Genomic DNA, 72,089 nt, shown 5'->3' with positions numbered 1-72,089 from the left:
TGGGGCACCTCCCCCAAGATTGGCAGTTGCCAAGGGGAGTGCCCATATCCATGTGATTATGTCTCCTTCTTCATGGTTGGTGTTATGATCTTCTTGGCGATGATGCCCCTCAGGATACGATTCTCCTCCTCGAGCTTATTGACTTGTTGTTTGAGGTCCATAATTTCTTTGCGGAGCTTGCCCGTAATGGCTAAACCTCCCTTTACCCAAGGATGTTGCATAGCTTCTGGAGAACAAGTGACGCTCTTTTTCATATTTTCATAAGAAAGAAATTTAACGTTGGAAGGGATAACCGAATTTGGAATAGCCGAGCTATGTAGTTCCCCCATCATGAATCTTGCATGGAGACGAGAGGTAACTTCTTGATCCTCCTCCATGGCATCTATCCTTTTCAAGTCGGCCTCCATCTCATCCTTCATTGATGGTCCAAAGTGATAAGCATCGCTGTTTGCTCCTGGACCTGGTGTCGGGTGAGACACCCGACTCTCCCCGACTGACTCTTGAGAAGACATTTTGCTCTTAAACTGCAACAGGAACAACTCGAAACAAAAACAGAGGATATTTGCATGATACGGTGGTCAAAACCTTCGGGAGTTTATATAATTTTACCGACCAAAATATGTAACGTGCAAGAAGACGGAGTCTGGGAGGCACACGAGTGGCCACGAGACAGGGGGCGCGCCCAGGAAGGGTGGGCACGCCCTCCATCCTCGTGGAGGCGTCGTGCCCTTCCCGGACTACTTCTTTCTTCCTAAAATTCTTAAATATTCCAAAACTTATAAAAATTGCCATTAGAATTGTTTTGGAGTCGGTTTACTTTCCGTACCACATACCTATTCCTTTTTGGAGTCTAGAACGTTCTGGAAGGTGTCCTTTATGTATTCCTCCGGGGTTACGGTCTCAATAATATTAGTTTCAACATTGATAGGATTACCTGAGATATAATGTTTGATTCTTTGACCGTTCACCACCCTCGGACTTGTGCCTTCGAAGTTGTTGATTTTTATGGCACCAGAATGATAGACCTCCTCGATAATGTAAGAACCTTCCCATTTAGAGAGAAGTTTTCCTGCAAAAAATCTTAAATGAGAGTTCAATAATAACACATAATCACCTACGTTAAACTCATGCTTTTGTAATCTTTTGTCATGCCAGCGTTTGACTTTTTCTTTGAATAGCTTGGCATTCTCATAAGCTTGGGTTCTCCATTCATCAAGTGAGCTAATATCAAATACTCACCGGCAAGTTCGAAGTCATAGTTGAGCTCTTTAATAGCCCAATATGCTTTATGTTCAAGTTCTAGAGGTAAATGACAAGCTTTTCCATAAACCATCTTATATGGAGACATGCTCATAGGATTTTTGTATGCTGTTCTATAGGCCCATAATGCATCATCAAGTTTTTTGGACCAATTCTTTCTAGATCTATTGACAGTCTTTTGCAAAATTAATTTGAGCTCTCTATTGCTCAACTCTACTTGACCACTAGACTGCGGATGATAAGGAGATGCGATTCTATGATTAACATCATACTTAGCAAGCATCTTACGGAAAGCACCATGAATAAAATGTGAACCACCATCAGTCGTAAGTTATATAGGGACTCCAAACCTCAGAAAAATAACTTCTTTAAGCATTTTAATAGAAGTGTTATGATCAGCACTACTAGTTGGAATAGCTTCTACCCACTTAGTAACGTAATCAACAGCAACTAAAATATGTGTATAACCATTAGAGGCAGGAAAAGGTCCCATATAATCAAAGCCTCAAACATCAAATGGTTCAATAACAAGAGAATAATTCATAGGCATTTCTTGACGTCTACTAATTTACCAATTCTTTGACATTCATCACAAGATAAGACAAACTTACGAGCATCTTTGAAGAGAGTTGGCCAATAAAAACCGGATTGCAATACCTTGTGTGCAGTTCTATCTCCAACGTGGTGTCCTCCATATGATTCAGAGTGACACTTGCGTAGGATCTGTTCCTGTTCATGCTCAGGTACACAACGTCTAATAACACCATCTACTCCTTCTTTATAAAGGTGTGGGTCATCCCAGAAGTAATGTCTTAAGTCATAAAAGAACTTTTTCTTTTGCTGGTATGTGAAGCTAGGTGGTATAAATTTAGCAACAATGTAATTAGCATAATCAGCATACCAAGGAGCGGTACGAGAAGCATTAACGACCGCTAGTTGTTCATCAGGAAAGCTATCATCAATAGGCAGTGGGTCATCAAGAACATTCTCTAACCTAGACAAGTTGTCTGCAACGGGGTTCTCAGCTCCCTTTCTATCAATAATATGCAAATCAAATTCCTGGAGCAAGAGAACCCATCTAATGAGTCTAGGCTTAGCATCTTTCTTTTCCATAAGATATTTAATAGCAGCATGATCAGTGTGAATAGTAACTTTGGAATCAACAATATAAGGTCTAAACTTATCACATGCAAACACAACTGCTAAGAATTCTTTTTCAGTAGTAGCATAATTTCTCTGGGCAGTATCAAGAGTCTTACTAGCATACTGGATAACATTCAATTTCTTATCAAATCTTTGCCCTAGAACAGCACCTGCAGCATAATCACTAGCATCACACATAATTTCAAAGGGTAAATTCCAATCAGGTGGCTAGACAATAGGTGCAGTGATCAAAGCTTTCTTAAGTATTTCAAATGCTTCTACACAATCATCATAAAAGACAAAAGGAATATCTTTTTGCAATAAATTAGTCAGAGGCCTAGAGATTTTAGAAAAGTCCTTAATGAACCTCCTATAAAAACTGGCATGACCAAGGAAACTTCTTATATCTTTTATGTCCTTGGGACATGGCATCTTTTTAATAGAATCAACTTTAGCTTTATCAACTTCAATACCTCTCTCAAAAATCTTATGCCCCAAGACAATGCCTTCGTTAACCATAAAGTGGCACTTTTCCCAATTCAACACGAGGCTAGTGTCTTCACATCTCTGCAAAACTCGATCAAGGTTGCTCAAGCAATCATCAAAAGAGGATCCATAAACGGAGAAATCATCCATGAATACCTCAGAAATCTTTTCACAAAAGTCAGAGAATATAGCCATCATGCATCTTTGAAAGGTAGCAGGTGCATTACATAAACCAAAAGGCATACGTCTATAAGCAAAAGTACCGAAAGGGCAAGTAAAAGTAGTTTTTGATTGATCCCCTGCTGACATAGGTATTTGAGAGAAACTAGAATAACCATCTAGAAAGCAGAAATGTGTGTGTTTGGATAGTCTTTCTAGCATTTGATCAATAAAATGTAAAGGGTAATGATCTTTCTTACTAGCTTTATTTAATTTACGGAAATCAATTACCATCCAATAACCTGTAATAATTCTTTGCGGGATCAATTCATCTTTATCATTAGGAACGACAGTAATACCTCCCTTTTTAGGAACACAATGGACAGGGCTTACCCAATCACTATCAGCAACGGGATAAATTATACCTACCTCAAGGAGCTTTAGTATCTCCTTTCTTACTACTTCTTTCATTTTGGGATTCAATCATCGTTGAGGATCTCTAACTGGTTTGGCGTCTTTCTCCACATTTATTTTGTGTTGGCATAGAGTGGGACTAATGCCCTTAAGATCATCCGGAGTATATCCAATAGCAGCGCGGTGCTTCTTCAGAGTTTTCAATAATCTTTCTTCTTCTTGCTCTGAAATGTTAGCACTAATAATAACATGATATATTTTCTTTTCATCGAGATAAGCATACTTAAGATTATGAGGTAATGGTTTGAGTTCAACACGGGATCACCCTTGGGTAGAGGGGGATCCCCAAGAATTTCAATGGGAAGGTTATGTTTCAGCATAGGTTCCTGTTTAAGGAACACTTCATCTATTTCCCTTCTTTCCTTCGTAAACATATCATTTTCATGGTCTAGCAAATATTGTTCTAACGGATCAGTAGGAGGCACGGCAATAGAAGCAAGACCAATAATCTCATCCTTACTAGGTGATTCTCTATCACGAGGTTGTCTACGAAACTTAGCAAAATTAAACTCATGAGACATACCCTCTAAGCCAATTGTGACAGTATCCTTTTCACAATCAATCCTAGCATTAACAGTGTTTAAGAAGGGTCTACCAAAAATAATGGGACAAAAATCATCTTGTGGGGAACTAAGAACAAGAAAATCAGAGGGATATTCAACCTTCCCACACAAGACTTCAACATCTCTAACAATCCCAACTGGTGAAATAGTATCTCTATTGGCAAGTTTGATAGTAACATCAATACCTTCCAACTCAACGGGTGCAATGTCATGCATAATTTCTTTATATAAATCATAGGGTATTGCACTAGCACTAGCACCCATATCACATAAGCCATGATAACAATAATATCCTATTTTAACAGAAATAACAGGCATGCCTACCACAGGTCTATGTATCTTAGTATCTGGTCTAACAATATTACCAGTCTCACCACAGAAATAAATAACATGCCCATCTAAATCATCATCCAAGAGATCTTTAACCATAGCAATACTAGGTTCAACTTTGATTTGCTCGGGAGGTGTATAAGTCCTAGTATTACTCTTACGAATAACAGTCGAAGTTTTAGCATGATCCTTTATCCTAACAGGAAAAGGAGGTTTCTCAACATAAGTAGTAGGAACAATAGGATCACTATAAGTGACAGTCTTTTCTTCAACTGTAATAGGTGCAACTACTTTTACTTAAATGGGAGGATTATATTTAAACCACTTATCCTTAGGGAGATCAACGTGAGTAGCAAAAGATTCACAGAAAGAAGCTACTATCTTAGAGTCAAGTCCATATTTAGCGCTAAATCCACGAAAAGCATCGGTATCCATAAAAGACTTAACACAATCAAAGTTAGGTGTCATACCTGACTCCTTACCATCGTCGGAACCCCAATCTTCAGAGTTTCGTTTAATTCTTTCCAATAAGTCCCATTTGAATTCAATAGTCTTCAGCATATAAGAACCAGCACAGGAAGTATCGAGCATGTTGCGATCATTGAGAGAAAGCCGAGCATAAAATTTTTGAATAATCATTTCTCTGGAAAGCTCATGATTGGGGCATGAATATAACATTGACTTAAGCCTCCCCCAAGCTTTAGCGATGCTTTCTCCTTCACGAGGCCAGAAATTATATATGTAATTGCGATCACGATGAACAAGATGCATAGGATAGAACTTCTAGTGAAATTCCAACTTCAATCGTTTATAATTCCAAGATCCCGTATAATCACATAGCCTATATCATGTCAATGCATATCCCTTCAAAGATAAAGGGAAGACCTTACTTTTGACAACATCATCAGGGATACCTACAAGCTTAAATAATCCACAAACTTCATCCACAAAGATAAGGTGTAAATCAGGATGCAATGTTCCATCTCCTGCAAATGGATTAGCTAGCAGTTTCTCTATCATACCCGAAGGAATCTCAAAGTAAATATTTTCAATAAGTTCAGTAGGTTGAGGAGCAACTCTTTGCTCTTCTGGTCGGGGTGAAGATACCCCAAACAAGCCCCTCAAAGGATTAGTTTCCATAGTGACAAGTAACAGAAATTTCAGCACACTATATAAATGTTTCCTTATCAAGTTCCACTCACCAAAAGCGCTACACTCCCCGGCAACGGCGCCATAAAAGAGTCTTGATGACCCAAAAGTGTAGGGGATCTATCGTAGTCCTTTCGATAAGTAAGAGTGTCTAACCCGACAAGGAGCAGAAGGAAATGATAAGCGGTTTTCAGTAAGGTTTTCTTTGCAAGCACTGAAATTGTAGGTAACAGATAGTTTTGTGATAAGATAAATTGTAACGAGTAACAAGCAATGAAAGTAAATAAAGTGCAGCAAGGTGTCCCAATACTTTTTGTAGCAAAGGATAAGCCTGGACAATTTCTTATAATGAGAAAAGAGCTCCCGAGGACACATGGGAATTATCGTCAAGCTAGTTTTCATCACACTCATATGATTCGCGTTCGGTACTTTGATAATTTGATATGTGGGTGGACCGGTGCTTGGGTACTTCCCTTACTTGGACAAGCATCCCACTTATGATTAATCCCTATTGCAAGCATCCGCAACTACAAAATAAGTATTAAGGTAAACCTAACCACATCATTAAACATATGGATTCAAATCAGCCCCTAACGAAGCAACGCATAGACTAGGGTTTAAGCTTCTGTCACTCTCGCAACCCATCATCTACTTATTACTTCACAATGCCTTCCTCTAGGCCCAAATAATGGTGAAGTGTCATGTAGTCGACGTTCACATAACACCACTAGAGGAAAGACAGCATACATCTCATCAAAATATCGAACGAATACCAAATTCACATGACTACTAATAGCAAGACTTCACCCATGTCCTCGGGAACAAACGTAACTACTCACAAAGCATATTCATGTTCATAATCAGAGGAGTAATAATATGCATTAAGGATCTGAACATATGATCTTCCACCAAGTAAAGCAATTAGCATCAACTACAAGGAGTAATCAAGACTACTAGCAACCCACAGGTACCAATTTGTGGTTTGGATACAAGATTGTATACAAGAGATGAACTAGGGATTTGAGAGGAGATGGTGCTGGTGAATATGTTGATGGAGATTGACCCTCTCCCGATGGGAGGATCGTTGGTGATGACGATGGTGATGATTTCCCCCTCCCAAAGGGAAGTTTCCCCGGCAGAACAGCTCTGCCGGAGCCCTAGATTGATCCCGCCAAGGTTCCGCCTCGTGGCGGCGGAGTTTCGTCTCATAAGCTTGCCTTCATATAGCAGAAGATGGACACCGGAGGGCCACTAGGGGGCCCAGGAGACAGGGGCGCGCCCAGTAGGGGTGGGCGCGCCCCCCACCCTCCTGGCCAGGGTGTGGGCCCCCTGAGGTGTTTTTTTCGCTCAATAATCTTATTAATTCCAAAAATAAGTTTCATGGAGTTCCAGGACTTTTGGAGCAGTGCAGAATAGGTTTCCAATGTTTGCTCCTTTTCCAGTCAGAATTCCAGTAACCGGCATTCCCCCTCTTCATGGTAAACCTTGTAAAATAAGAGAGAATAGCCATAAGTATTGATATATAATGTGTAATAACAGCCCATAATGCAATAAATATTGATATAGAAGCATGATGCAAAATGGACGTATCAGTCGGATAGTTGAATCTCCATCAACCTCCGCACCAAGTGTAGCCAGGAGTTTCAGCGCTTGCCACCTAAAGATCTCCTAAACTGTATATTTAAGGGAACCTCCTGTAGCACAGTAGCTACGTGATCCTCCTTACGTGGGGCCGCTCGCCCTTCAGGAAACCGTTCACACGCTCAAACGATCTCGCCAGCCAGCCATCTTGTTGAAGCTTGACTTTGAGAAGGCGTATGATCGTGTGAACTGGGACTTTCTTCGACAAGTTCTCCTGGATATGGGTTTCACGTCGGTGTGGGTTCACCAGATGATGCAACTAGTCTCGGGGGGCCAAACTGCGATTGCGGTGAATGGAGAAGTAGGGAACTTCTTCTGCAACAAGCAGGGGCTTCGTCAACGGGACCCTGCCTCCCCGCTATTGTTTAATTTCGTGGCGGATGCCCTGGGCACCATGTTAGATAAAGTCCGCGCGGCTGGCCACATCCGGGGAGTGGTCGACAACCTAATCCCGGGGGGAGTGTCGCACCTGCAGTACACGGATGACTTCTCCTCTTCGAACCGGACACGCACAGTATCGCATCGGTTAAAGCCATCCTCCTGAGCTTTGAACTTATGTCCAGTCTGGAAATTAACTTCCACAAGTGTGAAGTGGTGTCCATGGGGATGGACGCAGCCGAGAGTCTTCGTGTAGCCAACTTGCTTAACTGTGGGCTTGGGAAACTATCGTTTACTTACCTAGGCCTCCCGATCGCAGAAAAAAAGTGTTCGATTTCGGATTGGGAACCTCTCTGCAATAGGCGGATAGAGTCTGCCCGTGGAGACGGAGATTTATGTCTTCAGGGGCAAGACTGATCTTAACCAACTCCAGTCTGTCGTCCCTTCCTATGTTCGTCATGGGGCTGTGCCTGTTGGCTGATGGGGTGCACACCAAACTTGACACCCCTAGGTCCCGCTTCTTTTGGGAAGGGGTTGGGCCGAAGAAAAAATACCATATGGTAAAATGGCAGGCCGTATGCCGGCCCAAGCTCAGGGGGGCCTTGGGATCATCAACTCTAAGTTGATGAATATTGCACTCATGTGCAAATGGATTTGGAAGCTGTCTCAGGGCGAAACTGGCCTCTGGGTGGACCTTCTTCGTGCCAAATACTTCCCGAGTGGATGTTTTTTTGAGGCCGAGAATCACGGTTCACCATTCTGGAACTCCATCCAAACCGTAAACCGTACTTTGCCAGAGGGGGAAATTTACGGTTAATAACGGCCGCTCCACTCGCTTCTGGCTTGACCTGTGGATCGGCCCACAACCTCTTTGGTCGGAGTTCCGTGATCTTTATTCCATCGCGCTAGATCCCTAACTATTGGTTGCCACGGCCTTTGGCTCATCCCCGCGGGCAATCTACTTTCGACGGGAGCTCTCAGGCCCTGAGGCGGATAGTTGTGATCACCTGCGAGCCCTGATAGCCAATGTGCACCTGTCTACTGCTGTGGACACGGTGTCATGGAGGTTAACGAGCTCTGGTAAGTTTTTTGTTAGCTCTCTCTATAGAGAGTTGGCTCGTGGTCCTGTCCTTTAGGCTGCCTTGGGGCTCTGGAAGGCCCGCACCCCTCTTAAAATCAAGGTATTTCTCTAGCAATTGTGCCAAGATCGCCTTCCTACCTCCATCAACGTGGCTAAACGTAATGATCCGGCCAGTGGACCATGCGCTCTTTACGGTGTCCCGGAAGACGCGGATCACGTTGTCTTCCAATGCCCACTGGGGCGCTTCGCCTGGAGCGCGGTCCACGAGGCCGCGGGCGTGGATTCGGATCCACGATCCCGCTTTGAGCTTGTGTCGTCACTGTCTTCGGTCCAAGGCTCCTCCCGCCGCATAATGTGGACTTGTGCGGCCGCAATGTTGTGGGCCTTATGGCGTATTCGTAACAAGCTTACTATTGAGGGTGTGTTCCCATCTCACCCAGCTGACGTAATTTACAAATGTATCATCTTCTTACAGCAGTGGGCGCCGCTGGGAAGGCATCAGGACGCTGATCTCCATCGCCAGTCACTGGACCGTCTCCGCCTCGTCTACTCTGCGTCTAGAGCCCCGTCGTCTGCTACCTAGGGATGTGTAGCCCCTTTTGGATGTGTTCCACTTGAGCCTGCGTGCTCTTTTGCTGGTTGGCAATGCCTTGTATCGCACTTTACCTGTTGGGTTGGCTGTCGTTGTGATGTTGGGTCCCGAGACTTGGTTTTAAGTTTATGTACGCTGCCTATGTTGTGGGCTTTATTAATTTATAACCGGACGCTCCTGGCGTCTTTCTTCTAAAAAAGAACGTGTCCGAACATATTCGTACTATTCATGGGTGGAGTTAGATTAAAAATTATATGGATGATTGTCATAATAGCTTGGCAAGTGGACAGTGAACAAATAGATGCTCCAAGACTCCTTCGTTACCACAAAAGCAACGTTTTGTGTATCCTTGCCAATTTCATTTTAAAACTTGAAATCCAAGGTGGATGCCCATGCTCTCCGGAGTTTAAAATTTCAAATCCAGGTTATATCTTTCTTGGGAAAAGGATAGAGAGTACGGCAAGACGGGGCAGAGGGGACCTGCGTGTGGAAGCCGGGCGTGGCCAGTGGCCGGGGGAAGTGTGTCCGCCGGAGCTGGGGAGAGCAAGGCGCGCGGCGGGCCACCTCAGAGAGAGAGAGAGTGAGAGCATCCGGGACGTCGGCCATAGAGAGCAGCTTTTCTTCGGTAAATATTACTGTATTATTGACTTGTACTCCCTCTGTAAACTAATATAAGAGTGTTTAGATCATTATTTTAGTGATCTAAACGCTCTTATATTAGTTTACGGAGGGAGTACTGTTTAGTTGGAGCCATTTGGCTTTGATGATTAGAAGTAAATATCCAAGTAAGTTATGGACTATGTAGCCTGTTCTTGGATCCGTAATAGTGGAGAACGCTTTTGCCTCGTGCTGGCTTTGGCACTGCATTCAATCAAATTGGATCATGACTTAAGATTGGTAGCTTTATGTCAGTAGCGGAATCCTTTGAGATGGCGACAACCTATGGTCACAGGCTCACCGCGGTCGATCCGTAATTGATCTGATCAAGGAACCATACAATTTCCCTCATTTTTGCATCATTCACAGCTAGTCTGAAGCTGTGCCGCACTACGGACTGTCCACTGCCCACCGACGGAACTCCATTAATTTTCTTGATTCGCTTGCAGCTTGTATGGCAGCCACGAAGGAGATGGCAACCGGAGAAGAGGAACTTCACGGCGTTCTAATCGTCGGCGGATGAATCTGTGGCCTCGCAACTGCGCTTGCTCTTCACATGTATGATCCTCTTACTCAATGAGATTAGGAATAGTGTTGGAGCATTTCAGTAGCTCAGCCGAAAATGTCAAATGCAGAAAAGGTATAGACAGCCTTCTTCTCGAGAAGGCAGAGAGCTTGAGGGCAACGGGGGCAGGAATCAGCATAAAAGTCAATTGATGGCGTGCGCTTGAGCAGCTGAAGGTTGGCGAGGAGCTGCGGAAACTGGCCGTAAATCTTACTGGGTATGTCTGAGCCTGGTTGATGTTGCTTCTTGCTCTTGCTGTGAACTTTTAACTACTGCAGTCGTCAGTTATGGCATACAATGGCCGTGTTTGACAGGCACAGTGTTATCCAGCAGAAATTATGTTTCTAAGCTATTGCTTGCTCCGTTGTTTTCATGTTGATAACTCTGGTTTTACTGCTGTAGAATGGATAAGAAGACCATTCATGATGATAGGGTGATTAATAAGGTATCATACAGGTGAGTACGGACATGACAACACTATTTTGACTAGCCAGCACCCGCGGAGCTACATGTAGTTCAGGAGGGGCTACTGCTCCCAACCTCACAAACTAGACATCTGTAAATCCAACTACAAGCTACTGCTACATAATGGTTTTGTGTCTCTGAATGCTCTGTTCGCTTCAAGTGTAGGAGTGAATGCCGGTGCTTGAAAAGAAGCGACCTTGTGGAAACGCTGGCCAGGCATTTACCAGGAGGATGTATCCGCTTCGGATGCCAGGTCGAAGCAATTTCCCTCGACGCCGCTACCCGCTGCCCAATCGTCTCAACGAACGACGGCTCAACCATCAGAGCAAAGGTGGTAATCGGCTGCGATGGAGCAAACTCAGTGGTGGCCAAGTTCTTGGGCCTGAAGCCGCCGAGGTTCCTGCCTATGTGGGCAGCACGGGCCATGACCACCATTCCACAAGGGCACGGCTTCAGGAACCGCTTCCTGCACCAAGTCGCAGAGGGCATAAGCTTTCGGCTCGTGCCCATGGATGACAAGACCGTCTACTTCTCTGCAATCCAGTGCCGACCTCCCAAAGGTACGGCCACGTTTCTCCTTCTCTTGCCTAACTAAGACGGGAATTAAGAGACTAGTTACTCATCTCTTCTGACATTGTTGGGTTTCAGAGCGCACCAACATCAGGGACCCCGAGCTCATCCGGCAGGCGGCCCTGCAGGCAATGCAGAGGTACCCTGAGGACGTCCTCGACGTGGTGCGAAGCTGCGACCTGTCATCCATGAGCCTGACGCAGCTCTGCTACCGGCCGCCGTGGCACCTGGTCCTCCAGCCGTTCCAGGAGGGCACGGTGACTGTCGCCGGCGACGCCATGCACGCCATGGGGCCTTTCATCGGGCAGGGCGGCTCGTCCAGCCTCGAGGACGCCGTCGTGGTCGCCCGGTAATTGGCCCGAACGGCGTCCGCCGCTCGCGATGGTGACCACAGCCCGGCTAAGAGCGTCGAGGAGGCACTCGGGTCGTACGTGCAGGAGAGGAAGGCGAGGATCCTGAGGCTGTCCGTGCAGGCGTTCCTCAACGGACAACTCATCGTCGCGTCGTCCAAGCTCATGAAGGTGTTGATCAGAGCTGCCCTGGCGCTTCTCTTCACAGGAAATTCAGACAGCCACAGCGACTTCGACTGCGGTTCCATACAGTACGCTACAATTATGGGACACATCATTCAGACAAGTTTACGCGAAACAGTTTCCATTTGTTTGCTGATGCATCACTACTCTCATCAACTATATGTACAACAGATTGCTTTTTCACTTCAGCTATATGTAAGTTGACAGATTTTTAAATTTGGGTCAATCAATTTTTCTGACCGTTGATTGCTGCTCCAAGATGTGTGCTGATTGTTTTTTCTATTCTGTGTTGTCCAGTATTGGGCTGAGCTTTTTTTGACCGTTGATTGCTGCTCCAAGACGCAAATTTTGTTATTGTTTGTTTTAAGTTTTGTTCCATTTTATTGATTTTTCTTAAAGGGTAACACCAATGTCACTAATTCATTCTTCCTTAGAAAATCTCATTATCTTGATTATGCTTTAGTTTCTATTTCATTTTTTTCTTCTAAAAGGGCAATACCAAAGACACTAATTCATTCTTTCTTATGAAATTTCATTATTTCAATTCTGATTTAGTTTTTATTTCATTTGGTAATACCAATGCAACTAAGTCATTCCTTCTTAGGAAACTACGTTTTTATGAAAATTTCAATATTATATAATTATTCTTACATATTATAAAAAAGCATAATTTCTATATCAATTGTGTGCAAATTTTGTCATTATCTGTTTTATTATTTTCCAGTTTACTTCTTCTTAAAGGGTAATACCAGTGTCATTAATTAATTCTTTCTTCTAAAACATCATCAAATTGATTATGTTTTAGTTTTTATTTCATTTTATTTTTTTCTTAACGGGTAATACAAAAAGGCACTATTTCATTCTTTCATAGAAAACCTCATTATTTTGTTTTTTTAGTTTATTTTATTTTCTTTCTTCTTCAATGGAAACACCAATGCCATAAATTCATCCTTTTTTAAAAAAAATCCACTATTATATGCTTATTCTTGCATATTGTAAAAAAACACAATTTCTGTGTAAATTGTGTGCAATTTTTTATCATTATTTTTTTAATTTTTTTCAGTGTGTTTCTTCTGAAAGGGTAATACCAATGCCACTAATTCATTTTTCCTTAAAAAATTCATTACTCTGATGTGTTTTAGTTTTAGTTTATTTTTATTTGTATGGGAAATACCAATGCCACTAATTCATTCATTTTTAGGAAAGTTTTTCTTGCGAAATTGTGATATCGCTTATTCTTGCATATTATTAAAAGAGTAATTTCTTGGTAAACTATGTGCACATTTTTGTCATTATTTGTTTTATAATTAAATTATTTCTTATAAAACATATCATTTTGATTTTTTCCAAAAAATATTTTCTTTCTTCTTAAAGGGTAATACCAAAGCCACTAATTCACTTTTTCTTTTAAAAAATCGTTATTTTTTATTTCTTTATTAGTTGTATTACCAATGCCACTAATTCATTCCTTTTGAGGAGACTTTTTTTTTGAAAAATCCACTATTATATGTTCTTCTTGCATATTATATAAATGCACAATTTTCTGTTTAAACTGTGTGGAATTTTTTTTCATTTTCTTTCTTTCTAAAGGGTAATTCCAATGCCACTAATTCATTCTTTCTTGAAAAACGTTTTTTTTTTGTGCAAGCATACACACAAGTACTGAACTATATGTGTGTAGTAGAATGAAAAAAAATACACTACTATATGCTCATTCTTTTAATATTCCAAGAAGTGCAATTTGAGTGCAAGTTTTCAAGTTTTTTTATTTTCTTTCTTCTTAAAGGGTCTCATTCTTCCTTAGGAAACTTCAATATTGTGTTTTTTTTTGTTCTATTTTCTTTCTTTTGAAAGGGCTTTCTTCTTCCTTAGAAAACTACTTCGTTTTTTAGTATGTGTCTGTTTCTTTTTGCGGGGTATATATCTTTATTAATTGATACTTACCTGACTTAGATACTATACTTTTGTAGATATGATTTTTAGCTTAAAAACTATACTATTGTAGATATGATTTTTAGCACATTCGTGTATCTATAGAGTAGGTTGTGCTTTGTTCATGCTACCGATGCATGCTGCTGACCTGACCACATACTGATACATTCGTGTATCTATAGAGTAGGTTCTGTAGTAGTTTAGCCTATGTATGGTGCGGCATGCGACCACACGAGAGCGACGCAGCCACCCACTGCTCCATCGGACTGCCCCTTTTCTGCATGGGCTGGGCGGTGGGCTGCTTTTGCCCTCGGGTAGCTCGCCAGTAGCTAGCCGGTTGTTTGCGAAAAATGACTGACCCAAATTTAAAATTCAGTCAACTTATCTCTAGCCACTCACTTACTTTTTTCCGCGATAATAAATGTACCACGGATTAATTTGAGGCTGGTCATAGTGAGGAGTAACTTATACTCCATCTGGTCCTTTTTACTCTGTGAATTTGATTTGAGTCAGTTTGACCAATTTTATACTCCCTCCATTCCTATATATAAGGTGTATAGTTTTTGGCACGAAAATTAAAGAATGCATGTCGGGGAAAAATTTCATAAATTTTGGGCGAGATTACACCTGACTAATTGACATGAGAAAATATAGGAGCTTGCCTAATATAAGGAAATGTAATCGAATCCCTAAAAAAGTTATCCAAACGAGTGGTGCAACGCAATACACCTTATATTTCAGACTTTTTCTCAAAAATCTATACACCTTATATCAAGGAACAGAGGGAGTATTAAAAATATCAACATCTACAATATCAAATACATGTACTGTGAAACTACATTTCATAATGAATCTAACAGTAATGATTTGGTATTGTGAATGTTGATACCTTTTTTGATAAGTTTGGTCAAGCTAGAGATATTTTGACTTCGGACAGAACTTATATGTAGACTAAAAAGAATCGAAGGGAGTACATGACACTAGTCTAAGTTACTACTTTTATAGTGCAAAGTAACATAGTAGTAGTGTTATAGATTGCTTCATTTATTAACTTGTAGACATAGGAGCGAAGTCGGGATAAAAGATCGTCGGGTTCAACACAAACAAGTAGCACTAATGTATGCCCTAAAAACATAAAGTAGCGATAATATATGACTAAAAATAAGGGAGCAATAATATGCGTCCTGTCGTTGTTGAAGAAGACAAAACATAGCAATAATATGCGTCCGATCGTTGCGACTTCGCTGAAGCGACGCGCGCACGGGCTGGCCCAATCATGTCGCTCTGAGCGAAAAATTGAAAAAGGAAGAAGCGCACACCTCCGACAGGACGCGCACACGGGCCGGCCCAATCATGTCGTTGTGAGCGAAAAATCGAAAAAGGAAGAAATGCATGCTCGGGATCGAACCTCCGAGCTGATGCCAGAATCCAGCGAGGCTAGCGAACCGAGCTAGCTACCTCGCCTGTTTTTGATGCATTGCCAATCTTAAAGTAGAATGCACAGCGGCAAATCCTTAAAAAAAGACGTTCAACATTTTTATAATATGCGTTGAAGAAATTTTAAAATACAGTGAACGTTTTTGTAAAAAAAATACTGAACAAATCTAAAATACTAAAATGGACATTTTGTCGGTATATGTTGAACAATTTTTAAATATATGATGAACAAAACTTAAATACACAATGAACATTTTTAATATACATTGAACAATTTCATAATGTACAATGAAAATTTTTGTAATACACAATGAACATTTTTTGATATACGTTGAAAATTTTAATAATATACAATGAACATTTTTTAATACACAATGAACATTTTCTAATATACGTTGAACAATTTAATAATATGCAATGAACATTTTTGTAATACACAATGAACATTTTCTGATATATGTTGAACAATTTAATAATATACAATGAACATTTTCTAGTATACGTTGAACAATTTAATAATATACAATGAACATTTTTGTAATAAACAATGAACATTTTTACAGTGCAAGGTGAACAATTTCATAATATACGATGAGCATTTTCTTAATACATTGACAAATTTTGTAACACATGGTGAATTTTTTCTATAAATACGCAATAATGAGAAGAAAAACAGAAACAGAAATTAAAAAACGTAAAATAAAGGAATCAAAACAGAAAAATGAAAAACCGGAACAAAACAACTGAATACTGGCCAAAAACAGTGAAAAGAACTGGAAGGAAAAAACCATACAAGAAAAACGAAAAAAAAAAACCCCACTAGAAACAAGGAAACAGCAGCGAACGAAATTCGTCTGTGGGCTGGACCAAGTGGCGACTTGCTTCAGCGAAGGCTCGTCCTTTTGACACCTGCGGGCGTCAAATAGGGTTTGCCCTGTTTTTCCTGAGGCGCTGTCGTGCTGGAGTCCAGATCGAATGGCAGTGGCCATAGGCCTGCGTGCTATTTGGGCTACGTGAGGCTGCTGGGGTTGGACTAGGGTTAGTTTATTTTTCACTGCATCCTTTCTTTTCTGGGCTGTATGTATATAACATGGTTTGGACCAAGGCCGATAGGGTCAATTGACCCCGACCCATCACTGTGGCGGAGCTAGGGGGACTGGCAGGAGCCATGGCTCCCCCATGACCCAGGAAGTGAAGTATAACTAGCAAAAGGGTCTATGCGTTACAACGGAGAAAAACATTATATTACACGTGCCCTAATACAATAACACATGGCCTAAGACTCACCTCTCCCTCGGTCAAGTGACGTATAATATACTTCCTCTGTTTCTAAATATTTATCTTTTTAGATATTTCAAATGAACTATCACATATGGATATATATAGACATATTTTAGAGTGTAGATTCACTCATTTTGCTCTGTATATAGTCACTTCTTGAAATCTCTAAAAAGATAAATATTTAGAAACGGAGGGAGTACAAAAGAGAAAAGGAAAAAACAGATTTTTTTTTCACGAATCTCAATGTAAGACCTCACGGATATAGCATCGAATGAGACTTAAGTCTCGGTCAACTGAGACTTAGCAATACTGGAATGTAAAACTTTACAAGGCAATTCCTCATAAATAGTTATAATTCTAATGTATAGACTAATTCTCACATGGTAAATTGTTCTAAAAAGAAAATATAACCATCTAGGTGAACATGCTACTGGGCTCTAGTTATGAATGGAGTAGCACTGTCCATAAATTTCATTTCATTCAAATAAACATGAAGGTATTTGTCTAACCTTGATTGCCTGGAAGAAAATAAAAACATTATCGTGCTTGTCAATGGCTAATCATCCTCTATGTAGCTACAGACCACTACAGATGTAATCTCTTAATTTATTAGACACATATCAGGCAATATTCTTAAGAAACACGAGACACAAGTAAATGCATTAGAAACCAAACAAATATATTAGTCTATGGATCTACCATACTTTTCTGCACATCGCCGACAAGGTTATTGATCCAGTTGCAAAAAATGAATGACTACGCCTCCCGTGCGGAAGGTCAGTGAACTCAGGGAGAACAGGGTAGCAATCTCCAGAATCCTGTAAGCTATCTTCCAAAGTAGCATATTCCTGTAAGATATTTTAATTAACTGCTTAGCTGTGTCCATTTGGTAGCATGCTGCTAGATGAATTCTACTTGCTTTTTTTTGAACTAATAATTCAGAAATGGATCTCTTTCAGAAAACAACTCCTTTAGTGTAATTTTTTAGAGAGGAGGCGCTTGCCCGGCCTTAAGAATGAGGCCCCTCCTTTAGTGTAATGGCTGAAGGACATCAAAGTTTGGGGAAATTGCAGCCACCACCGCTATCTCCATGTGACAATGTCCACTTCTTCACAACATTCAATTGAAGCTCACTGTTTCACCAACTGCATCAACCACATTGGACCTTGTACAGATCTGTAAATCAACCAGCACACCCGCCCCAAGCACCGATCCAATTTCTATAATGAATTAACCATGAAGAGCAGCCCCACTCTCTCTTAAAAATCCCCAATCTATCGGCTTTCCTTCCTCACCCCATCCCAATTCCTTTTCCTTAAAAAAGAAGACTATCATATTTGAAATATTTGTAATGTATTATTTACTTATTTTAATTCAGGCTAGAACAACACATTCTGCGGTTGTTATCTTTCAGTAACAAATGAGTTTTTCTAGGCATGAAATAAAAGAATAATTAGATTATAGTTTATTTGGTATGTTTTGTTCAATCTGCAACCATGAAAATTCAAGATATCTCTTATGTTCGTGTTAAACATAATCATGCGTGTATACAAAATGCTTGTAATAAGTTACATCAATATGGAATATTGCACTAAAAGTGATGTTTCCAATAGTTACTTTCTCCTTCTTAGAAGGCAAATATAAAATATAGACATGCATATTGGTAGCTAGCGTCTGTTTTATAGTACATAGCTACTTCATGCAATAGATATAGACTTAACACTTCATATTTGATGGATACTGCGACAACATTGGACCATGTTGGCTATAATAAAAGGTCATCTAGTTCAGCTGTAAGCACAAAATAAATATAACTGAGCAAAACAAAGACCATCGAACTATTGGAAGTTTAGTCGGTTTTCTAGTGGTCTTTTTGTGGAATCGTCGTTGGCCTGAAAAAAATCAAATAAGGCGATGAAAATTAAAATTAAAACAGGGAGAAAGAACAAAAGAAATTGAGAAAACTTACAGTACATAGATCCGTTTCTTCAACGGATTCAGATGGAATTGTTATTGTCCTGAAGAAAACCAAATTAATTTAAAGAAAAAGAAAATTCAAAGGATGTACAGGAAAATTTCTTGTTTCGTACAGGATATTGAGGATTGAGTAGAGGTCAGTTACGGGTTAGCAAAAGAAGGCACAACGTCATGAAAAGCCATCAGTAGATGGTGGAGAAGTACGTGTCTTTACACACACATTGATCGGTACGTACGGACAGACAGGAACACGGAGCTAGAGCGACTCACCGGCGGCGGCCAAGTGTGTGATGATCATCATCACGTTGCAGAACTCATCTACCGACACCAGGTACCAACTCACGTCCACTTTATGTTGCTGCTACATAGGTTTGTGTACGTGCACCACGCACCAGCAGTTGGCGGCGCACTCCTCGGCGTTCCGCTGCGACGTCAAGCGGGAGCTTTTTTGGCACATTCATGCTCGGGGTCGTCAAGGAACTCTCTCTGCAGCCGCTGACACACGCCTATGCACCCATGGTTGGCTCTTCACCAGCAGTCCAGCACCCATGGCCGGCTCTCCACCCCGCTGCTCTCTGCACTCTAAGCTGTGAGTCACTTGCACTCTTGGACGGGTGCTGCCGTGATGTCGATGCGCTTCATACAATTGACGGCCATGACTACAGGGTGATCTCTCTATCGTTGTCGATGATCGTCGTCTTGATTACCGTGTCGGCGCGGCGGAGCTGATGAGCCAGAAAGCTCTTCCAAGGTACTGCACGACATTTTCGACAAAGGATGGATTTTATTAGCTCAAAATGAAGCATCAAGTGAATACAAACATAATGAGCACACCGGCCTCTGCATAGCTAAGATGCACACAGCCAATACACACTAAACACGCCGGCAAATAGCAAAATCATACAAGACCAAAGCTATGCCTTAGCATGGAAAAAGAATAAGAAAAAAGCCGAGCGATCAACATAGCGATCGACAAACTACAGTAACGACCTTATATGCACCAACATTCTCCTGACACCACAAGGACGACGAAGTTCTTCAACAGCAACGCCTTCAGGAAGGGAACAACGCTCAAACGCCGCCGTCGCCGGATCCAACCATCAAAGATTAGATTCTAGGTTTTCACCCTGAGGAACAAGTCTGAGCATATCCGAGCAATGCCTTCAACAAGGTAACTACGAAAAAATATCGCCATTGCCAGGTATAACCAACTTGGGTCAGACCTAGGATTTTCACCTCGGAGCTCGAGAACAGGTAGTCCAGAAGCACCACCGAATTGAAGTCAATCATGTGTTGTCGCCATCACTTTCCGCGATCCCAACAGCTGCATACACTGCCGCTGCACAACCTTACCCTCTGCGTTAAGTCGTCGTCCATAGATTGTGTCTCATCGCTGAAGGCAAGCTGAACAAAAGTGAGAGCTACCAAAACTCACAAAGGAGCATTTTGGCTGCATCCCGCAAGTTCGTCGATACGAGCCATTGACAATAGCCACCGAATCTGAAAAGAGAAACTCTCACAAAAGATCCTTGTGCGGCCATCGCAATCTGTAGCTCGAGAAGTCGGCCGATGCCGCCACGGTAAGGTCTGATGAATATCACTACCGGATGGCGCTGGCCAATGGAGAACGCCTCCCGCATACCGAATCCAGACGGGTCTGTGAGAGGACGAGCCCTCGCCTACTCCCCCATAAACCCGGGCAAACGTCGGGCCGGGCCGGGTTTCGGCCGGGCTTATAAAAGCCCGACCTTCATTTCCCAAGCCCGAGCCCGGCCCGAAGCCCGAAATACTCCCTGTTTTCAAGCCCGAGCCCGGCCCGAAGCCCGAAAGCCCGGCCCGAACGCTGTTCTTTAGTGTACGCACATGCAAGCCCGGCCCGAAGCCCGAAAGTCCAGCCCGAAATACATAAAAATGAAGCCCGAGCCCGGTCCAAACTATCTTCCGGGTTGCAAAACTAGGCCCGAGTTTGGCCCGAACGTCAAGCCCGGCCCGGCCCGGCCCGGCCCGGGTTTTTCGGGCCGGGCTGCCCATGCCCGGGTTTACTCCCCCATCATGAACCAATCAGATCTGATCTGTTGTGCAGGGGAAGGCATTAGGCATCGTGGGCGGCCGACGGGCTGGAGCAAGACTGCCGCAGACCTCCTGGCTAGCCCTCCACGTCCAGACCTCCATGTCCAGATCGGAGCTCCTTCAAAGCAAGACGGAGAATGTCCAGCCGGTGTTGACTCGCTTGGGGGAGAGGGTGACGACCTCAGACGTTGTAACTTCGGAGAGAGTCCCGCCGCTGCTGTACGCCGCGCGGGGCTATGTCCGCCGGCTCCGACCGATGGCGGCGAGGGGTTAGGAACGAGGCGGAGCCCTGCTGTGGCCAAGATGGATCGCCTCCCGTGTCGCCACGCGACGCGGGGGGCAAGCGATTTTCTCTACAGACTCGTAAATCTGTGCCTGAATTACTGCACGACATAGATGGCGATGTCGAGTTTGGGAAGAGAGATCGTCTATAGCTGCGCGATTGGGACGGGCGGCGGGCTCCTCGTTTTTAGGGGCGTTGGATACGTGCATCGATCTATGAGTTTGTACTGGACATGGTTTCTTATCCTAGCCAGGTTTAATTTTTGCTGGACTCTTGAATATAGGATTGGCCCATCAAACAAACAATCGGAGGACGGACGAAAGGCTTTTGACGTACGAAAGAAAAAAAATGCTTTGACAGCGTACCAACGCGGCGTTGTTTGCAGTTGCGCATCCGGACACTGTTTAGTACCATCTCGAATATGTTTTAAATTCAAACTAAAAGCGTAAAATCACGGGAAGAAATGTATTTTGACGGGGAACCCACGAAGTCAATCCGTGATTTATTATTACTAGCAAAAATGCTCATGCGTTGCAACGGGAGAAATAAATTATCATCCCTAGCGCCCCCATCCCTATTACCACTTCTTTTCGTCGTCATCATTGTCGGTAACGATGTCCACTACATAGTGAACATTCCACCTAAGCTTGGAACCAATAAAGAATTGCATCACCTGCATGGACAGAACAGCGAACTGTCGCGTTTGAGATCCCGGCCACATGACCCAGATCTGCACAATCAAATACTTATGCATTATGTTTATGTTATCTGAGATTTACATCATAATAGTTTAGTATCAATCCGTGAAGGATACAAACAAAAACTAAATTCAATTTTATTTTAAAATGGTCAACACTTTTTTGTAGGGTAACACGATCAACGCCAAAAACACTGGAGCTTGTGAGTTTGATTCCAGTAACTGTCAACTATTTTTTGCCTCATCTCCTAAAAGGGGTGGTGGGTTTGATTTGTTGGGTCAGGTCGCACGGACATGTTAGGAGGGCACCGTTTTTTTACTGGTCGAACGTTACGCGGGCAAACATGGCAGAGGCCAAGAGGCCCAAGACAGACGATTGGTAGAATAGCCTAGCTCAGTATGAGGAAACACCATGAACATACGAAATGGGAGGACCAATAATATTATACCTCCATTTATATATTAAAAATAGTATATATGCCTATGGGTTAGAACGGTAGAAACAATTGGCATAAATTTAGTGAGGATTGTATGTGTAAACATCATGTTCAATGTGCTACAAATTTGGCGCAAATTCAGTAAAGATTATAAGAGCAAGGAAAACATAATGGAAGAAAAAAATGACATGAATTTAGTGAGGATTAAAAATGCCACGTCATTTTTACTCATAAGATGGCATTTCTTCCTTCTTTATTTCTTATTCAATACATATTATGTTTCTTGCCGGTTCTACATAATTACCATCTTCCTTCTTTATTTCTCATGCAAAGAATGTCTATTTCCTTTCTTTCTTTGCTTAATTTCGAAAGCAGCTTCTTGATGCCTGACAACCTAAAAAACGTATATAAACTGGTAACAATTAATGTAAAATAGCAAGGTGGGATTATTTGATAAGTAAAAATATATGGATAACAACTTCCAGCCTGGTCCCTTGTCCATCCAGTGGGCCGTAGCACTCGCACATGCCCATCACGACCGTGCCCATTTATCTCGGCCCGAGTACGCCTGTCTCTATTCTTAAGGCTCCAGACTCCCTAATTGCAAGCTTAGGAGCCTAGCCTGAGTGGTCTGCTGCGCTGCAACCAACATGGGAGACCAGGGATCAAATCCCAGCGGCGTCACAATATTTTTCTCTAATTTCATTTAATTCAAACACACGCACATACAGCCAGATATGGAAAACGGACGCAATTGAGCATGCACGCAGGCCCAGCCGAGGCCCAGTACGGGAAAACAAAACCAGACGCAGCTAAACAGATAGAACGAAAATTTAGTACCACCTCGAATATGTTTTAAATTTAAACTGAAAGCGTAAAATTACGGGAAGAAGCGTATTGTGACGGTGAATCCGACAAAGTCAATCCGTGCTTTATTATTATTACTAGTAAATATGCCCGTGCATTGCAATGGAAGAAAACAAACTTCACATGCCCTTACCTAATGAGTATGGCTAAAGACCTCACCCTTCACGACCCACGCTGATCCACCCGACACAGATAAAAATTTGTCCTTATTCGCTCCTCGGACCAAACCCTTGCCGCTCCACTTCACTCTGTCACCCTAAACTCTCGTCCGATGATCTTTGGCCTTCTCCGGCCTGGCAGGTAGAGGACCCGAGCCCTACACTTCCAGATCCATTGATCCAAAGCTCGTCGCACACGGCCCCGAGGAGGAGATGACGTCACCGCTCCCTGAAGGAGGCCGCCGACGGTAGCGCTCAGACTCGTTTTGTCCGGATCCATTGCTTCCAACCAAATGGCGCATGGATCCGCCGCAAGGTGTGTCCCGGTGACGACGGAAGCCCTCGTGGCAGTGGATGTTCGTGAGGCGGTGTTGCATTATCTGGTCCCCCGTATGGTGAACCAGTCCGGGCGCCGCTACCGCGTCGTGGTGGACGTCGCTGGCTCCTCCCATGACGTATCCATCATAGATCTCATGTCCACTGGCATCACGAAGGTTCTGGACTCTGACGAGGAAGAGTAGGACATGAGAGACGGCGGCGCCTTGAGTCTTGCAAGCCGGTGCATGTCCTATTCTATCTCGCTGGCGACCGAAGCAACATTTTGAGGGGTGCAGTCGACCGTCGGACATGGACACGGTGGACGTGGATGGGCTCTGCTTAGATTAGGTTTTAGGTGTCATGTAATAGTATGGATTTACTAATTTCTTAATTGAATTGAGGTGTCCCATCGTGGAAGAAATTATTTGAGTCATGATAGTTCAGTGCCCACGGATGCGCCCTCGTAGGCGTTTGAGGGGTCGGATTTGCTGTATCCGGTTGAAGATGCTGTCAGTACGGGCTCTGTTTCGATTAGGTTTTACGTGTCATGTAATAGTATGCATTTGTTAGATTCCTTAATTGAATTGAGGTTATGAAAGAGATTATTTGAGGTATGATCGGTCAGTGTTCACGGACATGCTCTCGTTGTTGTTTGAGGGGTCGAATTTTCTGTATTCGGCTCAAGGTGCTCTTAGGACGTGTCCATCATGTCTCTGGCGTACCGCATGTTTGCCTCGTGTCACAAGCTCCCTTTGGTAAGTGGGCGGCCACGGGCTCCACGCAGTAGCTCTCGGTCACGTGGTTGAGGCCACACATCCTTTCCCTAATGAGAATAGAGGATTCGAGAGGAGGAGCTCAAGCCCGCCCGAGCTTCTTCTGCCGCCTCAGACACCACGCGACCCCGTTGGCCGTCTCCCAAGTCGCCTGCCGACCTCCGCCTCCTCTCCTTATTCTCCCGTCTCTCTTCTCCCGTATGTGACATTTCTCTCCCGTGCAGCTTCCACCTCCCTGCAGATCCACAATTTGTCGGCCGGAGGGAACGGGGCAGAGCCTCCAGCATCGCTGGGAGCAATGGCCGATGCCCGGCGGCACTGAGGTGGCGCATCACAGTATGAAGCACCGCTCCCGATCCGTAGGTTTGTGGGAGGCACATCCATGGTGCTTAGTGGCCCGGAGAGTGATTTTAAGTTGCCGCCTCTTTTTGTCCAGGGATTTGGGTTTGATTTCCGTCTATGGCTTCGATCCAGGGATTTGGCTTCGGTCAGGAGACTTGGGTCAAAGGCAAGCCCACCGAAGTCAGCTCCAATCCAGTCTTCTAAGAAGGGGTGTGGGAACTAGGGCTTGCTCAAGGTGCTATCATTTTTTTTGCTTTGACCATGGTGAGTTCGTGTCTTTGAATACTTTGGTTCAATTTGACAATGCATAATTCAAAAGATTGGTTGATCTGTTTTCTTTCCTTTTTTAGAGAAATTGATTGTATGAACCAGTCTCAGCGTCAAATTATATTTGTATGAACCATGCATCAATGTATTTTTAGGATCATAGCCCAAGGCACAAAAACCAGTTGCTGTAAATGGTATAAATACAGAACACTGAGGTACCTTTGGAAAGGAAATAACATGATGAGCATTGAACCTGACTGTGAGTGAATAACCACCACCACCTAACTAAAAAAAGTAATGATATTGACATCTATATTACTGAAAGTACAGTACACATAAGCTATATATACTTTCAGTTTTGCTATTGGGAAAGGCTTGTTACAGTTCAGTATGCACAATAGTACATGCTTTAACCTGTCAAATATGTATTGTCATAAACAAAGAAAAAATGTATTTGATTTGCCATGGAACTGCTTGAAATCGAAGATATGGACGATAGGGCAGCACACAAATCAAATTAGCATCACATCTTAAACTGATGTATGTTATGATCAGTCTGAAACTCGACACGATAGGCTGAATATACACAATGAAACATAGGTTTTAGTGAGATTCTCAGATTCACACAGGAAAGTTGCTTGGAACTTTAACTGGAAAAAAATCATGCTATTATTTAGACCCCTTTGTAGTGGAGCATATGTATAATGTGAGAAGTAGATATAGGATAAACATATAGCTAGGAGTATAATGATTTTGTGCACTCACCAGAGTAAATATATTTGAATAGCTCTACTTCTAACTCAGCTAACCAATCAACATCATATGTTTATTAGAACTGTCAAGAACTCTGAAGGTATATCCTGTAGTACTAAAAAGTTTTTGCCATTAGGAATTTAGTCTGCTGCTGTGAAGTTCAAAGCAATTTAGTTCATTCTCCGACTCCTGCATTCTTTTCAATTTGTTGTGCAGAAAAAGAGGATTTGAAAGTAAAACTTCCATGGCATGCAGAAACAGAGCATGTGGTTGGATCAACAATAGAACAACCTGCAATATATGCTTGATTTTGTTTGGATTCAGAAAATCTGTACGCTGTCTGTAATTCAGAAATTGATTGCTTCATTCACTCATGCGCTACTGCTATTTCATATACGGGGGATCGGGGAGGAGAGCAGCAGCCTGCTGCTGCGATTTTGTTCCTGCTGCTTCTTGGTTACTACTCCCTCTGTTGATCAGGGAGTACTACACATCTATACAGAGAACACAAAGAACAGAAGGCTGGTGCTTGCTGCTTTCAAGGGGATACATACCTGATACCTCTGTTGTGGCAGCAGCCCTCTGCTTCTGCTACCCGTTGGCGCCGCTGCCTCCCGCTTCTACCCTCTGCTGCTGCTGCTTGTCATTGCTCCTTGCCACGAGCTCAATGGCGTACATGTAGGACCTCCCCTGCCCGTGCGTCCTCTCCGACCCGTGTGCATCCTCCTCGTTCCAGCGTAGCAACAACAGCTCCTCCAGGCCACCCTGCCTCTCTTCCTTCTCCCTTTCTACTTCCTCCCCTCGTTCTTCTTCTTCTCTCTAACACACACCAATTCACTCTTTCTCTGTTACCTACAGGAGGCCGACGCCGAACTGCAAGCAGCTGCCGCCTGGAGGTTCTCTGCCACCGGAGCCCTCCTCCTCGCCCACGTCGCCTGCGTCCATCCTCGTCGGATCCGATGCTGCAGGGACTCCCTGCGCCTCCGCCGCCTCGCCAAGTCCGTCTGTTGAAGCCGCTTCTGTCCGCTGACTGCTCGATCCCCTGCCTCGACCACGTCCGTGTGCGTGCGCAAGGGATGCAAGGCCTAGCAACGCTTCTCGGCGTCCATGTGCGGTGGCAGGTAGAGGTCGGCGCCGGCGAGCAGGCAGTGGAGCGCATCGACGGAGCCATGGTGGAGGTCATGGGCGCCGAGCTGCTCCACCCACCTCGCGCCGACTCGTGGCTGCTGGCCGACGAGCACAGGGGAGCTCGGGTTCTTGGGAATGGAGACACACCTATAGGGGTCCGGCGATGCTGGAGGCGGAGGAGAGGGGCGGGCACCTTCCGCACCGACGAGCTCGTCAACGAGAGGAGCCTCCCCCTTTCCACCTTCTCTGCCGCTGGATAAGATGAACAAAGGAATGCGGGCGAAATTGTTACAAAATGCAGGGATTAATTTGCAAAAATGAATCGTTTTGCTAGATCCACTTACTTAGGGACTGCGGGTTCTATTATCTAAAACCATAGGGACTTTTTTGCAGAACTGTCGCGACGACGGACGGCAGAAACCGAATTTTCTTTATTATTAAAATTAGGTTATAGGTTATTAGGTAAAGATAAAGACTAGCAAAATAAGTTTGACTCAATACCCTGATATATGAGCGTTCTCTATTTTAACACAGTGACTTGCGATGTTGCGAACATGTTTTATAATTTGCGAACAGTTTTGTAAATTCTAATATTTATTGAAACTGCAAAAATTTTATGATTTCACACACATTTCTGAATTCACAAACATTTTATGATTTCTCAAACATGTTTTTTAAAATTTGCAATGTTTTGGAATTTGAAAATATCAAATTAATTTAAAAAAGGAGAAAACAAAAAAAGAAATGAGAAAATAAAAGAAAAATACAAAAGATGAAATGAAAAAAATAGGGGAGTCACGCCCTGCGTGCCGGCCATGAACACGCACTGGGGGAGGGGAGGTGCATCACAAAAAGAGGGGAAATATTTGCAGAACTTGAGGATAAAGAATTACACTCTAGCCAAATAAGTATGACTCAATACCCTGACACATGTGATATCCACGTGATTGCAATGTAGTTGACATAGTAAATTCCAAGGCAATGAGCTTGCCATTGCACGACACATTTTTAAACTTTTAAAACAAATCTCATCGACCACAAACTTGCAATTTTTTTGAGTTTTTCAATATTTTCTAAAATTTCGTGGACATTTTTGTCATATTCATGAATTTGTTTTGAATACATGATTATTTTTCAAAATCATGAACATAGTTTTATTTCCTGTCATTTTTTTCGAAATTTTGATTTTTTAAGAATTTGCAAACACTCTTCTAAAATCACTAATATTTTTAAAACTGCAAAATTTTTATGATGTCCCACACATTTTTGAAATCACAAATATTTTATGATTTCTCGAACATGATTTAAAAAAATTGCAATGTTTTGAAATTTGGAAATCTCAAATTAATTTAAAGAAGGAAAAACACAAAAAAAAAAGAAATGAGAAAAAATAGACAAAAGACGAAATGCAATAAAAAGAAAAAAACATAGGCGTCACGCCCTCCGGGCCGGCCCATGAACGCACACCGGGTGGGGAGGGGAGGTGCGTGACAAAAATGGTTGGGAAAATTAGTAGAACTTGGGATTCGAACCCTGGTGTCCGCGGTGGGACAGAAAGGCTTGCGCCACTGCCCCATCTCTAAGCTTCTGCTTTACGTGCAGTATTACCTTTATATAACAGCTGATAACGACGACGAATTTGGGAAAAAACAAATCATTTTTTTATTTAACTTACGGGTGGCATTGGTGGGTAATTCTTACCAACTTCGAGGGTATTTTTTATGACGTACGACAAAAACCTAATTTGCTTTATTATTATTAGGTAGAGATTATTATATACATATATAGGGGAAAGCTATTTTTCTGACTGTTAGTTAGCGCCAGGCACGTACGATTGCTTTTTTTTTCTTCGATCTTTCTTTTCTAATCGGCTCTGCTCTGTCATGTAAAAAGAGCTTCAAAAAATTAGTGTCACCGCTAGGATTCGAACACACAACCTGTTGGTCGTGGCCACGACTCATTACCAGTTGAGCTGAGTACTTGTTGTGTTTCATGTGCGGGTTAATCTGTATTTCTACCTTAGTAAATGAGAGCGAGAAAAAATGACCACAACGCCTTTGATGAGGAGACAAAACCATTTGCTCCAAGTTTTTTAAAGGGCCGGTGCAACGTGTTTTGTACTCCATTTGTCTCTTTTTTGTAGTGATGAATGTTTTCTAAAGAAATAAATGTTTCACTCCTATAGAATTCGAACAACGGTTTTCTCGTTTGTCATATCTCGGTAAATTCTTTTGTAATGAGATTGATAATTATATGTACCACAAACCTGATAGCTTATGTGCAAATATCGTTGTAGGTTTTGTTTGACAAAAAGATTCCTGCCGACTGTTTGTTAGCGATAGGCACACACGCTTCGATTGTCGTCGGATGCGCATCGAACGATCCTGTGAAAGCCTCCCGAGTGCAACAGTTTCCTTTTGTTTTCTCTGTTGCATGCACGCACGCAAAAATTGGTGTGAACAAGAGAGGATTCGATCCTTGCGCCACTAGTGAGACAACTCAACTAGCCTATCACCTGACGTACGATCCCTTTCTTGAACAAAAGAAAGTAAATGGGCTATTTAACATGTCTCCTCTACTACGTATGCATAAAAACGAGTTAATTTAGTGTTCGATTTTTTTCGCGCTTAGGTACCCCGTTCCTGCTAACTTTACCGAAGGGGGGGTGATAAAATATCCTCCGTTAACTTTCGTGTGAATAACATGGTAAGTCAAATTTCATAGACCTAATAACTTATGTACCCCGGTCCTAAAAACTTTGTCGGCGAGGGTGAGGGTGGGGGAGTTGTTGAAACATACCACGGTAACTTCTGTGCAAATAACATGATAACTCAAACATGCCGGACCTGATAACTTATGTACCCCGGTCCTGATAACTTAGTCGGCGAGGGTGGGGGTGGGAGCAAGTCGCTGAAACATGCCATGGTCATTTCTGTGCAAATAACATGATAACTCAAACATGGCGGACCTGATAACTTATGTACCCCGGTCCTGATAACTTGGTGGGCGAGGATGGGGGTGGGGCAAGTCGCTGAAACATGCCACCGTAACTTCTGTGCAAATAACATGATAACTCATACATGGTAGACCTGATAACTTTGTCGGAGGGGTCGGGGTGGGGGTGTCGTTGAAACGTACGACGGTAACTTCTATGCAAATAACATGATAACTCACACATCGTAAACATGATAAATTATGTACCAGTCCTGGAAACTTTGTCGGAGGGGCCGGAGTGGGGGAGTCGTTGAAACATACCACGATAATTTCTATGTAAATAATATGATAACTCACACATCATAGACATTAAATTATGTACCCAGTCCTGGTAACTTTGTTGGTGGGGTTGGGGTTGGGGGGGGGGGGGAGTCACTGAAACATACCACGATAACTTCTATGCAAATAACATGATAAGTCACACATCGTAGAAATGATAAATTATGTACCCAATCCTGATAACTTTATCGGCGGGGGTAGGGTGGGAGGAGTTGTTGAACCATACCACGATAACTCTTCTGCAAATAACATGATAACTCACACATCGCAGACTTGATAATTTGGCGTCTGTGACGAGGGGGGGGGGGCAACCATGGTAATTTAAATGTAAATAGCTTGTTAATAGACACATACTAAGCTGATAACTCATATACAAACACCACTATAATTTTTGACCTGAATTTTTATTGTTGAAAAATATATACCCGGTAATTTCTATGTAAAAAACATGATAATGTATACATCACAGATTTGATAACTAATATCTTACGTTTTAAACACCATGGTATCTTTCATCCAAGGGAAAAAAGTTTTTTAAACATTTTCATCGGTAATTTATGTGTTAAATTACCATACTTCCTCATGCCTTAACCTTCCCGTACTGTAGTTATCAGCCTTATCATGGTATAGTTATCATGTTGCTCATACCCTAATTATCATGCTGATCATGCCAAAGTTACCAAGCCAAACTTTATTTATTTTCTGATATGGCAGAAATAAGAAAGGTTCAAATAACATTGTTTACCTACAATAGACAACAACAAAAGGTGGCTTAGTTGGTTATTAGGCTCAATAGGTATTGCATAGACCTAGGTTCGAATCCTCTTTCAAGCACTTTTATTTTATTTTCATATTATGCGGCGAAAAACCAGAAAAAACCATTAGCGATTTATCATGGTTTTTGAGAGAAGGAAAAAAATCAGTGGAAAGCGAGCGTGGGAAGATAGCGAACTAATCGTGCGGATCTGTCGCTAACGACCAGTCAACTGGTCGTTAGCACAGTTCATATATATATATATATATAGGGAAAATCCATCCTACCATCCGGTGGTAGTTACCCCACATATCTCATATACTACCATGTGATACTATATATACTATTTTATTATTTTAAATATGTTCATATAATATATGTAAGATATTTCAAAGTAAGTTACATGAAAAAATTGCATATGAGCCCATAGTTTTTGTTATATTTGTGAAATACATACATATTTGTACGTAAAAAAGAGCATACTCAAAAAATGGTACATACTACCTAAAAATTTGTACATATACTACCTAATCATTGTTATATACTACATACTACACGTACATACTCTCGGTTTCGACAGATACTACATACAACATACAAAACGCAAGTGGTGGTAACCACCACTGCTTGTAGGAAACATTTTATTCAAATGCTCGTGCGTTGTAACAGGAAAGATAATTGACATGTTCGTCAAAATGTTCATCGTGCTGCAGGGAGGCACAAGCCCCTATGAATTAAGAACTATACTACAGATACAATGCTTTTGGTATGATTTCTGTATCATACTTCCGATAGCATAATACATGAATAAATTAAAGTGCACCATAATAATTACTTCCTCCGTTCCTAAATATTTGTCTTTTTAAAGATTTCAAATGGACTATCACATCCAAATGTATATAGACATATTTTAAAGTGTAGTTCACTCATTTTGCTTTGTATATAGTCATTTGTTGAAATCTCTAAAAATACAAATATTTAGGAACGGAGGGAATAGATTGACCATGGTACACATAAATCGTACTTCCCTGTATCTATTTTTACAGGACCTGATTTTTAGATCTCCTGACACCAACGCGGCTGTGATTTGGCCAATAAGCATGCATACTTTTTTAGTTAACTTTGTATATTAATTGCAAGTACTCGCTTAGTTTCACCGCTATTTTTTTTTGCGGGGACACCGCTATTTATTGTGTTGCCCAAATATGTTGCCCCACGTTAATATGCAAGGAAGGAAGACAATCCGAAATTGCCCAAACAAATGGTAGCCCGGATTAATTTTCATTAGCCAGCACACAAATCTACTTAGTTAGAGGCATCCAGCACATAATTTCATTTAATCAGAGTCAATTCATCGGGTAAATGGCGGCGTACATGTCCTCTTTTATGCATGTGTGGCGTACCTCTCTCTCTTCCCGCGACCAACACTTCTTCTGGTGGGCCCCACCACTGAAACAACATATTTTGTTTTTTTCTATTTCCTTTCCCTTACCTTATCTCCCCGACTCTTCTAGTGGCATCAGTTCAAGCTTCATGAGGCGTTTCCCACAAGATGAGACAGTGAGATGCAGTCCGCCACATGGGGCCATCGCCGTCGCTAGCGGCAAGTAGGGGTCCATCGCGGATAGCACGGCCCGCGTCCGGCATGTCCAAGCCCCGCCCTAAGCTATGGCAGCTGCTGCCATGCCTATCCTCCCCTCAATTCGAGCTCGGAAACGACTCACACAAGATGAGATTGCGGTGTGCCGTTCGGGGCCGTCGCCGTCGCCGGAGGCAAGGCGAGAGCTATTGAGGGTAGCACCGCTTGCGTCCGGCGCACCTGTACCTGAGCCCAGACTGTGGCAGCTGCTCCATGCCGCAGTTCCCCGCTAAACAACATCGTGTGCGGGGGCGGTCTGCTGGTACATCGAGATACAGGGGGAGCTCGTGCAGACTCACTTGAAGTTTGGAGCTCGATGCAAGCTCACAGCCAGAGGTGAGTGCTACCCCCTATGCTACTTCATTTTTTTTAGAAAAGGAGGATGACCCTCGGCCTCTGCATCTGGGCGATGCATATAGCCACTTTATTAATTATTCTCACAAGACCTTACAAAGTCATACAATTGTAAGACTAAAGCCATCGTCTAAGCAACAAACTGTCGCTACACCTATCCAATTGATGTAGGGGCGCAGATAGCCTGAGCCTAATACCAAACAGACATCGCAGCCAAGCCTAACATCTAAGACCCGACACCCCAACCTAGCCACTTGCCGGGTCTGGGGCAAACACTGGTCCGGCGTGCTCTCAGAGGCCGCCGCCGCCAACTGTCACCGCTCCATCTTCAGAACTGTACTGATGCATCAACCTTGCTCGGTCCAGCTATCGTCAACGCCATCACGACGCCCAACGGCACCTCCCGTGCAAACAGCTGAACACATCGCGATCGCCACTGATACACCTCAGCGCCATGCTGCCAAGTACCACCAGCCGACACAACTTGAAGCCCTTGGAGGATCTGTCGTGCGTAGCACCTGCCGATCAGGCATGACCAAGCGTAGCACCTGTCGATCAGGCATGACTTGACATCACCATCAAAGCTCTGTGCAAGACGAAGCCACTCCACCTCCTGCCTCTAACTTCCAGCGCTGCTCCACAAAACGATGCTCCCAAGAAAGAAACGACACCACACTGTCGCCATTGTCCGGTCTGGAACACCAGATCCTAGGGTTTCCTCCGGAGCAATACGAGTGGGTCGACGGTAGTCACATCACGATGCCTTCATCAAGGTAACGCTGTGGAACGCCGCCATCGCCCGCCGTCGCCACGGTTTTCACCGGCAAATACGTCTTCCCGACTCGCAGCTAAAGCCAGATGACAAATCCCGAGATCCGAACACCCAGCCTCAGGCCGACCACCTATGACGGAAGAGATGACCACCACGGTCGGCTGCACCGGTCAGACCAGATCTGATTGGAGGTGCCGCCGACGAAACCACCAGGCCCTCCACATCGCCGTCACCGATCTGAAGGCAGCATTCACGCCACCGGAGCCAAGCCGGCCGCCGCCGACAGCAGCTGCCTCAGGCGCCCGAAGGACATCCGCAGCGCCCGCAGTCCTGGCCTCCGCCGCGCCAAGTCGTCGCCGTCCAAGGACGGGCCGCACTCCCGCCGCCTGCATCCATCCGCCGCGCCGCAGATCCCAGATCGGTCGCGCCACCACATGCCTTGGGGTCCGCCCCATCCCGGAGACGTGCGAGAGAGGAGATCCCCCGCCACTGCCGTCGGCCCCCGGACTTAGCCCGGCGGCGGCTTCCGGCGGCGGTGGAGGGAGAGGAGGAGGGAGTTTGCGGCGGCGGCGGCTATGTTTCTGGCCGCCCGAGTCGCCCTAGGGGGAGGACGACGCGGGGGCTGGCCTCACCTCCCAGTCGTCATATGCTACTTCATCTACATGTAATTTTCCCTTTCCTATGAAGTGATGGAAACAGAGGAGGGGCAAACTCTATGCACATATGCACGTACTGTAGTTTGACGTGCAGCTTCACTTTTCCATTCTTAGTTTTCAATCACACGAGCACAAGACTACATTGAACTGGAAAACTAAATCATGGAGGAATAACCAGCAACTATTCGTATTCATATATATATATATATCATTATTTTAGCATAAATCTATCACTTAGCAGTTTGAATTCATAGAAATTATGGAAATCATGCAAAACGATACTTTGAAACTGAATACACAATTATATTTTCTACGGGCTACCATTCTAAAACCGAGACATACCTTAGAACAAATAACAATGAGTATCAAAACCAACTGTACTTTTACAAGCACTCATTTAGTAGACGACAAACATGGATGGTAATACAACTGCATTTTACACATAATACTATTATATCATTGTAATGCTTCTTATATAATACGTACAAACTGATAAAACAAATTGAAAGGCTTCCCCTCGGTGTTAGCCGTTAGTATAAGATGCCGAGATGACAAAAAAAGGTTGAGATGACAAAACAAAATATTGTAGCTTGGAATATAGATGAGAATATATAAATCCTAGATAATCAGTAAATACTATTATATCATTGTAATGCTTTTTATATAATACGTACAAACTGTTAAAACAAATTGAAAGGCTTCCCCTCGGTGTTAGCCGTTAGTATAAGATGCCGAGATGACAAAAAAAGGTTGAGATGACAAAACAAAATATTGTAGCTTGGAATATAGCTGAGAATATATAAATCTTAGATAATCAGTAAATAACAATGCAACCTTTTCTTGGAAAAATGTACCTTGTGGAAAATCATCTTAACTATAATTGATTATTGTCTCCCCTTGGAACTACTGTACAAAACCTGAAGAAATCGTATACTATAGTGAAGCACTAAACTCTTGCATATACACGAGGCATGTTCGAAACATGAGGCCGCTCCTTGCTATATGTATACGTGAGGCATGTTTGAAACTGATTCTGCTGATGCGCATGGCTGCTTGTGTGGCATGCCCGCGATCATCACTCCCATAATTATAATGTAATTCCGAAGGATTAATATGCACGCCCATGATCACTCCTCGAGCTTTTTTTGTAATTTGCATGTCATAGATTAAACACTTTGTTTGTTTTAGTCTTATCTCCTCTGTATGATAAGAGGGTCTATAATTTGTAGATTCAAGGCGCAACAACGTAGCTATGGATGATGAAGTGCCACGAGCTGCTTCCATGCTCAAGAACACAGTGGATGCATGCTGATCCACGGAGAGAGCAATTTTGTAGCAATCCTGGTCTATTGTGTGATCTAGGGGGCAACATTGACAATGTAGTAGATGGGCAGGAGAAAGGATGTAGCCCGGAAGATATTTTGGCAGTAATCTGTTGTTACACAGGAGAAAAAAAGTGTTTTGCTGATTATCTCGAATAAATTAGAGATCTACGCTGATTATGCATGCTCAAGAATCCTTTAACACGTGCATGTGGTTCCTCTTTTGATTGTGCATTCTCAGTTGCTAGATTTCAAGATTTGAACGGTGTTTGTCAAAGTTAGAATTGAACCACACGGGAATCCCTTTAATAATTTCCTTCAGTTTCATTCCCTTCCTGGTTAATTTCCTTCCTTATTTCTCTGCGAGAGACACTCAATTCCTTCCCTGCTTTGGTTAATTTCCTTCCTTATTTCTTTGCGAGAGTCAATCAATTCATTCCGTTCCTTATTCCTTGCACGCTTTAGTTCTCACACCCTTCGCTCGTTAACTCCTGAGACGGCTCGTTGATACGGAGAAAACATAAAAGTGTATTTAAATTGGGAGGATTTAATGGAAGAGAGCGAGGTGGGACAATTCTGCACAAGAGGAAGAGGGAAGATGAGATTGCGGTGTGCCATTCGGGGCCGTCGCCATCGCCGGAGGCAAGGCGAGAGCAATTGCGGGTAGCACCGCTTGCGTCCGCTGCACCTGTACCTGAGCCTAGACTGTGGCAGCTGTTCCATGCCGCAGTTCCCCGCTAAACAACATCGTGTGCGGGGGCGGTCTGCTGGTACGTCGAGATACAGGGGGAGCTCGTGCAGACTCACTTGAAGTTTGGAGCTCGATGCAAGCTCGCAGCCAGAGGTGAGTGCTACCCCCCTATGCTACTTCTTCTTTTTTTTGAAAAGGAGGATGACCCCCGGCCTCTGCATCTGGGCGATGCATATAGCCACTTTATTAATTATTCTCACAAGATTTTACAAAGTCATACAATAGTAAGACTAAAGCCACGGTCTAAGCAACAAACTGTCGCTACACCTATCCAATTGATGTAGGGGCGCAGATAGCCTGGGCCTAATACCAAACAGACATCGCAGCCAGGCCTAACATCTAAGACCTGACACCCCAACCTAGCCACTTGCCGGGTCTGGGGCACACACTGGTCCGGCGTGCTCTCAGAGGCCGCCGCCGCCAACTGTCACCGCTCCATCTTGAGAACTGTACTGATGCATCAACCTTGCTCGGTCCAGCTATCGTCAACGCCATCACGGCGCCCAACGGCACCTGCCGCGCAAACAGCTGAACACGTCGTGATCGCCACTGATACACCTCAGCGCCATGCTGCCAAGTACCACCAGCCGACACAACTTGAAGCCCTTGGAGCATCTGTCGTGTGTAGCACCTGCCGACCAGGCATGACCAGGCGTAGCACCTGTCGATCAGGCATGACTTGACATCACCATCAAAGCTCTGTGCAAGACGAAGCCACTCCACCTCCTGCCTCTGACTTCCAGCGCTGCTCCACAAAACGATGCTCCCAAGAGAGAAACGACACCGCACTACCGCCATCGTCCGGTCTGGAACACCAGATCCTAGGGTTTCCCCCGGAGCAATACGAGTGGGTCGACGGTAGTCACATGACGATGCCTTCATCAAGGTAACGCTGTGGAACGCCGCCATCGCCCGCCGTCGCCACGGTTTTCACCGGCAAATACGTCTTCCCGACTCGCAGCTAGTGCCAGATGACAAATCCCGAGATCCGAACATCCAGCCTCAAGCCGACCACCTATGACGGAAGATATGACCACCACGGTCGGCTGCACCGGTCAGAATAGATCTGATCGGAGGTGCTGCCGACGAAACCACCAGGCCCTCCACGCCACTGTCGCCGATCTGAAGGCAGCATGCACGCCACCGGAGCCAAGCCGGCCGCCGTCGACAGCAGCTGCCGCCGCCGCCCAAAGGGCCATCCGCAGCGCCCGCAATCCTGGCCTCCGCCGCGCCAAGTCTTCGCCGTCCGAGGACGGGCCGGACTCCCGCCGCCTGCAGCCATCCGCCGCGCCGCAGATCCCAGATCGGTCGCGCCACCACATGCCTCGGGGTCCGCCCCATCCCGGAGACGTGCGAGAGAGGAGATCCCCCGCCACCGCCGTCGGCCCTTGGGCTTAGCCCGGCGGTGTCTTCCGGCGGCGGCGGAGGGAGAGGAGGAGGGAGTTTGCGGTGGCGGCGGCTATGTTTCTGGCCGGCAAAGTCGCCCTAGGGGGAGGACGACACGGGGGCTGGGCTCACCTCCAAGTCGTCATATGCTACTTCATCTACATGTAATTTTCCCTTTCCTATGAAGTGATGGAAACAGAGGAGGGGCAGACTATATTTCCTTCAGTTTCCTTCCCTTCCTGGTTAATTTCCTTCCTTATTTCTCTGCAAGAGACACTCAATTCCTTCCCTTCTTTGGTTAATTTCCTTCCTTATTTATTTGCGAGAGTCAATCAATTCATTCTGTTCCTTATTCCTTGCACGCTTTAGTTCTCACACCCTTCGCTCGTTAACTCCTGAGACGGCTCCTTGATACGGAGAAAACATAAACTTGTATTTAAATTGGGAGGATTTAATGGAAGAGAGCAAGGTGGGACAATTCTGCACAAGAGGAAGAGGGAAGATGAGATTGCGGTGTGCCGTTCGGGGCCGTCGCTGTCGCCGGAGGCAAGGCGAGAGCTATTGCGGGTAGCACTGCTTGCGTCCGGCACACCTGTACCTGAGCCTAGACTGTGGCAGCTGCTCCATGCCGCAGTTCCCCACTAAACAACATCGTGTGCGGGGGCGGTCTGCTGGTACGTCGAGATACAGGGGGAGCTCATGCAGACTCACTTGAAGTTTGGAGCTCGATGCAAGCTCACAGCCAGAGGTGAGTGCTACCCCCCTATGCTACTTCATCTTTTTTTTAGGAAAGGAGGATGACCCCCGGCCTCTGCATCTGGGCGATGCATATAGCCATTTTATTAATTATTTTCACAAGACCTTACAAAGTCATACAATAGTAAGACTAAAGTCACGGTCTAAGCAACAAACTGTCGCTACACCTATCCAATTGATGTAGGGGCGCAGATAGCCTGGGCCTAATACCAAACAGACATCGCAGCCAAGCCTAACATCTAAGACCTGACACCCCAACCTAGCCACTTGCCGGGTCTGGGGCACACACTGGTCCGGCGTGCTCTCAGAGGCCGCCGCCGCCAACTGTCACCGCTCCATCTTCAGAACTGTACTGATGCATCAACCTTGCTCGGTCCAGCTATCATCAACGCGATCACGGCGCCCAACGGCACCTCCCGCGCAAACAGCTGAACACGTCGCGATCGCCACTGATACACCTCAGCGCCATGCTGCCAAGTACCACCAGCTGACACAGCTTGAAGCCCGTGGAGGATCTGTCGTGCGTAGCACCTGCTGACCAGGCATGACCAAGCGTAGCACCTTCGATCAGGCATGACTAGACATCACCATCAAAGCTCTATGCAAGACGAAGCCACTCCACCTCCTGCCTCTTACTTCCAGCGCTGCTCCATAAAATGATGCTCCCAAGAGAGAAACGACACCGCACTGCCGCCATCGTCCGGTCTGGAACACCAGATCCTAGGGTTTCCCCCGGAGCAATACGAGTGGGTCGACGGTAGTCACATGACGATGCCTTCATCAAGGTAACGACGTGGAACGCCGCCATCGCCCGCCGTCGGCTCGGTTTTCACCGGCAACTACGTCTTCCCGACTCGCAGCTGGTGCCAGATGACGAATCCCGAGATCCGAACACCCAGCCTCAGGCCGACCACCTATGACGGAAGAGATGACCACCACGGTCGGCTGCAACGGTCAGAATAGATCTGATCGGAGGTGCCGCCGACGAAACCACTAGGCCCTCCACGCCGCCGTCGCCGATCTGAAGGCAGCATGCACGCCACCGGAGCCAAGCCGGTCGCCGCCGACAGCAGCTGCCGCCGCCGCTCGAAGGGCCATCCGCAGCGCCCGCAGTCCTGGCCTCCGCCGCGCCAAGTCGTCGCCGTCCGAGGACGGGCCGGACTCTCGCCGCCTGCAGCCATCCGCCGTGCCGCAGATCCCAGATCGGTCGCGCCACCTCATGCCTTAGGGTCCGCCCCATCCCGGAGACGTGCGAGAGAGGAGATCCCCCGCCACCGCCGTCAGTCCCCGGGCTTAGCCCGGCGGTGGCGGAGGAAGAGGAGGAGGGAGTTTGCGGCGGCGGCGGCTATGTTTCTGGCCGCCCGAGTCGCCCTAGGGGGAGGACGACGCGGGGGCTGGCCTCACCTCCCAGTCGTCATATGCTACTTCATCTACATGTAATTTTCCCTTTCCTATGAAGTGATGGAAACAGAGGAGGGGCAAACTCTATGCACATATGCACGTACTGTAGTTTGACGTGCAGCTTCACTTTTCCATTCTTAGTTTTCAATCACACGAGCACAAGACTACATTGAACTGGAAAACTAAATCATGGAGGAATAACCAGCAACTATTCGTATTCATATATATATATATATATCATTATTTTAGCATAAATCTATCACTTAGCAGTTTGAATTCATAGAAATTATGGAAATCATGCAAAACGATACTTTGAAACTGAATACACAATTATATTTTCTACGGGCTACCATTCTAAAACCGAGACATACCTTAGAACAAATAACAATGAGTATCAAAACCAACTGTACTTTTACAAGCACTCATTTAGTAGACGACAAACATGGATGGTAATACAACTGCATTTTACACATAATACTATTATATCATTGTAATGCTTCTTATATAATACGTACAAACTGATAAAACAAATTCAAAGGCTTCCCCTCGGTGTTAGCTGTTAGTATAAGATGCCGAGATGACAAAAAAAGTCAAAAAAAGGTTGAGATGACAAAACAAAATATTGTAGCTTGGAATATAGCTGAGAATATATAAATCTTAGATAATCAGTAAATAGCAATGCAACTTTTTCTTGGAAAAATGTACCTTGTGGAAAATCATCTTAACTATAATTGATTATTGTCTCCCCTTAGAACTACTGTACAAAACCTGAAGAAATCGTATACTATAGTGAAGCACTAAACACATGCATATACACGAGGCATGTTCGAAACATGAGGCCGCTCCTCGCTATATGTATACGTGAGGCATGTTTGAAACTGATTCTGTTGATGCGCATGGCTGCTTGTGTGGCATGCCCGCGATCATCACTCCCAAAATTATAATGTAATTCCGAAGGATTAATATGCACGCCCATGATCACTCCCCGAGCTTTTTTTGTAATTTGCATGTCATAGATTAAACACTTTGTTTGTTTTAGTCTTATCTCCTCTGTACGATAAGAGGGTCTATAATTTGTAGATTCAAGGCGCAACAACGTAGCTATGGACGATGAAGTGCCAGGAGCTGCTTCCATGCTCAAGAACACAGTGGATGCATGCTGATCCACGGAGAGAGCATTTTTGTGGCAATCCAGGTCTATTCTGTGATCTAGGGGGCAACATTGAGAATGTAGTAGATAGGCAGGAGAAAGGATGTAGCCCGGAAGATATTTTGGCGGTAATCTGTTGTTACACAGGAGAAAAAAATGTTTTGCTGATTATCTAGAATAAATTAGAGATGTACGCTGATTATGCATGCTCAAGAATCCTTTAACACGTGCATGTGGTTCCTCTTTTGATTGTGGGTTCTCAGTTGCTAGATTTCAAGATTTGAACGGTGTTTGTCAAAGTCAGAATTGAACCACATGGGAATCCCTTTAATAATTTCCTTCAGTTCCCTTTCCTTCCTGGTTAATTTCCTTCCTTATTTCTCTGCGAGAGACACTCAATTCCTTCCCTTCTTTGGTTAATTTCCTTCCTTATTTCTTTGCGAGAGTCAATCAATTCATTCTGTTCCTTATTTCTTGCACGCTTTAGTTCTCACACCCTTCGCTCGTTAACTCCTGAGACGGCTCCTTGATACGGAGAAAACATAAAAGTGTATTTAAATTGGGAGGATTTAATGGAAGAGAGCAAGGTGGGACAATTCTGCACAAGAGGAAGAGGGAAGATGAGATTGCGGTGTGCCGTTCGGGGCCATCGCCGTCGCCGGAGGCAAGGCGAGAGCTATTGCGGGTAGCACCGCTTGCGTCCGGCGCACCTGTACCTGAGCCTAGACTGTGGCAGCTGCTCCATGCCGCAGTTCCCCGCTAAACAACATCGTGTGCGGGGGCGGTCTGCTGGTACGTCGAGATACAGGGGGAGCTCTTGCAGACTCACTTGAAGTTTGGAGCTCGATGCAAGCTCACAGCCAGAGGTGAGTGCTACCCCCCTATGCTACTTCATATTTTTTTAGAAAAGGAGGATGACCCCCGGCCTCTGCATCTGGGCGATGCATATAGCCACTTTATTAATTATTCTAACAAGACCTTACAAAGTCATACAATAGTAAGACTAAAGCCACGGTCTAAGCAACAAACTGTCGCTACACCTATCCAATTGATGTAGGTGCGCAGATAGCCTGGGCCTAATACCAAACAGACATCACAGACAAGCCTAACATCTAAGACCTGACACCCCAACCTAGCCACTTGCCGGGTCTGGGGCACACACTGGCCCGGCATGCTCTCAGAGGCCGCCGCCGTCAACTGTCACCGCTCCATCTTCAGAACTGTACTGATGCATCAACCTTGCTCGGTCCAGCTATCATCAACGCCATCACGGCGCCAAAAGACACCTCCCGCGCAAACAGCTGAACACGTCGCGATCGCCACTGATACACCTCAGCGCCATGCTGCGAAGTACCACCAGCCGACACAGCTTAAAGCCCTTGGAGGATCTGTCGTGCGTAGCACCTGCTGACCAGGCATGACCAAGCGTAGCACCTGTCGATCAGGCATGACTTGACATCACCATCAAAGCTCTGTGCAAGACGAAGCCACTCCACCTCCTGCCTCTGACTTCCAGCGCTGCTCCACAAAACGATGCTCCCAAGAGAGAAACGACACCGCACTGCCGCCATCGTCCGGTCTGGAACACCAGATCCTAGGGTTTCCCCCGGAGCAATACGAGTGGGTCGACGGTAGTCACATGACGATGCCTTCATCAAGGTAACGACGTGAAACGCCGCCATCGCCCGCCGTCGGCTCGGTTTTCACCGGCAACTACGTCTTTCCGACTCGCAGCTGGTGCCAGATGACGAATCCCGAGATCTGAACACCCAGCCTCAGGCCGACCACCTATGACGGAAGAGATGACCACCACGGTCGGCTGCACCGGTCAGAACAGATCTAATCGGAGGTGCCGCCGACGAAACCACCAGGCCCTCCACGCCGCCATCGCCGATCTGAAGGCAGCATGCACGCCACCGGAGCCAAGCCGTACGCCACCGACAGCAGCTGCCGCTGCCGCCCGAAGGGCCATCCGCAGCGCCCGCAGTCCTGGCCTCCGCCGCGCCAAGTCGTCGCCGTCCGAGGACGGGCCGGACTCCCGCCGCGTCGCAGATCCCAGATCGGTCGCGCCACCACATGCCTTGGGGTCCGCCCCATCCCGGAGACGTGCGAGAGAGGAGATCCCCCGCCACCGCCGTCGTCCCCCGGGCTTAGCCCGGCGGCGTCTTTCGGCGGCGGCGGAGGAAGAGGAGTAGGGAGTTTGCGGCGGCGGCGGCTATGTTTCTGGCCGCCCGAGTCGCCCTAGGGGGAGGACGACGCGGGGGCTGGACTCACCTCCCAGTCTTCATATGCTACTTCATGTACATGTAATTTTCCCTTTCCTATGAAGTGATGGAAACAGAGGAGGGGCAGACTGTATGCACACATGCACGTACTGTAGTTTGACGTGCAGCTTCACTTTTCCATTTTTAGTTTTCAATCACACGAGCACAAGACTACATTGAACTGGAAAACTAAATCACGGAGGAATAACCAGCAACTAATTCGTATTCATATATATATATATATCATTATTTTAGCATAAATCTATCAGTTAGCAGTTTGAATGCATAGAAATTATGGAAATCATGCAAAACGATACTTTGAAACTGAATACACAATTATATTTTCTACGGGCTACCATTCTAAAACCGAGACATACCTTAGAACAAATAACAATGAGTATCAAAACCAACTGTACTTTTACAAGCACTCATTTAGTAGACGACAAGCATGGATGGTAATACAACTGCATTTTACACAGAATACTATTATATCATTGTAATGCATCTTATATAATACATACAAACTGTTAAAACTAATTCAAAGGCTTCCCCTCGGTGTTAGCCGTTAGTATAAGATGCTGAGATGACAAAAAAAGGTCAAAAAAAGGTTGAGATGACAAAACAAAATATTGTAGCTTGGAATATAGCTGAGAATATATAAATCTTAGATACTCAGTAAATAACAATGCAACTTTTTCTTGGAAAAATGTACCTTGTGGAAAATCATCTTAACTATAATTGATTATTGTCTCCCCTTGGAACTACTGTACAAAACCTGAAGAAATCGTATACTATAGTGAAGCACTAAACACATGCATATACAAGAGGCATGTTCGAAACATAAGGCCGCTCCTTGCTATATGTATACGTGAGGCATGTTTGAAACTGATTCTATTGATGCGCATGGCTGCTTGTGTGGCATGCCCGTGATCATCACTCCCAGAATTATAATGTAATTCCGAAGGATTAATATGCACGCCCATGATCACTCCCCGAGCTTTTTTTGTAATTTGCATGTCATAGATTAAACACTTTGTTTGTTTTAGTCTTATCTCCTCTGTACGATAAGAGGGTCTATAATTTGTAGATTCAAGGCGCAACAACGTAGCTATGGACGATGAAGTGCCAGGAGCTGCTTCCATGCTCAAGAACACAGTGGATGCATGCTGATCCACGGAGAGAGCATTTTTGTGGCAATCCAGGTCTATTCTGTGATCTAGGGGGCAACATTGACAATGTAGTAGATGGGCAGGAGAAAGGATGTAGCCCGGAAGATATTTTGGCGGTAATCTGTTGTTACACAGGAGAAAAAAAAGTGTTTTGCTGATTATCTGGAATAAATTAGAGATGTACGCTGATTATGCATGCTCAAGAATCCTTTAACACGTGCATGTGGTTCCTCTTTTGATTGTGCGTTCTCAGTTGCTAGATTTCAAGATTTGAACGGTGTTTGTCAAAGTCAGAATTGAACCACACGGGAATCCCTTTAATAATTTCCTTCAATTTCCTTTCCTTCCTGGTTAATTTCCTTCCTTATTTCTCTGCGAGAGACACTCAATTCCTTCCCTTCTTTGGTTAATTTCCTTCCTTATTTCTTTGCGAGAGTCAATCAATTCATTCCGTTCCTTATTCCTTGCACGCTTTAGTTCTCACACCCTTCGCTCGTTAACTCCTGAGACGGCTCCTTGATACGGAGAAAACATAAAAGTGTATTTAAATTGGGAGGATTTAATGGAAGAGAGCAAGGTGGGACAATTCTGCACAAGAGGAAGAGAGAAGATGAGATTGCGGTGTGCCGTTCGGGGCCGTTGCCGTCGCCGGAGGCAAGGCGAGAGCTATTGCGGGTAGCACCGCTTGCGTCCGGTGCACCTGTACCTGAGCCTAGACTGTGGCAGCTGCTCCATGCAGCAGTTCCCCGCTAAACAACATCATGTGCGGGGGCGGTCTGCTGGTACGTCGAGATACAGGGGGAGCTCGTGCAGACTCACTTGAAGTTTGGAGCTCGATGCAAGCTCACAGCCAGAGGTGAGTGCTACCCCCTTATGCTACTTCATCTTTTTTTTAGAAAAGGAGGATGACCCCCGGGCTCTGCATCTGGGCGATGCATATAGCCACTTTATTAATTATTCTCACAAGACCTTACAAAGTCATACAATGGTAAGACTAAAGCCACCGTCTAAGCAACAAACTGTCGCTACACCTATCCAATTGATGTAGGGGCGCAGATAGCCTGGGCCTAATACCAAACAAACATCGCAGCCAAGCCTAACATCTAAGACCTGACACCCCAACCTAGCCACTTGCCGGGTCTGGGGCACACACTAGTCCGGTGTGCTCTCAAAGGCCGCCGCCGCCAACTGTCACCGCTCCATCTTCAGAACTGTACTGATGCATCAACCTTGCTCGGTCCAGCTATCGTCAACACCATCACGACACCCAACGACACCTCCCGCGCAAACAGCTGAACACATCGCGATCGCCACTGATACACCTCAGCGCCATGCTGCCAAGTACCACCAGCCGACACAGCTTGAAGCCCTTGGAGGATCTGTCGTGCGTAGCACCTGCCGACCAGGCATGACCAAGCGTAGCACCTGTCGATCAGGTATGACTTGACATCACCATCAAAGCTCTGTGCAAGACGAAGCCACTCCACCTTCTGCCTCTGACTTCCAGCCCTGCTCCACAAAACGATGCTCCCAAGAGAGAAACGACACCGCACTACCGCCATCGTCCAGTCTGGAATACCAGATCCTAGGGTTTCCCCCGGAGCAATACGAGTGGGTCGACGGTAGTCACATGACGATGCCTTCATCAAGGTAACGACGTGGAACGCCGCCATCGACCACCGTCGGCTCAGTTTTCACCGGCAACTACGTCTTCCCGACTCGCAGCTGGTGCCAGATGACGAATTCCGAGATCCGAACACCCAGCCTCAGGCCGATCACCTTTGACGGAAGAGATGACCACCACGGTCGGCTGCACCGATCAGAACGGATCTGATCGGAGGTGCCGCCGAAGAAACCACCAGGCCCTCCACGCCGTCGTCGCCGATCTGAAGGCAGCATGCACGCCACCGGAGCCAAGCCGTCCGCCGCCGACAGCAGCTGCCACCGCCGCCCGAAGGGCCATCCGCAGCGCCCGCAGTCCTGGCCTCCGCCGCGCCAAGTCGTCGCCGTCCGAGGACGGGCCGGAGTCCCGCCGCCTGCAGCCATCCGCCGCGCCGCAGATCCCAGATCGGTCGCACCACCACATGCCTTGGGGTCCGCCCCATCCCGGAGACGCGCGAGAGAGGAGATCCCCCGCCACCGCCGTCGGCCCCCGGGCTTAGCCCGGCGGCGTCTTCCGGCGGCGGCGGAGGGAGAGGAGGAGGGAGTTTGCAGCGGCGGCGGCTATGTTTCTGGCCGCCCGAGTCGCCCTAGGGGGAGGACGACGCGGGGGCTGGGCTCACCTCCCAGTCGTCATATGCTACTTCATCTACATGTAATTTTCCCTTTCCTATGAAGTGAAACAGAGGAGGGGCAGACTGTATGCACATATGCACGTACTGTAGTTTGAAGTGCAGCTTCACTTTTCCATTCTTAGTTTTCAATCACACGAGCACAAGACTACATTGAACTGGAAAACTAAATCATGGAGGAATAACCAGCAACTAATTCGTATTCATATATATATCATTATTTTAGCATAAATCTATCAGTTAGCAGTTTGAATTCATAGAAATTATGGAAATCATGCAAAACGATACTTTGAAACTGAATACACAATTATATTTTCTACGGGCTACCATTCTAAAACCGAGACATACCTTAGAACAAATAACAATGAGTATCAAAACCAACTGTACTTTTACAAGCACTCATTTAGTAGACGACAAGCATGGATGGTAATACAACTGCATTTTACACAGAATACTATTATATCATTGTAATGCTTCTTATATAATACGTACAAACTGTTAAAACAAATTCAAAGGCTTCCCCTCGGTGTTAGCCGTTAGTATAAGATGCTGAGATGACAAAAAAAGGTCAAAAAAAAGGTTGAGATGACAAAACAAAATATTGTAGCTTGGAATATAGCTGAGAATATATAAATCTTAGATAATCAGTAAATAACAATGCAACTTTTTCTTGGAAAAATGTACCTTGTGGAAAATCATCTTAACTATAATTGATTATTGTCTCCCCTTGGAACTACTGTACAAAACCTGAAGAAATCGTATACTATAGTGAAGCACTAAACACATGCATATACACGAGGCATATTCGAAACATGAGGCCGCTCCTTGCTATATGTATACGTGAGGCATGTTTGAAACTGATTCTGTTGATGCGCATGGCTGCTTGTGTGGCATGCCCGCGATCATCACTCCCAGAATTATAATGTAATTCCGAAGGATTAATATGCACGCCCATGATCACTCCCCGAGCTTTTTTTGTAATTTGCATGTCATAGATTAAACACTTTGTTTGTTTTAGTCTTATCTCCTCTGTATGATAAGAGGATCTATAATTTGTAGATTCAAGGCACAACAACGTAGCTATGGATGATGAAGTGCCAGGAGCTGCTTCCATGCTCAAGAACACAGTGGATGCATGCTGATCCATGGAGAGAGCAATTTTGTAGCAATCCTGGTCTATTCTGTGATCTAGGGGGCAACATTGACAATGTAGTAGATGGGCAGGAGAAAGGATGTAGCCCGTAAGATATTTTGGCGGTAATCTGTTGTTACACAGGAGAAAAAAAGTGTTTTGCTGATTATCTGGAATAAATTAGAGATGTACGCTGATTATGCATGCTCAAGAATCCTTTAACACGTGCATGTGGTTCCTCTTTTGATTGTGCGTTCTCAGTTGCTAGATTTCAAGATTTGAACTCAAAGTCAGAATTGAACCACATGGGAATCCCTTTAATAATTTCCTTCAATTTCCTTCCCTTCCTGGTTAATTTCCTTCCTTATTTCTCTGCGAGAGACACTCAATTCCTTCCCTTCTTTGGTTAATTTCCTTCCTTATTTCTTTGCGAGAGTCAATCAATTCATTCTGTTCCTTATTCCTTGCACGCTTGAGTTCTCACACCCTTCGCTCGTTAACTCCTGAGACGGCTCGTTGATACGGAGAAAACATAAAAGTGTATTTAAATTGGGAGGATTTAATGGAAGAGAGCGAGGTGGGACAATTCTGCACAAGAGGAAGACGAAAGATAGCTCTGTGGGTCGTTTTCCATATATGGCCAGGCTGGCCAGGCTGGAAGTTGTTTTCATATTTGTGATGCAGGCCAGCCGAGGCCCAGTTTAGCGAATCGGCCACGTACGGGAGAACAAAAATCGGACGCAGAGAAATAGTTAGGGCGAAAATTTAGTACCACCTCAAATATGTTTTAAATTTAAACTGAAAGCGTAAATGACATGAGAAGAAAGCGTATTGTGACGGTGAACCCAGAGACTCAATCCGTGCTTTATTATTAGGGAAAGACTAGCAAACATGCCCGTGCGTTGCAACGGGAGAATAAAACGCATGCTTCTAGCATAATAAGCACGACTCAAAACCCCTTCATAGATCCATGTTTCTATTTTTAGTGCCTCATCCATGTTATTGCTTATTCTCATTCGCGCCTTCATCAACCATGATCGTGGTGTCCATCTAATCGCATGGCGTTCTTATGTGGCCAATCCCAAGCTGACGATCTCGGCCACTGCCTAAACCCTAAACCCACTCACACTTTTCCCCCCGAATAAAACCCACTTACACTTGCGACTGAACCACACCATCACAAGTGAATTTCTAATTGTTTTAAGACTAATCTCAGCGGGTTGGATGTGACGTCCGCCTTCTACAACCTACACCTAGTCCACACACTATTTCCTTTAAATTGTATATTAGTTTTTCAAAATGCAACAATATTCTTTTTAGAATATATTAACACTTCTAAAATCACATGAACTTCTTAAAAGAGAATGGGTATTTTTTAATTATGATTTTTTAAGCCTGTGAACACTTTTTAGAATTACATGAACTTTTTCTTTTAGAAAAGGATGAATAATTTTCAAATTATATGATATTAGTTTAACACGTGAAAACTTTTCTTAAAACTTCACAAAAAATTAAAATGCATGAACGATTTCTAAAAATTACACAACATTTTTCAAAAGGCAAAAACATTTTAAATAACACATAACGTATGAAAATATTAATTCTAATCGTATACTCCTTTCCATCCTAGCAAGAATCTTTGGCTTACTTTCTTTCCTTCCCGACATAAGAGTTTTATTTTGTTTCTTAATTCCTTTCCTTCCTTAGGCAGGCCTTATATTATTCCTCTTAATTTCATTCCTTTCTTAGGCACACGCCAGATTATTATTTCTGTTAATTGCTTTCCTTTCAGATTTTTTATTTTCCTTAATTGAGGCAGGCCTGATATTATTCCTCTTAATTTCATTCCTTTCTTAGGCACACGCCAGATTATTATTTATCTTAATTGCTTCCCTTTCAGATTTTTTATTTTCCTTAATTGAGGCAGGCCTGATATTATTCCTCTTAATTTCATTCCTTTCTTAGGCACACGCCAGATTATTATTTATCTTAATTGCTTCCCTTTCAGATTTTTTATTTTCTTTAATTGCTCCTTTCCTTCCTAGGCACATCTTTTCCTTCCTTAGGCAGACACGAGAATTTTTATTTCCCTTATTGGCTCCTTTCCTTCCTTTGGGCCGCCTGACTTTTCCTTCTTCTCATATTTGAGCGCAATCGGGACCTATGCTTTGATTCTTGAGGAGGCTTACTAATTTCAATTCATAGATGAATATAAATTGGTGGGGTTAGTTGCAAGAAAGCGAGGTGGGACTAATTAATAGATGGGTGAATCCTATCTTATACACACAATCATTAAGTGGCTTGGCTGACCATAAGCTTTGAAATTTGATGTTGGTCGGGAGTTCGATCCTTTATGGCAGCGTATTTTTTTGTCTCTCGGGTCGCATGTATTTCCTGAGCTGCCACGGCAGCCGGCCCATATAACAGCGGGTTGAGGCCCAGGTGTGCTCGGGAATCATTACGTACGGAACCGGACGGAAATTATGGAAGCGAGGTGAACGGACGAAAATTTAGTACCATCTCGAATATGTTTTAAATTCAAATTGAAAACGTAAAATCATCGCAAGAAGCGTGTTGTGACGGTGAACCCACGAAGTCAATCTGTGCTTTATTATTAGGGAGAGATTAGAGAGAGATTAGGGAAAGATACCCGCATTTTCCTTCCGATTTTAAGAAATTTTTGTGAAGATTACTAATACCCCCCTCCTATCAATACTAACACGCATTTGGCCCTCCTAATTAATTTTTCCCGACTCCGCCGCTGGCTCCGTCTCTGATAGACTCATCTTTTCTTGGAAAGCGCTATGTTTTACTTCAAACACATCTCTTCTCATTAAATACACGTCATATAAGCAAATTTGTCTTAAAATACACTATATTATCTAAGTTACTCCCATTATGACTAGCCTAATGCAGTGATGCGCGTGAAATTATCACTCACACGGACGACAGCAGATTTATCTAGTGCAAAGTCAGAGATGGGCCGTTAACTTTGGAGAGATATTTGGTCATGTTCCTTTACAGCGTGGATGTTGTCAAGTGCTTCTCACACACGCAGGGCATGCACTCGTGCTCACATACACGCCCACGTCACACGTGTGCATGCATAGGAACACAGCACTACATGCGGCTCTAGCAGTTGCGATTCGCATGATTGACTTTCTGCACCGATAACTATTAAACAACTTTGATCTTCTTCAACGCGAATCCACTTTACTCACTTGATAAAGAAGCTACTCCATTTTAGTAGCATTATTATATTAGTCGAGTTAGGCGCTACCCGCAAAAAATAAAAATATATCACCTGCAAATTCGATATGAACCGCATCTGAGATCATGATCAACTGAAATGCATCTGGCTACATGCAGGCCTTAATTAACTTATTATTTAATGTCCATGGAAAAAGAATGTAGAATTTTGCTTGTAAACATGATATTAGTATATTTTTTGAAAAAAATTACTGGGTAGTTTTCATGGAGCTCGGGGGCCAAATTGATGCTCTCCGTAGAATAAACACATATTGAGGCCGTCTTTTTACTGTCCTTAGAACGTCTATGCGGCAAATCCGGTCCCTCAAACGCCCGCGGAGACACTGATCGTGCACTCCTCTGATAATGTAATCCACATTCGGACACCTCAATTATCACATTCGCACCAATTCTCCTTACCACTGGTTTGCCACGACCACAACATAAACGCAAGTTCAAGTTTGAACTTGGTTGGTTGCTCCGGGATGGCTTCCATGACATGATCAAGAAGGTATGGGAGAAACCGGTGGCCGGGCATACCCCAATACACAAATGGAATAACAAAATGCATGCATTACATAAATTCCTTGGTGGTTGGGCTAGGCATACAGTGGGTATCCTCAAAAAGGAGAAGCTTCGTCTTTCATCTATCATTGATGAATTAGAAGCTTTGACAGAGGTTAGGCCATTATCTGAGCATGAAATCGAGTTCAAGAGTCAATCGAATGCACAGATAGCTAGCATGCTGCGTGAAGAGGAACTCAAATGGTACCAACACTCTAACTCTCAATTTATCCTGAAAGGTGATTCGAATACTAGATATTTCCATGGCGTCGCCAATGGCAGACACCGGAAGAAACTTATTCATTCACTTCAACAGGATGAGGGCACAATTGAGGGACATGAGCAACTTAAATCTTATATCACGAATTATTATAAAAATTTGTTCGGAGCCCCAGAGGAAGGAAACTTCTCGATGGATGAGTCTCGAACAGATGACATCCCTCAGGTCTCTCATGAGGAAAACAACCTTCTAACAGCACCATACTCCGAGGAGGAAGTTAGAAAGGCAGTTTTCCTAATGGAGCACAACAAAGCCCCGGGTCCGGATGGTTTTCTCGCAGAGTTCTATCAGAACTTCTGGGAAGTCATCAAACCAGATCTCCTCCTCTTGTTTAGCTATCTACATGCTGGCCAACTAAATTTGTTTCGGTTAAACTTCAGTGAGATTATTTTATTACCTAAGGTTAATGAGGCTGAAAGGGTACAATAATATAGACCTATTTGCCTCCTTAATGTTAGTTTTAAAATATTCACGAAGGTTAAAACTATTAGGCTGAATTCGGTTGCTGAACATGTGGTTCATCCTTCACAGACAACTTTTATGCAAGGTAGACACATCCTAGACGGAGTTGTTATCCTTCATGAAATCGTCCATGAATTGCATCGAAAAAAGATGAATGGGGTCATACTTAAAATAGACTTTGAAAAAGCTGATGACAAAGTCAAATGGCCCTTTCTTCAACAGACTCTCAAAATGAAAGGATTTTCTGCAGAGTGGCGCACAATGATCCATAGCTACGTTTCAGGAGGCAGTGTTGCCATTAAGGTCAATGTTGACCTTGGCCACTATTTTGAAACGAAGAAGGGATTGCGAGAAGGTGACCCGATATCGCCCATGCTATTCAATATAGTGGCGGACATGCCAGCAGTCATGATTGAGCGTGCCAAGGCTGATGGAGAAATTGATGGGGTAGTAAATCATCTAGTTGATGGTGGCCTATCCATACTTCATTATGCCGACGATACAATTATCTTCATGGATCATGACCTCATGAAAGCGAGAAATCTGAAATTAATTTTATCAGCATTCGAGCAACTCTCAGGTCTTAAGATCAATTTTCATAAAAGTGAATTGTTTTGCTTTGGCGAGGCCCAAGACGAGGCTCACCTGTACGCCAAACTGTTCGGATGCGGGTTCGGTCAGTTTCCGATCACATATTTGGGGACACCAATACATTATTGGAGACTCATAAATGCTGAATGAAAACACGTCGAGGAGAGGCTGCAAAAAAGACCTAGCAGTTGGAAAGGTAAGCTATTGTCTCTAGGAGGAAGATTGGTCCTAATAAATTCAATACTAATTAATATGGTACTATATATGATCTCCTTCTTCCAGTTGCCGAAAGGAGTTTTACATAGATTGGATTATTTTCGGTCAAGATTCTTTTGGCAAGGAGATAACAAGAAAAAGAAATATCTATTGGCTAAATGGAGCGTGGTTTGCCGTCCCAAAGACCAAGGCGGGTTGGTATTCATGACCTTGAGGTTAAGAATAGGTCCCTACTCGGTAAATGGTTGTTTAAATTACTAACGGAAGATGGTGTATGGAAAACCCTCCTCAGACGAAAATATGTGGGCTCCAAGGCAGTATCCCAAGTATATTGGAAGCCTGGGGATTCTCACTTTTGGGCGGGTCTAATGGCTACGAAGAAATATTTATTTTGCTATGGATCTTTCTCAATTAAGGATGACTCGAAAATTAGATTCTGGGAGGATAAGTGGCTAGGAAATGCCACTCTCCGGGAACAATATCCGGCTCTATACAACATTGTACGTCACAAGGGTGATACTATTGCCACGGTAATGGAACCATTTCCGCCAAATGTGACATTCAGAAGAGATTTATTTGGACCCAGACTACAATCATGGAACATCCTGCTCCAGCGGTTGTCCATGGTGCAATTGTCACATGGGTCCGATGTATCCCGATGGAACCTACATGGGAATGGAAAATTCTCAGTGGAGTCTATGTATAGAGTGTTAATCCAGTCTGACGTGCCAATTGATAATAACAAGAAGATCTGGAAGATGAAGATACCGCTTAAGAATAAAATCTTCGCATGTATCTTCGTCGTGGAGTCATTCTTACTAAAGATAACCTTATCAACAAGAATTGGCATGGAAGTCCACAATGTGTATTTTGTCACCACGATGAGACAATAAAACATTTATTCTTCCAATGCAAATTGGCTCGTTCTATATGGTCAGTCATCCAAATAGCTTCTGGCTTGTATCCTCCTTATAGTGTTGCTAATGTATTTGGCAACTGGCTACATGGGATTGATCACAGGTTTATAACCCTTCTTAAGGTGGGAGCGCTTGTCGTTATTTGATCGCTTTGGCTCTACAGAAATGATAAGGTTTTTAACGATAAAAGTACTTTCCTTATGCAGGTTATCTACAAATGTACCGGGAATCTTCGTTTATGGTCCTCTCTACAACGTGTGGAGAATCGAGACCTGTTTATGAAGGCGTGTACACGATTGGAGGCTACGACGAGGGATACTTTTACCCAACATGGGTGGCAGCATGATCTTAGGATTGGCCCACCTCCGCTTTAGGCGTTATACGGATACTACATGTTTTCCTTGTATTTCGCCTTTTTTATTATTTTTCTTTTGAACTGAGAGGATATTGTTTGGCTATGTGCATCTTAGCTATGCAGAGGCCGGGTGTAATGCTTAAATCTTTTAAGTAATAAAGCGCCCCTTTTCGAAAAAAATTATCACATTTCAAATCCATACAAACTCATACAACTACGTCGATGCACACACATCGTCTGGCTACTCCATCACTACTAACTAAACATGCCATCGTACTACCAAAAATTAATATGTTTGGCTATGGTGGAGTTCATCCATGGCTGCCCTAGCGCTTCTCGGTGCCCTTGCCGTCCTTCTCGCGGAAGTACCGGTCGATGAAGCAGTACAGATCGAGCCGAATCTGCTCGTCGTCGAAGCTGTCCTCGCCGTCACTATCCGCCTTCTCCTCCTTCAGTGGCTGTCCGGCCATGGCCGGGATTGCCCAATTCTGCTCCCGGGCGAGAGCACGCATGTTCATCCGCTCCCATTTCTTCACAATGCAGGCGAGGATGGCTTCCTCCTCCACGGCCGCCTGCACCGCCGCATCAGCCGCCTCCCCGCCGCCATTTCCGCTGCAATACGGTCCACGGTGGCCCTTATCCTCTCCTTCCCATGGTGGGCCGCCGCCCGACCGGTGATGGGAATGGAGAGGGGATCTGGTTGTCATGACCACGAGGATCCAGCCCCTGAGGACCCAAGCGCCCGTTGAGCCGATGTTATGGAGTCGGTACAGACAGATCCGTCCGTCGACCGGGCGCTATCCTCCCGGGAGCAGCGAAGTGCAATGTGGACCGCCATTGCCTCCTCCGACCCGCACGGGATGACACCCCAATCGAGAATTCAGACTGGTCGGAGTCAGATCTGCTGCCTGCCATGCCGGAGAAGGCCGGAAATCGCCGAAGGTGAGCTGGGGTGGCGGAGAGGAGTGGAGTGAAGTGGCTAGGGTTGTTGGAAATATGCCCTAGATGCAATAATAAATTATTTATTATTATATTTCCTTGTTCATGATAATCGTTTATTATCCATGCTATAATTGTATTGATAGGAAACTCAGATACATGTGTGGATATATAGACAACACCATGTCCCTAGTAAGCCTCTAGTTGACTAGCTCATTGATCAATAGATGGTTACGGTTTCCTAACCATGGACATTGGATGTCGTTGATAACGGGATCACATCATTAGGAGAATGATGTGATGGACAAGACCCAATCCTAAGCCTAGCACAAAGATCGTAGTTCGTATGCTAAAGCTTTTCTAATGTCAAGTATCTTTTCCTTAGACCATGAGATTGTGCAACTCCCGGATACCGTAGGAATGCTTTGGGTGTACCAAACGTCACAACGTAACTGGGTGGCTATAAAGGTGCACTACAGGTATCTCCGAAAGTGTTTGTTGGGTTGGCACGAATCGAGACTGGGATTTGTCACTCCATGTGATGGAGAGGTATCTCTGGGCCCACTCGGTAGGACATCATCATAATGTGCACAATGTGACCAAGGGGTTGATCACGGGATGATGTGTTACGGAACGAGTAAAGAGACTTGCCGGTAACGAGATTGAACAAGGTATCGGTATACCGACGATCGAATCTCGGGCAAGTATAATACCGCTAGACAAAGGGAATTGTATACGGGATCGATTGAGTCCTTGACATCGTGGTTCATCCGATGAGATCATCGTGGAACATGTGGGAGCCAACATGGGTATCCAGATCCCGCTGTTGGTTATTGACCGGAGAACGTCTCGGTCATGTCTGCATGGTTCCCGAACCCATAGGGTCTACACACTTAAGGTTCGATGACGCTAGGGTTATAAAGGAAGTTTGTATGTGGTTACCAAATGTTGTTCGGAGTCCCGGATGAGATCCTGGACGTCACGAGGAGTTCCGGAATGGTTCGGAGGTAAATATTTATATATGGAAAGTTGTTGTTCGGGTTCCGGAAAAAGTTCGGGTTTTTTCGGTATTGTACCGGGAAGCTTCCAGAAGGTTCCGGAGGATTCCGGAGGTCCGGAAATTGTTCCACCACGTCCAGTACAGTAGCATGGGCTGTAGGGGGGCGCCCTAGCCTTAATGGGCCAGGGGCACCAGCCCCCCCAAGGCCCATGCGCATGGGAAGGGGAAAACCCTAAAGGGGGAGGCCTCCACTTGACTTGGGAGGCACTCCTCCCCCCCTTGGCCGCCGCCCCAACCCTAGATGGGATCTAGGGGGGCCGGCCTCCTCTTCCCCCCACCTATAAATAGTGGAGGGGTGGGAGGGCAGCCGCACCACAAGTTCTGGCGCAACCCTCCCCCTCTCCCAAGTTCTCCTCCTCTCTCGCGGTGCTTGGCGAAGCCCTGCAGGATTGCCACGCTCCTCCACCACTACCACACCGTTGTGCTGCTGCTGGACGGAGTCTTCCTCAACCTCTCCCTCTCTCCTTGCTGGATCAAGGCGTGGGAGACGTCACCGGGCTGTACGTGTGTTGAACGCGGAGGTGCCGTCCGTTCGGCACTAGGATCTCCGGTGATTTGGATCACGACGAGTACGACTCCTTCAACCCCGTTCTCTTGAACGCTTCCGCTTAGCAATCTACAAGGGTATGTAGATGCACTCTCCTTCCCCTCGTTGCTGGTTTCTCCATAGATAGATCTTGGTGACACGTAGGAAAATTTTGAATTTCTGCTACGTTCCCCAACAAGGGTTTGGTCCGGCGAGTGGATGGGGACGAATATATGTGGGGTCGGGTGGGCCAGCATGGCCCGGGTCCGACGTGGCGGGCGTGCATGGACGCGCCCGGGCGCCCCCATATTTGGGCTGGATATGAGGGATGCCGGTCAGCCCAGGTGTTTGATGCCCATTTGGCGCCCGTCTATGTCAGAAAATCGTGACCGGGCGGGCCGCCCGGACGTTTGAGGAGGGTTTGGGTGCCCGGCTGTAGATGGATAGATGCTCTTATGTCGGCCGCTCTCTGAACCTCAAGTGTTTCCTTTTTGACCACCTCACATCGAGTAAAATGCGTCGTAAGTCCTTAAACTATTGGAGGTGTGTCAGTTTAGTCCTATAACTTTGAAACTACTGTTTTGGGTCTCAAAACTATGCAAGTTTGTTCATTTCGGGTCCTAAGCTTGCATGTCCAACATCTCTAGTGCATTTATTCAAATGATCCCTTTATATGTGTTTACTTCTCCAAATGTGGTCCATACGCTTCCAGGTTGCAGTGTGTGTTCCAACTTGCATGTCCAACACCTGCGTGGCAATGAGCTGCAGGGAAGCCTCGCAGAAAGGTTTGGCATGGGCGTCGGGGAGACGCTGAGAAGTTGGCATGGAGGACGACATCCCTCTCCCGGCGCAGCCACCGGGGAGACCTCGAGCCAATTGGGATGGAGGACGCCATCCCACCTCTTTCTCTATCTCCCTCATGACATCATCATTGCCCCAACACCCTTGCCGTAGAGCTGGTCGTGCTGGTTAATGTTTGGGCATGAGCACGACCACATGTGGGAAATTGTTGCTGTTGTCAGACAACGCGGAGGAGTGCGCAGAAATCACGAAGCCGACGCAAAGGTCAACAAGAGTGACACAAACCTAGCAGCAGCCACAGGTGGGACACTGTGCAACATATCGTCCTGCCACTATGGGGTGAGGCTGAGATGACCGGTCTACTCTCCTAGCTTGCTGGAGCTCAAGCCATTATGCCACTGATGGCCTGCAGTTTCGAAGTTATAGGACTAAACTGGCATACCTTCAATAGTTTTAGGAGTTAAAACTATAGTTTTAAAGTTATAGGATTACACTAACACACGTTCAATAGTTTTAGGACATAAAACCGCAGTTTCGAAGTTATAGGACTAAACGGACACACCTACAATAGTATTAGGACTTATGATGCATTTTACTCCCTCACACTCTCCCATGGCGCTTCAGAGTTTCACTCACATGACTCTTAGCGTTTCTTCTTAGGAATGCATGCTTATGGAAGTTCCTTTTAAACCCCCAGCACCCTGACCCAAAACATATACTACAACTGAACAACAGGTGCATTCCTGAAATCATGAACTGAGATGTGGTACATTGGCAAGGTTAAAATAATGGAGGCTGGATGCACAAGCTTCCATGGCATGCAAGTACACTTGTGTTTCACCACACAAACACACACTGACACACGTACACCTGCAGGTTACCAGGAGCAGCAAGCAAATGCCACAGGAAGCAATCAGCCGATGGCGGGCGGCAGCAGAAACTAGGCTCCTACTACTAGGTAAGAATCAGAAACAGTTAATTGCTGTAATTTGCAGACCACTCCTAGTCCTACTCCCACTCCTACGTGTAAACACCACGACTAATCATTTCCTCGACCGATCATCACTCAAAGCGCGCGCCTCTCCTTCCTCTCCGCGCGAATTGTGGGGGTCCTCTGTTGGTGGTGGTTTCTTCTGCGCCACACAAGATCGGGCGACTCGCTCGCGCGCGCGCGCCCCGCGCCCGCACGAGCCCCTCATCGGGAGCCTCGCCTCGGAGGCGCGTCACGGTGACCGTCGGGCGGGGCTGGGAGTGGATCTCACTCAAGGTGCACGCCCCCATGGAGGAGGAGGACGACTCACCGCAGTTCTTGGCTATAGCTCTCGGACTCTCGGTAGATAGCCTACCCCTCACATGGAGCTCGATTCGCTTATATCATCATGCTCCGACCAATCAGACCATTGATCGTTAATCCGTTACCAAAATAGGTTTTGGCTCCGTTATATATATAAAATAAAGGATCAACAACAACCCGGTACGAACGCACGTCACCACAACATACATCCAAGGCATGATACATACATTGCTAATCGCAGCCACACCATCCCTAGCACTTCAAGAGCAACCGATGGCTCAACTGGGGACATGCCACCGGCAAGAAATGAAGCCGCATATGACAAACCGTGGGCTTCAAGGCGGCGCCTTCAGGAAGAATACGACGCCGGAGCACCGCCACCGCCCGATCCGAGGATCAAAGTTTCACCTGAAGCAGCACGACGGGTAGTGAGAGCTGCGATGATGCCTTCAAAAAGGGAAAGACCCATGCCGCCGCCGGTCCGTCCGAAGATATAACAGGTTTTCACAAGGAAACACTCACCGCCGCCGAACGCCACACCCAGGCTACCACGCCGCCCACACGGCCATGGCCACCGGGCAGCACCAGGCCACGGCCTCTACCCAAGAGCACCGTGCTACCACCACCAGGGCCGCTGCCCCGGCATCCAAGACCTTGCTCCCACCTCACCCGGGATCCGCCGCTACCCCAGCCAAAGAGATGAGCGAAGGTGCCACCTTTCACACCCCTGGGCATCCCCCAGCGCCGAGACCCAGTAGGCGGGCCAAAACAGGCCTCCATTGACCCATCCTGTAGCGCCGGGCGCGAGATGAGCTCGATCCAGCGGCACTGTGTGCGAGACGAAGTCGGTCTTGCTGCACCGTGCGCGAGACGAGCTCGGTCCTGCTGCACCGTGCGCGAGACGAGCTCGGTCTTGCTAAATCGTGCGCGAGACGAGCTTGGTTCTGCCGCACCGGACGCAAGATGAGCGATGAACCGCAGCTGGGAGAAGGACAACCCTTCGATGAAGTAATGCCCGGACGATGAGGAGAGGAAGCGAAGGCCGACACGAGTCGACTACGGACGAGCCGACGTCGGAAACCGCCGCCGCAGACAACCTGCCAAGCGCCGTGGAGCCACCCACAGCCGCGACAGCAGCCACACCGGGCCACTGCCCAACCCGCGCCGCCCGGCGATCTCGAAGCGCGTGAGTCGCCGAACACGCACAACCACCAACACAGCCGGCCACCATGACCACCAGCTGACCCTCATTGGGAGGCCAGGATCTAGCCGCCGGCAACCAGCTACCACCGGGGGCTCAGACGAGCACCCGCCACCACCTCACGCCGCCAGCCGGCCCCGCGGCACAGGATTTGGGCGGATCTGGCTGGGCGCCCGCCTGCACGCCTCCACCTACGCCGAGGCCGAGGGCAGCCGCCACACTTTGCCCGGAGCCCTGACCGCCGTCGCACCGCCACCAACCAGCCACGCCGCCTCCCCGCGCCACCGCCGTCGTGCCGCTGGGTCCCGCCGCAGCCCAGCGCCGCCACCCGAGAGCGTCCTCCCGCGCCGGAACGCCACGGGCAGAGGAGAGGAAAGACGTCGCGCCGCCGCCGCACCGACGGGGCTTTGCCCGTCAGCACCTGCCGGCGGCGTGGGGGGGGGGGGGGGGGGGGTAGGGAGGTGGGGTCTGGAGGAGGGGCGGTTAGGGTTCCCTCCTGTCGCTCGCGGGAGCGAGCCGGGAGGGTCGGGGGGGGGGGGGGGGGGGGGGGGAAGGAGCGGATCAGGTGTGTGTTCGATTTGCGGACACAACAATTCACCGTTAATCCGTTACTGTCATGACATTGTTTAAGTGCAGATTATCTTTTCCTTTCGAAGTACATACGTGATTTTTGACTAAACTAACTGTAAGCTGATCAACTAGGGACGCTTTGACTTGAGAAAGCCTCAGGCATGGCATGCTGAAGTTTTATTGACGCATGACTGGAATCTATGTGTGCTTTCCTAGTACTACGGGTACATGATGCATGCAGTGCCGTAGACATGGTTTGGTACGTGCATGAAGTACTCGAATTCTTAGTTTACAGCCTGTGGATGGATGTCAACTAATCCTTCCAGTCTAATTAAACCCAGTTAAGGTTTCGGGAGAACTGTGCCTGCATGTGTGTGGCGGGCGATCCCTAGTGAGACTGATTGTTTTGGGTGCTAGGAACGAAGTCTATGGGCCACATAGAGACATAGTTAGTAGCCGCCCTGCCCCATCAGTTGTAAATAACTCCAACAAAAACTTCCATGCAGTCCAATACTACTAGTACGTGGTAGTACTACACTAGAAAACCCCATGATTACTTTTAGCTCATTTCACTATAATAATATACTTAAAAATGAAGCTCCTTTGCTGTAATTCATGCATGCCAGTTGCTACATACTGTACTCCATAGTCAGCCAGGTCAAGGAGTTAAACCAGAACCCAGTTCATTTATGATTCTTATTGGATCTTGCCATATCTGCCTCTTTCCTAGTCCTAAAATCCTGCGCATGAGCATGTTCATGAAAATGATCCCACGATCCCTATCTCCTAGACGTAGTTAACAATACAACTTCTTGATTTACACATGGAATTTCATAGAAATTGACAAATCGTCAGTTGCATGATTTTTACTTCCTTTTGCAAAAGAAAAGTCATTCCATTCTCTTAATGTTGGATGCACATTGCAACTCACTGCTTCATGGTTTGTTCGGCGATGCCATGGTTGATCTTCTCTATGTGTGGCACTGGTTGAGGTTTCTGGGTTAAGTGATGCCCTGAAGTGAGACAGTCCCCCACTCCTAGGCTCCTAGCCCCTTCCCTCCCACCTCACTACTTGAGACACCTTGTGCCATTTTATCTCGTCATCGTTTCCAACGGAAAGGCTTCCGGTCCGCTTTATAGGTAAAACATAGATCATGTTGAGTATATTGATTATAGAAAGTATAGGATAAACTAGAATTTGTTACTGCCTTCTCTTGTACTCCAAGTTGGTTATTATACTCCTATATATATGCCACGAGGCTCAAGCAATACAACTATTTCATCAAATTCCTCTCTGCCTACTAACATGGTATCGACTTTACCTCGATCCTAAACCTTAGCCGCCGCCGTTTCCGCACCCATGCGCCGCCCCCGGGGCGGTCGGCCTCCATGACCGCTGCCGGGGGCCGCGCCGCCCGGACCTAGGATTCGTCGGCCGGTCGTGTTGGACGGCTGCCCTAGAGAGTGTTTTCCCCGAGCCCTTGCTCCGGGTTTTTCTCTCTCCCGCCCGTCACCTTGACCGACATTTTTCTTTTTGGTTTTCCGATCTAACCTTGATTGGTTTGCGTTGCCCTCCGTCATCGTCGACCCTCGTGCGCCTCTACTCCAACACAGGCGCGACCGGCCGACCTCTTCACCGACCCGACGGCCTCGCATGACAGGCGGCCCCCAACGGCCTTGTTCGCGTGTTTTCCTGCCCGTTGCCCCGACCCCGCGGCCTCCCGTGATGCGGCGACCCATCATCCACCATTCGTGCGCCGGCTCGCCCGTCGATCTACGCCGGCTATCGCCGCACTACTCCAACCGGGATCCTGCATCGCCCCTACCTGGCGGCCTCGCGCCATGCGGCGGCCCATCATAGCCGCCGTTCGCGCTCTGGCACGCCCTTCGATCTACGCCGCGCCTGTACGGCCGCCCTGCCGATCGTCATTGTCAGCTTCATCTTGGACTCCACCGCCACCCAGTGTCCACCGAGCGGCGTCCCCTACCTCGCGCGCGATCGGATTGATCACCCACCCACCGCCGCAAACTGCCTCATCTATGTTGTGCGACCGACCTGGCCCGTCGGTGGCGCGCGCCTTCACAGGCCCCATGAAGACCGTCCTGAGTTTAGCGCGCCCCTCTACCGATCGAGAAACGGGCTGCTGCTGCGTCACCCCGTCGAGCGGCAGCTCCGCCACCCCGTGGTTCTTCTCCCGACTACATCGACCCACGTCACTGCTATGTCACCCCTTCGGGTCGTAGTGCCGCGGCCTGCGGTCCACCGCCGCCCCGAGGCCGTCCCTCCAGGTCGTCTCCGTGGCTGCACCGGCCATCGCATCGCCCCGTCAGGCCATAGCAAGCATGGCACGCGGTCCATGCCGCCGCCCCGAGACCGTTCCCGCGGTTGCACCGACCCGGGTTCCGCCGCTGCGTCGCCCCTTTGGGCCGTAGCACCACGGCCGGTGGTGTTGGGGAATGTTGCAGAAAATAAAATTTTTCTACGCTTCACCAAGATCAATCTATCGAGTTCATCTAGCAACGAGAGAGAGGAGTGCATCTACATACCCTTGTAGATCGCGAGCGGAAGCATTCAAGAGAACGGGGTTGAGGGAGTCGTACTCGTCGTGATCCAAATCACCGATGATCCTAGTGCTGAACGAACAGCACCTCCGCGTTCAACACATGTATGGTTGGGGAAGACGTCTCCTCCTTCTTGATCCAGCAAGGGGGAAGGAGAGGTTGATGGAGATTCAGCAGCACAACAGCGTGGTGGTGGAAGCAGCGGTGATCTCGGCAGGGCTTCGCCAAGCTCAGCGAGACGGAGAGGTGGTACGGGGGAAGAGGGAGGCGCCAGGGACTTGGGTGCGGCTGCCCTCCTTCCCCCTCTTTATATAGGGGGCCTAGGGGGGTGCTCCGGCCCTGGAGATCCCATCTCCAAGGGGGGGCGATGGCCTAGGGGGGGGGGGACTTACCCCCCAAGTCAAGTGGGGCGCCCCCCACCCCTAGGGTTTCCAACCCTGGGCGCAGGGGAGGCCCAACGGGGGGCGCACCAGCCCACCAGGGGATGGTTCCCTTCCCCTTTCAGCCCACATGGCCCTCCGGGATAGGTGGCCCCACCCGGTGGACACCCGGGACCCTTTCGGTGGTCCCGGTACAATACCGGTGACCCCCAAAACTTTCCCGGTGGACGAAACTGGACTTCCTATATAGAATTCTTTACCTCCGGACCATTCCGGAACTCCTCGTGACGTCCGGGATCTCATCCGGGACTCCGAACAACTTTTGGGTTACCGCATACTAATATCTCTACAACCCTAGCGTCACCGAACCTTAAGTGTGTAGACCCTACGGGTTCGGGAGACATGCAGACATGACCGAGACGACTCTCCGGTCAATAACCAACAGCGGGATCTGGATACCCATGTTGGCTCCCACATGCTCCTCGATGATCTCATCGGATGAACCACGATGTCGAGGATTCAAGCAACCCCGTATACAATTCCGTTTGTCAATCGGTACGTTACTTGCCCGAGATTCAATCATCGGTATCCCAATACCTCGTTTAATCTCGTTACCGGCAAGTCACTTTACTCGTACCGTAATGCATGATCCCGTGACCAAACACTTGGTCACATTGAGCTCATTATGATTATGCATTGTCGAGTGGGCCCAGAGATACCTCTCCGTTATACGGAGTGACAAATCCCAGTCTCGATACGTGTCAACCCAACAGATACTTTCGGGGATACCTGTAGTATACCTTTATAGTCACCCAGTTACGTTGTGACGTTTGGTACACCCAAAGCACTCCTACGGTATCCGGGAGTTACACGATCTCATGGTCTAAGGAAATGATACTTGACATTGGAAAAGCTCTAGCAAACAAACTACACAATCTTGTGCTATGCTTAGGATTGGGTCTTGTCCAACACATCATTCTCCTAATGATGTGATCCCTATCAACAACATCCAATGCCCATAGTCAGGAAATCATGACTATCTGTTGATCAACGAGCTAGTCAACTAGAGGCTTACTAGGGACATGTTGTGGTCTATGTATTCACACGTGTATTACAATTTTCGGATAACACAATTATAACATGAATAACAGACAATTATCATGAACAAGGAAATATAATAATAATCATTTTATTATTGCCTCTCCCGTGGTATGCGTCGCACCATCTCCCTCGACGCGGGAAGCTACCGTCCGCATCGGTCTTCGTCATGCTGTTGGGTTCCTCGTCTACTTCAAGTATCGCTGTTGTGCTTCTAACCTAGCCCGCCGCCGTCTTCAGGCCGCCACCGCTACCCTCGTAGCCACCGCCGCCATTTCACCTCCTTTGTCTTCGTCCAGCAATAGCCCGTCGCCAGCGTCACCATCATATACCCCAACCACTTCAGCTACTTTGACAACTGCGGGCAACATCGGCCCCGCGCCGATTGGCGCCGCAACCGAGTCCTTCTCTGCTGGCCTCTTCGACATGGCGCACAGCTCGTGCAGGTCCCAGTCTACGCATACCCGGTGCTGGCAACACCGATGCGTGCCTTCGTCCACGACGTCCCCCGGGCCTGGCAAGCCTGGTGTGGCGCTTCGTCAACTTCGTCTTCTTCCGTCTATGCATGCCCGGTGCTGACAACACTGACGTGTGCCTTCGTCCATGATGTGTCTCCGGGCTTGCCAAACCTGGCGCGACGCGTCGTCAACGTCTTCTTCCCGGCGCACCACTACTTCGACACCACTGCGTCCATGACTGACTCGGCGCTTCGTTGCGCCCGCGGCCCCACGGCGACTTTCCTCGACACCGGCCACCCCGACTTGACATCGACCAAGGCATTCTTCGCATGGCTACCTCGACCATGGCTACACCACCTACGCTCTCGGCTACCTCAACAAGCGGCACGAAGGGCTACCGCCTTGCTTGAGCAACCTCGTCGGTTTTTCACTCCAGCCATGACTTCCACGATGCGTCCACCGTTACGACAGGGGGGGGGGGGGGGGGGTATCCGTCGGCTTGCCTTCGGATTCTTTTCCAGTCTCACACCATTTGCGTCGCTACCGTTGTGACCGCGCGGGGAGGGGGGGGGGGGTGGTTGAGTATATTGATTATAGGAAGTATAGGATAGACTAGAATTTATTCCTGCCTTGTCTTGTACTCCAAGTTGGTCATTGTACTCCTATATATATGCCCACGAGGCTCAAGCAATACAACAACTATTCCACCAAATCCTCTCTTCCTTCTAACATATCGCAAGCACAGGCCGAACGATATAAGGTGATGAGGAAGGCCTCAAACAAAGCAGAATTGAGAGAAAATGGACAACATACATCGGCCGGAACGTGACTACACCACCGAGCAAGAATACAAAAGGATCTAAAGACTACACAGGCCATGACCAATGACACCTGAGCTTCCGGGCAACACCCTAAGAAGGAAAACGGTGCAATACATCGCCATTGCCACATCCGACTAAATGGATCAAGGCTTTCACCTGGAACTCTGACAGAGGAAGCAAACAGGCGACAACGTCTTCACGAGAAGAGTGGCACTGTGAGCGCCGTCGTCGTTGGTGCCAAAGCGCTGATATTTCACTCAGTTGCTACCCAAAGCCATACAGGAGCTAAGCCGGCCGCAACTACATGTTGTCCCACAACTACATCCGCCTAGATCTTCCACCATCTCGTGTCACCTCTCACTGTTCTCTCCCTTGTGATGTGTCTAATGATATATCGCACCTTTCGTGGGTAATGCAACCACAACCTTACGCTGGAAAAACTGCACTTGTTGGCTCCGTGTCCACTAAGTAATGCAACCACAACTGAAATCACTGAAATTCGGTGAATTTCAGTGATTTCGGTTTGCATTTCAGTCAAATGAAGGACCGAACTGTACACTTGAAATGCAACCAAAATATTGGATTTCTTTTAAATTTGTTTGAATTCTAGTGAATCCTTTGCAGATGACACACTCCCGCTTTATCTGTAAAACCATCCTTGAAGCTTGCCGAGGTTCATCAAAGCTTTGTTGCGTTTGTGTGAGGTTTTCTTTCTTGTTTCTTTTCTCTCAATCTTTTGGTTTTGGTGATTCCCCCACGCATTGTTTCGATTTTTCTCAGAAATATATCATCCACAACTGAAACGAAATGTTCACTTGAAATTCAATCAAAAATTTGGTAAAACATTTAGAATTTTGTTTGAATTCTTGTGTATTACTGAAATGTTGAAGTACATGTTGACAGCCGAAAGATAAATATTTCAGTATCCACTAAATAAGATTGTTAAAATCAAGTGAACTCCGTTGAAATCTCACTGAACCCAAAGTGAAACCCAATTGCATGCGTCTCTCCCCTCCCTCTGAGTTTTCCAAAAATTCCAAAGAGATTGCATGTACACGTATACAGTGGATCTAAGATTATATTTTTTATCAGTGGATAGCAGCTCTCCCCAAGCTAGGACTTGCTTTGGAAGCAATCAAGCGATCCGTAAACAAAGGCTGCTCCCAGCCTCGGGATCGTTAACGGCGTAGAATAATGCAGCTGACTGTCTAGCTCCGCGCGCGCAGGCCTCGACGATCATGGCCTTCCCTTGCATCCTACGTGACCAACTTTTGCCCCCGTCCGGTGCCGTGGCGGCCGGCGTGTCAACTCTCACCCTCCTGCCCGCAGCTAGCTAGCTAGGTACTTGGTGCACCTGCCCTGGCCATGGAGGCCACGCGTATATATACATGCTACAGGCCTCTCCCGCGTCAAAGAAAGCTCTAGCTAGCTAGCTACTTTGCAAAGTTTGCGTGCTTCGATCGTCTCGATGGCTGACTTCTCGTCCAGCAACGGCGTCCCGCCGGGGTTCCGGTTCCACCCTACCGACGAGGAGCTGCTGCTCTACTACCTCAAGAAGAAGATCGGCTTCGAGAAGTTCGACCTCGAGGTCATCAGGGAGGTCGACCTCAACAAGATCGAGCCATGGGACCTCCAAGGTAAGTGTTAGCTAATTTAGCATGTCTGAGCTGAATTATCCAACGAGTGTGATGTGCTGTGCTATTGCCTATTGCTGACATGACATGGTGATTTCTTATGATGCAGAGAGATGCCGGATCGGGTCTGCGCCGCAGAACGAATGGTACTTCTTCAGCCACAAGGACCGCAAGTACCCGACGGGGTCGCGGACGAACCGCGCGACGACGGCCGGGTTCTGGAAGGCGACGGGGAGGGACAAGTGCATCCGCACCAGCTACCGCAAGATCGGGATGCGCAAGACGCTCGTCTTCTACCGCGGTCGCGCCCCCCACGGCCAGAAGTCCGACTGGATCATGCACGAGTACCGCCTCGAGGAAATCGACGAAGCCCAGGGCGGCACCAGCGTAAGCCCTCAACGACCCGTCCTGAAATCCCGTGTTGAACCGTTTATGCATGCATGAAGTTCGCGCTACCTAGAGGCTATATAGGGCTGGGGTTGATGGTGTTTCGTGTTGGTGGCGCATGCAGGAGGATGGATGGGTGGTGTGCCGCGTGTTCAAGAAGAAGTGTTTCTTCAAGATCGCCGGAGGCGGCGAAGGGAGCTCAAGCCAGAGCGCGGACGCCGGCGCCGGCCACATGGCCGTGTCGTCACCACTGGGTGGCCACGACCACGCTGACAGGGCCGCCATGGCATCTCACTACATGCACGGGATGCACCCGCAGTACCACCCCCAGCACGCCTCTTCCTTCTACTACTCCCAGATGCAACCACCGGAGGCGGCCTACTCGCACCACGTGCAGGTCCAGGACCTCCTCACCAACCACCGGCCGGCGGCCGACGCAGCTGGCGGCGGGTATGATTTCTCCGGCCTGCCGGTCGAGCACCCTGGCCTGGACGTCGGCAGCAGCGACGGCGTCGCGGCGGATGGGCTGGCCGAAGGAAGAGATCAAACAAACGGTGCAGCCGATCAGCAGTGGCAGCCGATGGACGGGTTCAGCAACGGCGGGGGCGCCGCTGCAGTACAGCAGATGAGCGCCATGAACTCCGGGCAACGAGGTGGGGAGATGGATTTGTGGGGTTATGGGAGGTAAATTCAACATCACCAAGACATGAAAAAGTGCATCTGCATGCATGAATGTTGCATGCAAGTGGGAAGGAGGATCCTGAAAATACTGGTAATGTTGTTGGAGAGTTATCATTGGTTTTTGGTGTACTGTATATGTTGTGTCATTTATTTATCCCAATTTATTGTTGTCTAATGTAATAAGAATTACGGATACATATCGGTGTGTAAGAGGGTGTTTGTTTGCAGGGACTTATTGGCTTAGGGACTTAAAAAAGTCCCTATAAGTCCCATCTAAACCAAACAGAAGGGACTTATAGGGACTTAAAGTAGGCATTTGAGACTTATGAAATAAGACTCTCAAGGAGGGACTTATAGGGACTTATAGTTGTAATATGGTCTTATAGGGACTTTTAAGTCCCAGAAACCAAACAGGTAGGGACTTTTTAGGGACTTGAGACTTATAAGTTGAGACTAAAAAAAGTCCTAAGACTTATGAACCAAACAGGGTTAAGAGTGTAAGTGGTGATTTGTGCGTGTACATGTGTTTGCAAGGAGAAAAACACAAGAATTTAAGTTTGTGGTTTTCTTCTCTAGTAGAAAAAGGGCCTATTGTCCCGGTTCATAAGGGCCTTTAGTCCCGGTTCTGAAACCGGGACTAAAGGGTCGTTATTAAAGTCTCCCCTTTTAGTCCCTGTTCTTACACAAACCGGAACTAAAGGCCGTTCACATGGCCGCTGCCTGGAGGTCCACCTTTAGTACCGGTTGATGTTAAATTTTATGAAATTTTTTTGATTTTTTTTGATTTTTAAATTTTTGATTTTTTTAACCTCTAATCTCTAATCACCCCTCATCATTCCAAATCATCCAACTTCCCGGACGGTCACCCATCCTCTCACTACTTCAGCCTGAGCACGCTTAACTTTCGGGTTCTATTCTACCTCGTTTCGAAGTCTGCACTTATTGTTTTCCTAACAATAGTAAGATGTCAATCCTATTAACCTCAGGAATTTAGTTTGAGCATGAAGTCACACATTTCACTGTTTGAGTTTGAAACTATTGTTCTAAAAAACAATAATCATTTAGTAACACTAATATTTCTTGAATAAGTAGTTTGACCACAATTTGACCATATTTGACCAAAATACAAAAAAACTGAAATAATTATTTAGTAACACTAATATTTCTTGAATAAATAGTTTGACCATTGTTTGACCACAGTTTGACCCCAGTTTGACCAGATTTGATCAGATTTGACCAAAATTCAAAAAAACTGAAATGATTATTTAGTAACACTAATATTTCTTGAATAAGTAGTTTGACCATTGTTTGACCACAATTTGACCATAGTTTGACCACAATTTGACCAGATTTGACCAAAATTCAAAAAAACTGAAATAATAATTTAGTAACACCAATATTCTTGAAGAATTATTTAGTAACACTAATACTTATTGAATAAGTAGTTTGACCATAGTTTGACCAGATTTAACAAAAAATTAAAAAAACTGAAATTTAAGCATAACTTTTTTCCTTTTAGAATTTGAGGATTCTAAAAATTTGCAAACAGGCCGTAGGCGGTCAAAATCGGATGCGGATTTTCGTGCTGAATTTTTTGATATATTATACGTTTTTTTTCTGACATCGTATGCAAAAGTTATAGCCATTTTACATTTTCCCTACACATTTTGCAAAACATGTCCAAATTTAAGTTTTTAAATTTTCCTAACTAGTAGATGTAGTAACACAACTACATCTCAAAGGATTTTAATTTTTGAAGTTTTTATCATTTTATTTTGCTTTTTACAAAACTGAAAAGGCGATCCACACGGGGGGGGGGGGTAGAGTTTAAAAATGGGACCTTTAGAATGCCTCAAACCCCATTAGTACTGGTTTGTGGATCGAACCGGTACTAAAAGTCTAACCTTTAGTACCGTTTGGTGCCACGAACCGGTACTAATGGGCATTGCACCCTTTAGTCCCGGTTCGTGGCACCAACCGGGACTAAAGGTCCCATTTGAACCGGGACTAAAGGTCCCATTTGAACTGGGACTAATGCCTGTATGGTGCCCTAGCCGCTCGAACCGGGACTAATGCTCACATTAATCCCGGTTCGTAATGCAACCGGAATTAAAGCTCTTTTCTGGCCGAACGAAAGCCCTGTTTTCTACTAGTGCTTGCCATGTGTGTATACGATGTACAGAGTGTAATGTTGGAAGTGGGCGGCAGCATTTGTTCTGCATGCGTACATGCCCTCTCCTAGCCTGTAGTTAAGTTCGTTGTTGTATTTAACTTCCATTCAGTCCATCTTGTTAATTGTTACTCACTCGTCTTATCTTAGAGCATCTCCAGCTGTTGGTCCTCCAGAAGGCTTAAAAATCGCCGCCTGAGGGCGAGCCAGCGCTAAAATCGGCGCTGGAGCGATTGTGTTCCCAACCGCCGCCCCCAGGCGCCGATATCAGCCCATTTTTGGCGCAAATGTGCCCGCTTTCTGGCCCACTTTCGGCGAAAAATCGGCCCGATATTGGCGCAAATCAGCCCATATTTGCCGTGGTTCGGCGCAAATCCAACAAAAGTATTTTTTACCACATAGTTCATCACAAAAAATCAGTAGAAATCAAATTGTTCAACAACAAATAATTCAATTGAAATTATATAGTTCAACACATGAAAACTCATATTTCAGCACACGTCGAGCTAGGCGTTGCCCTTGAGCCTCCATAGGTGCTCCAGCAGATCCTGCTGCAGTTGTTGATGCACCTGTGAGTCCAGGATCTCCTGACGCATATTGAGGAAGGCAGTCCAGGTTGCCGGTAGCTGGTGATCAACTTGCGCAAGAGGACCCTGCCTGTAATATGGTCCAGTGTCAAACACTGGCTCTTCCTACTCACTCTCAATAATCATGTTGTGGAAGATGACACAGCAAGTCATGATCTGCCATATTTGATCTTTCGACCAGGTCTGAGCAGGGTACCGGACAACAGCAAATCGAGATTGGAGCACACCAAATTCCCACTCGACATCCTTCCTGCAAGCCTCCTGAACCTTCGCAGAGTAGGAGTTCTTGCCTCCTGGCACAGGGTTTGAGATAGTCTTCACAAATGTAGGCCATCTCGGATAGATGCCATTAGCTAGGTAGTACCCCTTGTTGTAGTGCCGCCCATTGACCTTGAAGTTCACCGGAGGAGAATGACCTTCAACAAGGTTGGCAAAGAAAGGGGAGCACTG

General features: G+C 46.1%; 2 protein-coding genes, 1 long non-coding RNA gene and 1 pseudogene across 10 annotated transcripts; all 4 read left to right on the top strand.

Moving 5' to 3' along the window:
* Window positions 1-10,367: 10,367 nt before the first annotated feature.
* On the top strand, window positions 10,368-12,250 carry LOC123039259 (monooxygenase 1-like; annotated as a pseudogene).
* Window positions 12,251-24,030: 11,780 nt separating this feature from the next.
* On the top strand, window positions 24,031-35,720 carry LOC123045558 (uncharacterized). 8 transcript variants are annotated; one of them, XM_044468665.1, is made up of 4 exons: window positions 24,287-24,422; window positions 24,501-24,639; window positions 24,751-24,882; window positions 26,497-27,985. In XM_044468665.1, exons 1-4 carry the CDS (start codon window positions 24,330-24,332, stop codon window positions 27,024-27,026), a joined length of 894 nt encoding a protein of 297 aa, XP_044324600.1. In that variant the 5' UTR covers window positions 24,287-24,329; the 3' UTR covers window positions 27,027-27,985. The 8 variants fall into 8 exon arrangements, 2 of the variants coding, with proteins under 2 accessions (XP_044324600.1, XP_044324601.1); XR_006421500.1 differs by having other exon boundaries at window positions 24,184-24,639; window positions 24,713-24,882; window positions 26,141-27,986; XR_006421502.1 differs by having other exon boundaries at window positions 24,214-24,639; window positions 24,713-24,882; window positions 26,497-27,988.
* Window positions 35,721-41,738: 6,018 nt separating this feature from the next.
* LOC123041434 (uncharacterized) lies at window positions 41,739-44,629 on the top strand. The gene is made up of 2 exons (XR_006418521.1): window positions 41,739-41,846; window positions 44,332-44,629. It is a non-coding gene; the product is annotated as an uncharacterized lncRNA (long non-coding RNA).
* A 22,983-nt stretch (window positions 44,630-67,612) lies between these two features.
* Window positions 67,613-69,107, top strand: LOC123041433 (protein BEARSKIN1). Its single transcript, XM_044464044.1, has 3 exons — window positions 67,613-67,817; window positions 67,924-68,201; window positions 68,326-69,107. Exons 1-3 carry the CDS (start codon window positions 67,649-67,651, stop codon window positions 68,887-68,889), a joined length of 1,011 nt encoding a protein of 336 aa, XP_044319979.1. The 5' UTR covers window positions 67,613-67,648; the 3' UTR covers window positions 68,890-69,107.
* The last annotated feature ends 2,982 nt before the right edge of the window (window positions 69,108-72,089 follow it).

This window comes from Triticum aestivum, chromosome 2B (genome assembly GCF_018294505.1).
Source record: "Triticum aestivum cultivar Chinese Spring chromosome 2B, IWGSC CS RefSeq v2.1, whole genome shotgun sequence".
Classification (NCBI taxonomy): Eukaryota; Viridiplantae; Streptophyta; class Magnoliopsida; order Poales; family Poaceae; genus Triticum; species Triticum aestivum.
Note: the sequence above shows the minus strand (reverse complement) of the source record. Positions and strands in the feature narration are given on the sequence as shown.

Excerpts from the sequence above, each read along its gene's own strand:
- LOC123045558 (XM_044468665.1), top strand. The coding sequence starts at position 24,330 with ATGAGAATAGAGGATTCGAGAGGAGGAGCTCAAGCCCGCCCGAGCTTC. Across the intron at positions 24,640-24,750 it reads GCACCGCTCCCGATCCGTAG|GGATTTGGCTTCGGTCAGGA; the intron begins GTTTGTGGGAGG and ends GCTTCGATCCAG. Across the intron at positions 24,883-26,496 it reads TTTTTTTTGCTTTGACCATG|GAGGCCGACGCCGAACTGCA; the intron begins GTGAGTTCGTGT and ends TGTTACCTACAG.
- LOC123041433 (XM_044464044.1), top strand. The coding sequence starts at position 67,649 with ATGGCTGACTTCTCGTCCAGCAACGGCGTCCCGCCGGGGTTCCGGTTC. Across the intron at positions 67,818-67,923 it reads CGAGCCATGGGACCTCCAAG|AGAGATGCCGGATCGGGTCT; the intron begins GTAAGTGTTAGC and ends CTTATGATGCAG. Across the intron at positions 68,202-68,325 it reads AAGCCCAGGGCGGCACCAGC|GAGGATGGATGGGTGGTGTG; the intron begins GTAAGCCCTCAA and ends TGGCGCATGCAG.